Source organism: Oreochromis aureus, linkage group 20, assembly GCF_013358895.1.
Source record: "Oreochromis aureus strain Israel breed Guangdong linkage group 20, ZZ_aureus, whole genome shotgun sequence".
Classification (NCBI taxonomy): domain Eukaryota; kingdom Metazoa; phylum Chordata; class Actinopteri; order Cichliformes; family Cichlidae; genus Oreochromis; species Oreochromis aureus.
Genome location: NC_052961.1, coordinates 38,003,380 through 38,075,468, shown reverse-complemented (window position 1 = coordinate 38,075,468; position 72,089 = coordinate 38,003,380). Strand labels below are relative to the sequence as shown.

General features: G+C 37.7%; 1 protein-coding gene and 1 long non-coding RNA gene across 2 annotated transcripts in view; one reads left to right on the top strand and one right to left on the bottom strand.

The window, feature by feature from the left end:
* Positions 1-40,380: 40,380 nt before the first annotated feature.
* Positions 40,381-41,213, bottom strand: LOC120435102. The gene is made up of 3 exons (XR_005609517.1): positions 41,145-41,213; positions 40,866-40,937; positions 40,381-40,470 (listed from the first exon to the last, which is right to left on the bottom strand). It is a non-coding gene; the product is annotated as an uncharacterized LOC120435102 (long non-coding RNA).
* Positions 41,214-71,838: 30,625 nt separating this feature from the next.
* The window catches only part of LOC116327224 (voltage-gated potassium channel subunit beta-2-like), a 104,807-nt gene continuing 104,556 nt past the window's right edge, over positions 71,839-72,089 (top strand). The window contains exon 1 of the mRNA XM_031748749.2: positions 71,839-71,915. Within this exon, the coding sequence (XP_031604609.1) occupies positions 71,851-71,915 (65 nt within the window). The 5' untranslated portion in view covers positions 71,839-71,850. The remainder of the gene's footprint in view (positions 71,916-72,089) is intronic.

Here is a 72,089-nt window from a genome sequence, read left to right as displayed (position 1 = left end):
AGTGCCTTAGTAAATGTGAACACTGCAAGAAGTGGTATCAGACTGGTTTGTAGTGGAGGAATTTGTTGCCAGTTTCTTTAATATTTAATCCGTATTCTTGTTGTAATGTATACCCTGTTCTTAATCATAGAAACCACACCATATCACCCCTCCACATCCTCCTACTGTATGCCATATCTCCTGTAACATCCATCTGACTGCCAATAAACTCCACCTGTGGTAATCTAATTCCTGGATGTCAGCCTCTCCTTCTGACCGAGGATAGCTACTATTGCAGCACCACCCAGCATTAAACTGACGTACACCATTCTGTACAGTGCTAAATCATAGTGTTTGTGCCAAACAATAGCATTCACCCAAATAATAGTATTTCTGCTATGTTATATTATTACTGCTCATAGTATTTCTGCCAAATCATGGTATTTGTTCCAAAGCATAGTATTTCTTCCAAAGCATAGTATTTCTTCCAAATCATAGTATAACTGCAAAATAAGTTTTCTAGCCAAAACATATTTTTTGTGCTAAAACATAGTATTTGTGCCAAATCATAGTATTTCTGCTAAATCCTAGTAATTTTGCTCAATGATAGAATTTCTGCTATGCTGTAGTACTTTTTGCTAGATTATAGTATTTCTGCTAAGTCAAAGTATTTCATGTAAATCATAGTATTTCTACCAAGTACCAGTGTTTCTGCTAAATCATAAATCATACATAATGTTTCGGCACAAATTGTATGATTTGGCTCAAATACTATGATTTGGCAGAATTTTCTATGGTTCAGCACAAATGCTATGATTTGTAAGAAAAAATATTATTTAGTATAAATACTAAGTTTTAGCAGAAATACTATGTTTTAGCACAGATTCAGCTAACAACTATGATTTGTCACAAGTGCTATGATTTGGTACAAATACTGTGATTTGGCACAAACACTGTGATTTACCAGAAATACTGTGATTTGGCAGAAATACTATCATTTGGTTCAAATATTATGATTTAGAAGAAATACTATGTTATAGTATAAATACTATGTTCAAACTTTAAAAAAAATTCTGCTATTTCTGCTAATGTGTGCCATGACTTTTGACCATTGAAATGAATGGAACACATTATCAATGTGGTCACTGATTTTGCTTGCTGGAGTGAGCTGTGTTTTAGCTCAGTGAGATGAGCAGCAGTTCTCAGAGTGGGAGGCCCCAGTGCACAATTATATTGTTTTAACTCTTTTCAAAACAACTGTCAGAATCTTCACCCCTTTTCACCAGAATTTTCCAGTTTTTCACCACTTTTCAGCACAAATCCCAGCCTTTTCGACTGTTTTAAGCAAAAACCTCTTTTAAGCAGAATTTTGCTCATTCACCTCTTTTCAGCAGAAATTATGCTGATTGACCTCTTTTCAGCAGAATTTTGAGAATTTTCACCTCTTTTCAGCCCAAATTCTGCTTATTCACCACTTCTGCAAAATTTTCAGCCTTTTCACCTCTTATTAGCACAAATCTCAGCTGTTTTCAGAAAAAACTCTTTTGAGCAGAAATTCTGCTGATTCATCTCTTTTCAGCGCAATTTTCTGCTTTTTCACCTCTTTTCAGCAGAAATTCTGCTGATTCACCTCTTTTCTGCAAAATTTTCAGCCTTTTCTCCTCTTATCAGCACAATTCTCAGCAGCTTCGGCTCATTTCAGCAGAATTGTCCGCCTCTCCACCTCTTCTTTGTCAGAGTGAGTTTAGCTCAGTGAGATCAGTGGCTGCTTTGAGACAAGGAAGGCCAGGTTCGAATCCTGCTCAGGGCAATGGTTTTTTCTTCACCACCATACAACTTTTTGCAACTTTTCATCTTTTTCAGCTTTTCAGCAGACAGCTTCAGCGTTAAGGCATCCACACAGCATTTTCGCAGGAAATGCAAATTTTTCTAGTTGTGTGGATGCCCTAAAAGGGCTTCCACACTATTGAGTTCCTGTTTCTCTTTATTGTGTGGATGCCCTAAAAGGGCTTCCACACTATTGTTTTCCTGTTTCTCTTTATTCTTTATTATACTTTATTCTGGTTGCTTCCGTACGTTTTTTGCCGCTTAACTACTCCCTCAGTTTTCAGCCGATTTTCTCAGTTCAAACTTTAAAAAATTCTGCTCTTTCTGCTAATGTAGGCTATGACTTTTGGTGCTCATAACTTCTATACTTTTTGAGATATTGAATTTTTTTTGCAATATTTTTTGCCCATTTTTGCACATTATCAGTGGCGTCACTAGTTTTCCTTGCCCGGTTGAGCCGTGTTTTAGCTCACTGAGATGAGCAGCCGTTCTCAGACTGGGAGGCCCGGGTTCAAATCCCGCTTATGGCAACATTTCTTTCAGTTAACAGTTAAACTTTTTTAACTCTTTTCAACACAAATTTCAGCTTTTCCACCCCTTTTCAGCAAAATTTTCATTTTTTTCACCACTTTTCAGCACAAATCCCAGCTTTTTCAGCTGTTTTCAGAAAAAAACTCTTTTGAGCAGAAATTCTGCTGATTCATCTCTTTTCAGCGCAACTTTCTACTTCTTTACCTCTTTTCAGCAGAAATTCTGCTGATTCACCTCTTTTCTGCAAAGTTTTCAGCCCTTTCACCTCTTATCAGCACAAATCTCAGCTGTTTTCAGAAAAAAAACTCTTTTGAGCAGAAATTCTGCTGATTCATCTCGTTTCAGCGCAACTTATTGCTTCTTTACCTCTTTTCTGCAGAAATTCTGCTGATTCACCTCTTTTCTGCAAAATTTTCTGCCTTTTCACTTCTTCCCAGCACAATTCTCAGCAGCTTCTGCTCATTTAGCAAAATTGTCCCTTTCTCCATCTCTTCTTTTTGGCAAGAATGAGTTTGGTTCAGTGAGATGAGCAGCTGCCTTGAGACCAGAAGGGCCAGGTTCAAATCCCGATCATGGCAAAACCTGTTTTCAGTTTTCTCTTTTGTTCTTTTGTTTTACCTCTTTTCTGCAGAAATTCTGCTGATTTATCTCTTTTCTGCAAAATTTTCAGCCTTTTCGCCTCTTCTCAGCACAAAAAATGAGCAGCTTCTGCTCATTTCAGCAGAATTGTCCGTCTCTCTACCTCTTCTTTGTCAGAGTGTGTTTGGCTCAGTGAGATGAGTGCCTGCTTGGAAACCTGGAGGGCCAGGTTCGAATCCTGCTCAGGGCAATTTTTTTTTTTTTTCACCACCATACAACTTTTTGCAACTTTTCATCTTTTTCAGTTTTTGAGCAGACAGCTTCAGCATTAAGGCATCCACACAGCATTTTCGCAGGAAATGCAAATTTTTCTAGTTGTGTGGATGCCCTAAAAGGGCTTCCACACTATTGAGTTCCTGTTTCTCTTTATTCTTTATTGTGTGGATGCCCTAAAAGGGCTTCCACACTATTGAGTTCCTGTTTCTCTTTATTGTGTGGATGCCCTCAAGGGCTTCCACACTATTGAGTTCCTGTTTCTCTTTATTCTTTATCTTTATTATTCTTCATCTGCAAGTTGCTTCCGTACGTTTTTCGGCGCTTAACTACTGCCTCAGTTTTCAGCCGATTTTCTCCATTCAAATCTTAAAAAATTCTGCTCTTTCTGCTCTTTCCAGCTATGACTTTTGGTGCTCATAACTGCTATACTTTTTGAGATATTGAATTTTTTTTGCAATATTTTTTGCCCATTTCTGCCATATCATCAGTGGCCTCACTGATTTTCCTTGCCGGGTTGACCTGTGTTTTAGCTCAGTGAGATGAGCATCCGTTCTCAGACTGGGAGGCCAGGGTTCAAACCCGCTTATGGCAACATTTCTTTCAGTTAACAGTTAAACTTTTTAACTCAATTTCAGCTTTTTCACCCCTTTTCAGCAAAATTTTCAGTTTTTTCACCACTTTTCAGCACAAATCCCAGCTTTTTCAGCTATTTTCAGCAAAAACATCTTTTCAGCAGAATTCTGAAAAGAGTTCTGCAGAACTCTTTTCAGCAGAAATTCTGCTGATTGAACTCTTTTCAGCAGCTTTTTCACCTCTTAATAGCACAAATCTCAGCAGTTTTCAGGAAAAACTCTTTTCAGCAGAAATTCTGCTGATTCACCTCTTTTCTGCAAAATTTTCAGCCTTTTCACCTCTTATCAGCACAATTCTCAGCAGCTTCTGCTCATTTCAGCAGAATTGTCCGTCTCTCCACCTCTTCTTTGTAAGAGTGACTTTGGCTCAGGGAAATGAATAGCCATCTTTGAGCAGAAATTCTGCTGATTCATCTCTTTTCAGCGCAACTTATTGCTTCTTTACCTCTTTTCTGCAGAAATTCTGCTGATTTACCTGTTTTCTACAAAATTTTCAGCCTTTTCACCTCTTCTCAGCACAATTCTCAGCAGCTTCTGCTCATTTTAGCAGAATTGTCGGTCTCTCCTCCTGTTTTTTGAGAGAATGAGTTTATCTCAGTGAGATGAGTAGCTGCCTTGAGACCAGGAGGGCCAGGTTCGAATCCTGCTCAGGGCGACATGTTTTTTTTCACCACCATACAACTTTTTGCAACTTTTCATCTTTTTCAGCTTTTCAGCACACAGCTTCAGCGTTAAGGCATCCACACAGCATTTTCGCAGGAAATGCAAATTTTTCTAGTTCTTTATTATACTTTATTCTGGTTGCTTCCGTACGTTTTTTGCCGCTTAACTACTGCTTCAGTTTTCAGCCGATTTTCACCGTTCAAACTCTATACTGTTCTGCTCTTTCTGCTGACGTAGGCTATGACTTTTGGTGTTTATTACTGTTATACTTTTTAAAATATTACACTTTTTTCCTTTAATTTGTCCCATTGAAATGAATGGAAATCTTCAGAAATTCTGCTAAAACTTGCTTGTTTTTGAAACTTAACTACTTTGTCATACTTTCACCCAGAAACTCCATTCAAACTTTAAAATGTTCTCAGATTATTGGGCTATTACTGTCTGATTCAGCGTTTTCAGATCTTCTACCGTTTTAATTTTATACCTCTTTAAGTTTTCAGTTGCAAAATTGTGATTTTTCAGAAAATACATGCGTTGTTATGGTTGCTATGCAATTAACTCAGAGTGGACAGTGAAACTTTCTGAATTTTCACCACTTGTCTGAACAACTTCATACTACTCGCTCAATTTCCACTCAACCCCACAAATTATACATCAAAACATAGGTATTTTTGCTGGCTTTCAGAAAATTTCACTATCATTGTTGTGGGACTTATAGATGTTTTGCAAATCTCCTTAGAGTAACATAAAGTCTCAAAACTCTCCATAGAAACTCAATGGAGAGTTTCTTCAAAATCAGCGCTGGAATTCTCTAATGAGAGGCATTTTCAAATCGTCATATCTCCTTAACGAAACAAAGTTGAGACATGAGGCTTGTGCAAATATATCTTCAGACACCCTGATGCTCACAATTCAAGAAGTTTTTCTCACCTATTACCGTTCTGAGATGAGTTACACTTGTTTGAGGGTAGGAAATTCGTCATTCGCTCAGATCTGCTCAGATTTCAAACTCTGGAAATGAGGCACTTTTTCTCTCGTCATATCTTTTGATGGATTTCCACAGAGCCCTGAAAATTCCCATGACTGTTCACCAAAGCCTGCTGTTTCTTACGGTGAAAAAATGATTTTGATGCTCCATATAGATTTAGAGTTACAAAACGTTGTTTGAGGGCAAGTCAAGGCAGTGTAGCTTTGCCTCTACTCAGTTACAGTATATTACAAGTCATATATCTTCAATAATTTATAGTTTATCTCTGAATTATGAAGACCTGTAGATTCCCCATCTCTTCTGAACAAAGCGGTGTCAGAATGAGCGTTCTAGCCCCTACGGTTAGGAAATTATGGCCATTTGTTCGAGGGGAGTCCTGAATGTGAGAAATACACTGAAGAAGACTCATACTTCTCTCTGTGTCTGTGTGTGTAAGGGCTGATTACAGCAGGTGCAGCCAATTTAACTGACCTAGATATACCAAGCCCAGACTCTTAACAGCCACTGTTCCCTTTAGGCTCTGTGTGTGTGTGTGTATCAATATTTCTCCCATGTTAAAGTATTACTCCTCCATAATAGTATTTCTGCTAAACCAAAGTACTTCTACTACATCTTAGTACTTCTGCTCAATCATAGTAATTCTGGGTAATCATAGTATTTTTGCCAAATCATGGTATTTGTGCCAAATCATGGTTTTTGTGTCAAATCATGACATTTCTGATATGTTATAGTATTACTAGTAGGTGGAGGTATTTCTGTTATGTTATAGTATATGTGCTGAATATAGTATATCTGCCAAATCATAGTATTTATCCCAAATCATAGTATTTATGCAAAATTGCAGTATTTCTGCTAAAAAGCAGAAATAGTACCTTTTAGCAGAAATTTCTGTCAAAAGATATTATTTATGTTAAAACATAGTATTTCTGCTAAATCATAGTATTTGTGCCAAATCATAGTATTTGTACTAAGTCATAGTACTTGTGCCAAATCATAGTATTTGTACCCAATCATAGTATTTCTGCCATATCATTGTATTTGTGCCAAATCATGGTATTTTTTTTTGCCAAATCATGGTATTTGTGCCAGATCATGTTATTTGTGCCCAATTAAAATTTTGTTATGTTATAGTATTACTACTAAGTCGTAGAATTTCTACCACATCATAGTATTCCTTCAAAATCATAGTATTACTGCAGTTTCATAGTATTTGAGCAAAGTCGTAGTATTTGTGCAAAACATACTATGTCTGAAAAATCACAGTATATCTGTTATATTATAGTATTACTACTAAGGCATAGTATTTCTACCAACTCATAGTATTCCTTCAACATGATAGTATTACTGCAGTTTCACAGTATTTGAGCAAAATCGTAGTATTTGTGAAAAAACATACTGTGTCTGCAAAATCAGTATAACTGTTATGTTATAGTATTACTACTAAGGCATAGTATTTCTACCACATCATAGTATTCCTTCAAAATCATAGTATTACTGTAGTTTCATAGTATTTGAGCAAAGTCGTAGTATTTGTGCAAAAACATACTATGTCTGCAAAATCAGTATAACTGTTATGTTATAGTATTACTACTAAGGCATAGTATTTCTACCACATCATAGTATTCCTTCAAAATCATAGGATTACTGCAATTTCATAGTATTTGAGCGAAGTTGTAGTATTTGTGCAAAAACATACTATGTCTGCAAAATCACAGTATATCTGTTATATTATAGTATTACTACTAAGGCATAGTATTTCTACCAAATCATAGTATTCCTTCAACATGATAGTATTACTGGAGTTTCATAGTATTTGAGCAAAATCGTAGTATTTGTGAAAAAACATACTGTGTCTGCAAAATCAGTATAACTGTTATGTTATAGTATTACTACTAAGACATAGTATTTCTACCACATCATAGTATTCCTTCACAATCATAGTATTACTGCAATTTCATAGTATTTGAGCAAAATCGTAGTATTTGTGCAAAAACATACTATGTCTGCAAAATCACAGTATATCTGTTATGTTATAGTATTACTACTAAGGCATAGTATTTCTACCACATCATAGTATTCCTTCAAAAATCATAGTATTACTGCAATTTCATAGTATTTGAGCAAAATCGTAGTATTTGTGCAAAAACATACTATGTCTGCAAAATCACAGTATATCTGTTATGTTATAGTATTACTACTAAGGCATAGTATTTCTACCACATCATAGTATTCCTTCAAAATCATAGTATTACTGCAATTTCATAGTATTTGAGCAAAATCGTAGTATTTGTGCAAAACATACTATGTCTGCAAAATCACAGTATATCTGTTATGTTATAGTATTACTACTAAGGCATAGTATTTCTACCACATCATAGTATTCCTTCAAAATCATAGTATTACTGCAATTTCATAGTATTTGAGCAAAGTCGTAGTATTTGTGCAAAAACATACTATGTCTGCAAAATCGGTATAACTGTTATGTTATAGTATTACTACTAAGGCATAGTATTTCTACCACATCATAGTATTCCTTCAAAATCATAGTATTACTGCAATTTCATAGTATTTGAGCAAAATCGTAGTATTTGTGCAAAAACATACTATGTCTGCAAAATCACAGTATATCTGTTATATTATAGTATTACTACTAAGGCATAGTATTTCTACCAAATCATAGTATTCCTTCAACATGATAGTATTACTGCAGTTTCATAGTATTTGAGCAAAATCATAGTATTTGTGCAAAAACATACTGTGTCTGCAAAATCAGTATACCTGTTATGTTATAGTATTACTACTAAGGCATAGTATTTCTACCACATCATAGTATTCCTTCAAAATCATCGTATTACTGCAATTTCATAGTATTTGAGCAAAGTCGTAGTATTTGTGCAAAAACATACTGTGTCTGCAAAATCAGTATAACTGTTATGTTATAGTATTACTACTAAGGCATAGTATTTCTACCACATCATAGTATTCCTTCAAAATCATAGTATTACTGCAATTTCATAGTATTTGAGCAAAGTCGTAGTATTTGTGCAAAACATACTATGTCTGCAGAATCACAGTATATCTGTTATGTTATGTTATAGTATTACTACTAAGGCATAGTATTTCTACCACATCATAGTATTCCTTCAAAATCATAGTATTACTGCAATTTCATGGTATTTGAGCAAAATCGTAGTATTTGTACAAAAACATACTATGTCTGCAGAATCACAATATATCTGTTTTGTTATAGTATTACTACTAAGGCATAGTACAACGTTCTACTTCTTTACCTCTCTTCAGTAGAAATTCTGCTGATTCACCTATTTTAAGCAGAATTTTCAGCCTTTCACCTCTTATCAGTATAAATCTCAGTATGTTCTGCTCATTTCAGAATGAACCTTTTCACCTCTTTTCAGTACAAATTTGAACTTCTGTACCCCTTTTAAGCAGAATTTTGCATTTTCACGTCTTTTCAGCAAAAGATTCTGCATCTTCACTTGTTTTCAGCATAATCTTTCTGTTTCTTTACTGCCATAAAATTTTTGTAGCTTTTCATCTTTTTCAGTCATTTTCAGCAGAGAGCTTCAGCGTTCTGGCATCCACACAGCATTTTCGCAGGAAATGCAAACTTTTTCTAGTTGTGTGGATGCCCTCAAGGGCTTCCACACTATTGAGTTCCTGTTTCTCTTTATTCTTTATCTTTTCTTCATCTTCAAGTTGCTTCCGTACGTTTTTCGGCACTGAACTACTTCCGCAGTTTTTGTCCAATTTTCTCCGTTCAAACTCTACACTGTTCTGCTCTTTCTGCTTATTGCAGCTATGACTTTTGGTGTTTATTACTGTTATACTTTTTAAAATATTACACTTTTTTCCTTTAATTTGTCCCATTGAAATGAATAGAAAACTTCCACAATTCTGCTAAAACTTGCCTGTTTTTGAAACTTAACTACTTTCTTATACTTTCACCTAGGAACTCCATTCAAACTTTAAAATGTTCTCAAATTATTGGACTATTCCTGAGTGATTCAGCTTTTTCAGATCTTCTACCATTTTAATCTTATCCCTCTTTAAATTTTGAGTTGCAAAATTGTGATTTTTCAGAAAATACATGCGTTGTTATGGTTGCTATGCAATTAACTCAGAGTGTACACTCGTCCATTCTGAATTTTCTCTTCATGTCCGAACAACTTCTTGCTACTCGCTCAATTTCCACTCAACTCCCACAAATTATACATCAAAATGTAGGTATTTTTGCAGGCTTTCAGAAAATGTCACTATCATTGTTGTGGGATTTATAGAATTTTGGCAAATCTCCTCAGACCAACACAAAGTCGCAAAACTCTCCATAGAAAGTCAATGGAGAGCTTGTTCAAAATCACCGCTGGAATTCTCTAATGAGAGGCATTTTCAAATCGTCATATCTCCTTAACAAAACAGAGTTGAGACATGAGGCTTGTGCCAATATATCTTCAGACAGTCCTGATGCTCACAATTCAAGAATTTTTTTCTCACCTATTACCGTTTGGCCATGAATTGCATATGTTTGAGAGTAGGAAATTTGTCCCTCGCTCAGATCTCTTCAGATTTCAAACTCTGGAAATGAGACACTTTTTTCTCTCGTCATATCTTTTTGATGGATTGCAACAGAGCCCTGAAAATTTCCATGACTGTTCACCAAAGCCTGCTGTTTCTTACAGTGAAAGAATGATTTTGATGCTCCATATAGATTTAGAGTTACAAAACGTTGTTTGAGGCCAAGTCAGGGCAGTTTTGCTTCGCCTCTACTCAGTTACAGTGTGTTACAAGTCATATACCTTCAATAATCTATATTTTATCTTTGAATTATGAAGACCTGAAGATTCCCCATCTCTTCTGAACAAAACGGTGTCAGAATGACTGTTCTAGCCCCTATGGTTAGAAAATTATGGCCATTTGTGCGAGGGGAATCCTGAATGTGAGAAATACACTGAAGGAAACCCATACCTCTCTCTGTGTCTGTGTGTGTAAGGGCTGATTACAGCAGGTGCAGCCAATTTAGCTGACCTAGATATACCAAGCCCAGACTCTTAACAGCCACTGTACACTTTGCTCTCTGTGTATGTGTGTGTGTGTATATCAATATCTCTCCCATGTTAAAGTATTACTCCTCCATAATAGTATTTGTGCTAAATCAAAGTACTTCTACTACATCTTAGTACTTCTAAATCATAGTATTTTTGAAAAATCATGTTGTTTGTGCCAAATCATGGTTTTGGGGCAAAATCATAATATTTATTTCATGTTATAGTATTACTACTAAGTGGAGGAATGTCTGTTGTGTTCTAGTATATTTGCTGAATACAATATATCTGCCAAATCATAGTATTTATCCCAAATCATATTATTTATGCAAAATTACAGTATTTCTGCTAAAAGCAGAAGTAGTACCTTTAGCAGAAATTTCTGTCAAAAGATATTATTTATGTTAAAACATAGTATTTCTGCTAAATCATAGTATTTGTGCCAAATCATAGTATTTATAGCAAATCATAGTATTTGTGCCCAAACATAGTATTTCTGCCAAATTGTAGTATTCCTTCAAAATCATAGTATCACTGCAATTTCGGAGTATTTGAGCAAAATCGTAGTATTTGTGCAAAACATACTATGTCTGCTAAATCACAGTATATGTGTTATGTTATTGTACTACTACTAAGGCATAGTATTTCTATCTAATCATAGTATTCCTTCAAAATCATAGTATTACTGCAATTTCATAGTATTTGAGCAAAATCGTAGTATTTGTGCAAAAAAAATTCTATGTCTGCAAAACCACAGTATATGTGTTATGTTATAGTATTACTACTAAGGCATAGTATTTCTACCTATTCATAATATTCCTTCAAAATCATAGTATTACTGCAATTTCATAGTATTAGAGCAAAATCGTAGTATATGTGCAAAACATACTATGTCTGCAAAATCACAGTATATCTGTTATGTTAAAGTATTACTACTAAGTCACAGTATTTCTGCCAATTCGTAGTATTTGTACTAAATCATGGTACTTGTGCAAATCATACTATTTTTGCAAATCATAGTATTCGAACCAAATCATAATATTTGTACGAAATCATAGTATTTCTTTTAAATCATAGTATTTCAATCAAATCTCAGTAGCTGTGCTGAAACGCAGTATTATTGCCAAATCATAGTATTTGTACTGAAACATAGTATTTGTGCCAAAAGGGTATTTCTACTAAATCATAGTACTTGTGCCAAATCATAGTATTTCTGCCACATTGTGCTAGTTGTGCAAAAACATAGACTGTCTGCAAAATCATAGTATATCTATTATGTTATAGTATTATTACTAAGTCGTAGACTCTCTATTTTGATATAGTATATCTGCTGAATACAGTATATGTGCCAAATCATAGTATTTATAGCAAATCATAGTATTTGTGCTAAAACATAGTATTTCTGCCACATTATAGTATTTGTGTAAAACCAGAATGTCTGCAAAATCGTCATATATCTGTTATGTTATAGTATTACTACTAAGGCATAGTATTTCTGGAAAATCATAGTATTTCAACCAAATAATAGTATTTCTCCCAAATCATAGTATTTGTTTCAAATCATAGCATCTGAACCAAATCATATTATTTGTGCCAAAACAGTGTATTTGTACAAAGTCATAATATCTTTTCGAAATCATAGTATTTCAATCAAATCTCAGTAGTTTTGCTAAAACGCAGTATTATTGCCAAGTCATACTATTTCTGCCAAATCATAGTATTTGTACTAAATCATAGTACTTGTGCCAAATTATAGTATTTGTACCCAATCATAGTATTTGTGCCATATCATCGCATTTGTCAGTTCAACTTATTTAACTCTTCTCAACAGCCAAACACCTCTTCTTCACCCCGTTTCAGCAGAATTGTGAGTTTTTCACCCCCTTTTCAGCACAAATCCCAGATTTTTCAGGTGTTTTCAACAGAAATCTCTTTTTCAGCAGACATTCTGCTGATTCACCTTTTTCAGTGCAACTACTTCTTTACCTCTTTTCAGTAGAAATTCTGCTGATTCACCTATTTTAAGCAGAATTTTCAGCCTTTCACCTCTTATCAGTACAAATCTCAGTATCTTCTGCTCATTTCAGAAGAAACCTTTTCACCTCTCCTCTTTTCAGTACAAATTTGAACTTCTTTACACCTTTTAAGCAGAATCATTGCATTTCCACCTCTTTTCAGCAAAAGTTTCTGTTTTTTCACGTGTATTTAGCAGAATTTTTCAGTTTCTTTACTGCCATACAATTTTTGCAGCTTTTCATCTTTTTCAGTCATTTTCAGCAGACCGCTTCAGCGTTAAGGCATCCACACAGCATTTTCGCAGGAAATGCAAATTTTTCTAGTTGTGTGGATGCCCTAATAGGGCTTCCACACTATTGAGTTCCTGTTTCTCTTTATTCTTTATTCCACTATATTCCAGTTGCTTCCGTACACTTTTTGGCACTTATCTACTCCCTCAGTTTTCAGCCGATTTTCTCCGTTCAAACTCTAAACTGTTCTGCTCTTTCTGCTAATGCCGGCTATGACTTTTGGTGTTTATTACTGTTATACTTTTTAAAATATTTCACTTTTTTCCTTTAATTTGTCCCATTGAAATGAATGGAAAACTTCCACAATTCTGCTAAAACTTGCTTGTCTTTGAAACTTAACTACTTTGTCATACTTTCACCTAGAAACTCCATTCAAACTTTAAAATGTTCTCAGATTATTGGGCTATTCCTGTCTGATTCAGCTTTTTCAGATCTTCTACCGTTTTAATCTTATCTCTCTTTAAGTTTTGAGTTGCAAAATTGTGATTTTTCAGAAAATACATGCGTTGCTATGGTTGCTATGCAATTAAGTCAGAGTGAGTGAAGGGCCGATCTGAATTTTCTCTTCATGTCTAAACAACTTCTTGCTACTCGCTCAATTTCCACTCAACCCCCACAAATTATACATCAAAACGTAGGTATTTTTGCTGGCTTTCAGACAATGTCACTATCTTTATTGTGAGATTTACCGTTTTTTCGCAATGTGCCTCGGAGTGACACAAGGTCTCAATACTCCCCATTCAAAGTCTATGGGAGGTTTTGAAATTCAGAGCTGAAATTCTGAAACGGGAGGCATTTTCAAATCGCCATATCTCTTTAACAAAGCAAAGTTAGGACATGAGGCTTGTGCCAATATATCTTCAGACACTGCTGACACTCACAGTGCAAGCAGTTTTACAATTATCTTATCGTTGAGCAATGAATTACGTTTGTTTGAGGGGTGGAAATCTGTCCTTCTCTCAGTCTTCAAACTCTGGAAATGAAACCGTTTCTTCTCTCGTCAAATCTCCGCGATGGAGGCACAAAGAGCTATGAAAATCGCAGTGAAAGTACACCAAAGTCCGCTGATTCACCCAGTACAAGAATTATGCTTCTATCCCACCTAGTTTTTGAGTTACACGACGTTTTGTAACTCCAAAAACGGCGTTTTTCGCCTCTCACCGCGATCTATTTTCTGACTGTCCAAGTATCTGTCTTTCAGACCGCCGCCCCCTTTCCAGGTGGCGCAATCAGTAATGACACGGCTCTGCAGCTCAAAGGTCGTGGGTTCAATCCCACCTTGGTCCACGTTTTTTTTTTTCACTACAAATTTATACACTATCACAGACCTGTAATTTATATTGCTAATCTATTACAATTCTGCAAAGTTTTATGATTTTAGCAGCTTTTCTAATATGGACCTCAGATTCTTGTTAACGCTCCATGGCAGAAACAAGTACACAGCCTGATGAAGCAGACTGAGGCAGTACCTCTGATTGGTGAATTTGAGCAGAACCAGGTTGTTCTTTCATTTCATTTCTTTATTTATTTCACACATGGTTCAACAGTGTTTCTTTTTCTACATACAGAACCTTCTGCCTCTTTTCAGCAGAAATTCTGCTCATTCACCTCATCTCTTGTGTTGGAGTGCCCTCTTGTGGCGCCTTTTGGGTAGTGCCTTAGTAAACGTGAACACTGCAAAGAAGTGGTATCAGACTGGTTTGTAGTGGAGGAATTTGTTGCCAGTTTCTTTCATCTTTAATCCGTATTCATGTTGTAATGTAGTAGTACCACAATATGGCAGAAACACTATGTTTTGGCACAAATACTTTGATTTAGTATACTTTAGCTTCTTCAGCTTCTTCACCCCTTTTCAGCAAAATTTTCATTTTTTTCACCCCTTTTCAGCACAAATTCCAGCTTTTTTGGCTGTATTCAGAAAAAAGACAACTCTTTTGAGCAGAAACTCTGCTGATTCATCTCTTTTCAGCGCAAGTTTCTGCTTCTTTTGCCTCTTTTCTGCAGAAATTCTGCTGATTCACCTCTTTTCTGCAAAATTTTCAGCCTTTTCACCTCTTATCAGCACAATTGTCAGCAGCTTCTGCTCATTTCAGTAGAATTGTCCGTCTCTCCACCTCTTCTTTGTAAGAATGACTTTGGCTCAGTGAAATGAATAGCCACCTTTGAGCAGAAATTCTGCTGATTCATCTCTTTTCAGCGCAACTTATTGCTTCTTTACCTCTTTTCTGCAGAAATTCTGCTGATTCACCTCTTTTCTGCAAAATTTTCAGCCTTTTCACCTCTTCTCAGCAGCTTCTGCTCATTTTAGCAGAATTGTCGGTCTCTCCTCCTCCTTTTTGAGAGAATGAGTTTAGCTCAGTGAGATGAGTAGCTGCCTTGAGAGCAGGAGGGCCAGGTTCGAATCCTGCTCAGGGCGACATGTTCTTTTTCACCACCATGCAACTTTTCATCTTTTTCAGCAGACAGCTTCAGCGTTAAGGCATCCACACAGCATTTTCGCAGGAAATGCAAATTTTTCTAGTTGTGTGGATGCTTTAAGCATCCACACTATTGTTTTCCTGTTTCTCTTTATTCTTTATACTTTATTCTTCAAGTTGCTTCCGTACGTTTTTTGGACCTTATCTACTTCCACAATTTTCAGCCGATTTTTGCCGTTCAAATTTTAAACTATTCTGCTATTTCTGCTAATTCCGGCTATGACTTTTGGTATTTTTTGCTGTTATACTTTTTAAAATATTAAGCTTTTTATGCTTTTTTTTGTCCCATTGAAATGAATGGAAAACTTGCAAAATTCAGCTAAAACCTGCCTGTTTTTGAAACTTAACTACTTTTTCCTACTTTCACGTAGAACAACCATTCAAACTTTAAAATGTTCACAAATTATTGGGCTATTCATGAATGATTCAGCTTTTTCATATCTGTTACCGTTTTCATCTTATCCCTCTTTAAGTTTTGAGTTTCATCTTTGTGATTTTTCACAAAATACATGCGTTGTTATGGTTGCTATGCAGTTGGTTCTAAGTGAGCCACTGTACCTTTGGCAATTTTCTCTTCATGTCCGAACAACTTCTTGCTACTCGCTCAATTTTCACTCAACCCACACAAATTATACATCAAAACGTAGGTATTTTTGCTGGCTTTCAGAAAATGTCACCATCATTGTTGTGAGATTTATAGAATTTTGGCAAATCTCCTCAGACCAACACAAAGTCGCAAAACTCTCCATAGAAAGTCAATGGAGAGCTTGTTCAAAATCACCGCTTGATTTCTGTAATGAGAGGCATATTCGAATTGTCATATCTCCTTAACGAAGTGAAGTTAAAACATGAGGCTTGTCCCAGTATATCTTCAGACACTCCTGACGCTCACAATTCAAGAATTTCTTTCTCACCTATTACCATTTGGCCATGAATTGGGTTTGTTTGAGGGTAGGAAATTTGTCCCTCGCTCAGATTTCTTCAGATTTCAAACTCTGGAAATGAGGCACTTTTTTCTCTCGTCATATCTTTTGATGGATTTCCACAGAGACCTGAAAATTTCCATGACTGTTCACCAAAGCCTGCTGTCTCTTACGGTGAAAGAATGATATCAATACTCCAAATAGATTTAGAGTTAGAAAGCTTTGTTTGAGGGCAAGTCAAGGCAGTTTTCGCTTGCCTCTACTCAGTTATGGTGCATTAGAAGTCAAATATCTTTAATAATTCATATTTTAATGATAAATTGTCAACACTTTAAGATTCCCCCATCTCTTCTGAACAAAACGGTGTAAGAATGACCGTTCTAGCCCCTACGGTTAGGAAATTATGGCCATTTGTTTGAGAGGAATCCTCACTATGAGAAATACACTGCAGAAATCCTGTCTCTCTGTGCTGAATGTGTAAAACGGCTGCACCTGTTTTGGCGGGAAAAAGTACACAGCCTCTCTGATTGGTGGATTCAAATTTAGCAGCTCCCAGGCTGCTTGACTGACCTAGAAACTTGCTTGTCTCTCCCTATGTATGTGTGTGTGTGTGTGTGTGTGTGTGTGTGTGTGTGTGTGTGTGAGAGAGAGAGAAGAGAGGCGAGACAGAGTTTTTATGGGAGCATCTTATTGTATGATTTAAATTCAATATATTTAGACTGGTTGACTGAATTTGATCCTGTGTGTGTCTCTCTGTGCATGTGTGTTTCCATATGTTTCCATATTTGTGATTGTGTGACTGTTACACTTTTTTGCTGAGTTTTTTCATTTATTTAACAAGTACATTTGAAGGACCCTTAGCATGTTCAGCATTTTTTCAGCTGTCCATTTTGCTTTTCCAATTTTTCTGTTTAAGTTATTACTATTGTGCTGAATCATACTATTTCTGCTATTTTATAAGATTTGTGCTAAATATAGTATTTCTACCCAGTATAGTATTTCTGATTAATTATAGTTTTTCTACCAAATCATATTACAGTATTTTTGCTTTTTATATCATTTTATAGGATTTTTATATTGCTTAATATAGTATTTCTGCTTTTATAGGATTTGTGCTTAATATAGTATTTCTGCTAAATGTAGTATTTATGCTTAATCACACTATTACTATATATTTCTGCCAGCTTCCCAGCCAGCCAATCATATCTGAGGTCTGCAGTTTCTTCTCTCGTCATATCTCAGCGACGGATGTACAAAGAGTAATGAAAATCGCAGTCAAAGTACACCAAAGTCCGCTGATTCACCCAGTACAAGAATTATGCTTCTAGTCCACCTAGTTTTGGAGTTACACGACGTTTTGTAACTCCAAAAACGCGGCGCTCTTTGCCTCACACCGCGATCTAATTCTGACTGCTCATCACCCTGTTTCCCAAGTGCTCACTGTCTTTCCCAGTGGCGCAGCTGGTAATGACACAGGTCTGCAACCCAAAGGTTGTGGGTTCAACTCCACCTTGGACAACATGTTTTTGCCCTACAAATTAATACACTATCACAGACCACTAATTCATATTCATCATTTATTACAATTCTGAAAACTTTTACCAGCTTTTCTAATATGGACCTCAGATTCTTCTTAACACTCCATGGCACAAATACTCTTCCCTTTAGGCTCTGTGAATGTGTGTGTGTATCAATATTTCTCCCATTTTAAAGTATTACTCCTCCATAATTGGATTTCTCTTAAATCAAAGTACTTTTACTACATCTTAGTACTTCTGCTCAATCATAGTATTTCTGCTAAATCATGGTTTTTGTGCCAAGTCATCAGAATCATGTTTATTGGCCAAGTATATGTGCATACAAATACAAGGAATTTGGTTCCGGTAGATGGTGGCTCTCGAGCACAGCAATGTAAATCTCACACACACACACACACGCACACACACGCACCCACACACACACGTATCTATATATACATTACACATGCATACACATACATACACAAAGCTGTGTAAACCAACTATAAATAACTAATCTAAACGTATATACATAAAATACAGAAATGAAATGAGGTGGAATGAATACTACAGAATGTACATAAGGTGCAGTTGCAGTCTGGCAGTGGGAGCAGTGTGACAGTTCAACTGTTTAGAAGGGAGATGGCGAGGGGAAAGAAACTGTTCCTGTGTTGGGTGGTCCTGGTCTGCAGGCTTCTGTACCGTCTGCCAGAGGGCAGCAGATCAAAAAGTCTGTGTCCAGGGTGTGAGGGGTCTGTGATGATTTTCCCTGCCCGTTTCCTGGTTCTTGAGAGGTACAGATCCTGGATGGAGGGCAGGGGGCGCCGATGATCCTTTCTGCTGCCCGTACAGTCCGCTGCAGTCTGCACCTGTCCTGTTTAGTGGCTGCACCATACCAGACTGTGATGGAGGAGCACAGGACAGACTCAATGACTGCAGTGTAGAACTGGATCAGCAGCTCCTGTGGAAGACTGTACTTCCCCAGTTGTCTCAGGAAGTACATCCTCTGCTGGGTCTTTTTGAGGATGGAGTTGATGTTGGTCTCCCACTTCAGATCCTGGGAGATGGTGGTACCCAGCAACTTGAAGATCTCCACAGTCGACACAGGGCTGTCTGATATGATGAGGGGGGGCAGAGTTGAGGGATGTCTCCTGAAGTCCACTGTCATCTCTACAGTTTTAAGAGTGTTCAGCTCCAGATTGTGCTGACTGCACCAGAGTACCAGCCGCTCAACTCATCATAACATTTGTGTTATGTTATAGTATTACTACTAAGTGGAGGAATTTCTGTCATGTTACAGTATTTTTGCTTTTTATACCATTTTTATAGGATTTTTATATTGCTTAATATAGTATTTCTGCTTTTTATAGGATTTGTGCTTAATATAGTATTTCTGCTTTTTATAGGATTTGTGCTTAATACAGTATTTCTGCTAAATGTAGTATTTATGCTTAATCACACTATTACTATATATTTCTGCCAGCTTCCCAGCCAGCCAATCATATCTGAGGTCTGCCGTTTCTTCTCTCGTCATATCTCAGCGACGGATGTACAAAGAGTAATGAAAATCGCAGTCAAAGTACACCAAAGTCCGCTGATTCACCCAGTACAAGAATTATGCTTCTAGTCCACCTAGTTTTGGAGTTACACGACGTTTTGTAACTCCAAAAACGGCGCTCTTGCCTCTCACCTCGATCTAATTCTGACTGCTCATCACCCCGTTTCCCAAGAGCTCACTGTCTTTCCCAGTGGCGCAGCTGGTAAGGAAATTATAGCCATTTGTTTGAGAGGAGTCCTCACTATGAAAAATAGACTGCACAAATCCTGTCTCTGTGCTGCGTGTGTAAAAACAGGTGCACCTGTTTTGGCGGGAAAAAGTACATAGCCTTTCTGATTGGTGGATTCAAATTAAGCAGCTCCAGGCTTTTTGACCCACCTAGAAACATACAGGAAACACTGTATGTACAGCCCCTGTTTGTTCACTTGCTTCTGCTGCTGCGTGTGTGTGTGTGTGTGTGTGTGTGTGTGTGTGTGTGTGTGTGTGTGTATGACAGAGAGAGAGAGAGAGAGAGAGAGAGAGCCTTTTTATGGGTGTATCTTATTGTGTGATTTAAAATCAATATATTTACACTGGTTGATTGAATTGGATCCTGTGTGTGTCTCTGTGCATGTGTGTTTCCATATATGGGGCGATCGTGGCTCAAAAGTTGGGAGTTCGCCTTGTAATCGGAAGGTTACCGGTTCGAGGCCCGGCTCGGACAGTCTCGGTCGTTGTGTCTTTGGGCAAGACACTTCACTCGTTGTCTACTGGTGGTGGTCAGAGGGCCCGGTGGCGCCAGTGTCCAGCAGCCTCGCCTCTGTCAGTGCGCCCCAGGGTGGCTGTGGCTACAACGTAGCTTGCCATCACCAGTGTGTGAATGGGTGAATGACTGGATATGTAAAGAGCTTTGGGGTCCTTAGGGACCATAAAAGCGCTATATAAATACAGGCCATTTACCATGTCCATATTTGTAATTGTGCAAGTTATTACTATTATGCTAAATTACAGTATTTCTGCTACTTTTCGGTGTTTGTGCTAAATACAGTATTTCTGCTAAATCTTAGTATTATTGCTTAATCATATTATTTGAGCAAAATCATAGTATTTGAGCATATTCTTTCTATTTGTGCCATAGCATAATATATTTGCTGAATTACAGCATTTCTGCTATGTTGTAGTATTTGTCCTAAATCACAGTATTTGTGCAATGTTTAGGTATTTTGTTTAAATAAAGTATCTATGTAATCTTGTACCATGTTTACTAAAATCCTGTATTTCTGAAAAGTTATCTTGTTTCTGCTAAGTTACAATATTTATTCTAATTTCTGCTGCTAAGTTCTGCTATGTTATTGTATTTCTGCCAAGTATTATGTTTTCTTTACGTTATTGCAGTTCTGCTAAGTAATTACATTTTTGCTAAGTTCTTATGCTTCTGCAAAGTTATTACAATTTTTTGCAAAGGTTTTACAACTTCTGCAACTTTTCAGCTTTTTCAGCTAGTTTCAGCTGACAGCTTCAGCTTTACAGCATCCACACTGCATTTTCGCAGGAAATGCAAATTTTTCTAGTTGTGTGGATGCCCTCAAAGGGCTTCCACACTATTGTTTTCCTGTTTCTCTTTATTCTTTATTCCACCTTATTCCAGTTGCTTCCGTACACTTTTTGGCACTTAACTACTGCCACAGTTTTCAGCCGATTTTCGCCATTCAAACTTTAAAAAATTCTGCTCTTTCTGCTAATGCCGGCTATGACTTTTGGTGCTCATAACTTCTATACTTTTTGAGATATTGAATTTTTTTGCAATATTTTTGCCCATTTCTGCCATATTATCAGTGGCCTCACTGATTTTCTTTGCCGGGAAGACCTGTGTTTTAGCTCAGTGAGATGAGCAGCCGTTCTCAGACTGGGAGGCCCGGGTTCAAATCCCGCTCATGGCAACATTTCTTTCAGTTAACAGTTAAACCTTTTTAACTCTTTTCAACACAAATTTAAGCTTTTTCACCACTTTTCAGCACAATTTTCAGTTTTTTCACCACTTTTCAGCACAAATCCCAGCTTTTTCAGCTGTTTTCAGCAAAAACCTCTTTTCAGCAGAAATTCTGCTGATTGAACTCTTTTCAGCAGAATTTTCACCCCTTTTCAGCCCAAATTCTGCTTATTCACCTCTTCTGCAAAATTTTCAGCTTTTTCCCCTATTATCAGCACAAATTTCAGCTGTTTTCAGAAAAAACTCTTTTGAGCAGAAATTCTGCTGATTCATCTCTTTTCAGCGCAACTTTCTGCTTCTTTACCTCTTTTCAGCTGAAATTCTGCTGATTCACCTCTTTTCTGCAAAATTTTCAGCCTTTTCACCTCTTATCAGCACAATTCTCAGCATCTTCTGCTCATTTAAGCAGAATTGTCAGTCTCTCCACCTCTTCTTTGTCAGAATGACTTTGGCTCAGTGAGATGAGTTGCTGCCTTAAGACCTGGAGGGCCAGGTTCGAATCCTGCTTAGGGCAATGTTTCTTTTTAGCAAAAATTTCTCTGTCTTTACCCCTTTCAGTAGAAGTTTTTGGCTTTTCACCACTTTTCAGCAAACATTTTCTGCTTCTTCACCTGTTTTCAGCAGAATTTTCAGTTTCTTCACCGCCATATAACTTTTTGCACGTTTTCAACTTTTTCAGCTTTTTCAGCAGGCAACTTCAGCATTAAGGCATCCACACAGCATTTTCGCAGGAAATGCAAATTTTTCTAGTTGTGTGGATGCCCTAAAGGGCTTCCACACTATTGTTTTCCTGTTTCTCTTTCTTCTTTATTATTATTCCCCTAGTTGCTTCCGTACACTTTTTGGCACTTATCTACTCCCTCAGTTTTCAGCCGATTTTCTCCGTTCAAACTCTAAACTGTTCTGCTCTTTCTGCTAATGCCGGCTATGACTTTTGGTGTTTATTACTGTTATACTTTTTAAAATATTACACTTTTTTCCTTTAATTTGTCCCATTGAAATGAATGGGAAACTTCCACAATTCTGCTAAAACTTGCTTGTTTTTGAAATTTAACTACTTTGTCATACTTTCACCTAGAAACTCCATTCAAACTTTAAAATGTTCTCAGACTATTGGGCTATCCCTGAATGATTCAGCTTTTTCAGATCTTCTACCGTTTTAATTTTATACCTCTTTAAGTTTTCAGTTGCAAAATTGTGATTTTTCAGAAAATACATGCGTTGCTATGGTTGCTATGCAATTAAGTCAGAGTGAGTGCTGGTCCGTTCTGAATTTTCTCTTCATGTCTAAACAACTTCTTGCTACTGACTCAATTTCCACTCAACCCCCACAAATTATACATCAAAACGTAGGTATTTTTGCTGGCTTTCAGACAATGTGACTATCTTTATTGTGAGATTTACCGTTTTTTTTTGCAATTTGCCTCGGAGTGACACAAGGTCTCAATACTCCCCATTCAAAGTCTATGGGAGGTTTTGAAATTCAGAGCTGAAATTCTGTAACGGAGGCATTTTAAAATCGCCATATCTCTTTAACAAAGCAAAGTTAGGACATGAGGCTTGTGCCAATATATCTTCAGACACTGCTGACACTCACAGTGGAAGCAGTTTTACAATTATCTTACCGTTGAGCAATGAATTACGTTTGTTTGAGGGTGGAAATCTGTCCTTCTCTCAGTCTTCAAACTCTGGAAATGAAGCCGTTTCTTCTCTCGTCATATCTCCGCGACGGAGGTAGAACGAGCTATGAAAATCGCAGTCAAAATACACCAAAGTCCGCTGATTCACCCAGTACAAGAATTATGCTGCTAGCCCTCCTAGTTTTTGAGTTACACGACGTTTTGTAACTCCAAAAAACGGCGTTTTTCGCCTCTCACCGCGATCTATTTCTGACTGCCCAAGTATCTGTCTTTCAGACCGCCGCCCCCTTTCCAGGTGGCGCAATCAGTAATGACACGGCTCTGCAGCTCAAAGGTCGTGGGTTCAATCCCACCTTGGTCCACGTTTTTTTTTTTCACTACAAATTTATACACTATCACAGACCTGTAATTTATATTGATCATTTATTACAATTCTGCAAAGTTTTATGATTTTAGCAGCTTTTCTAATATGGACCTCAGATTCTTGTCAACACCACATGGCAGAAATACATACAAGTAAACAGCCTGATGAAGCAGACAGAAGCAGTACCTCTGATTGGTGAATTTGAGCGGAACCAGGTTGTTCTGCCTCTTTTGAGCAGAAATTCTGCTGATTCATCTCTTTTCAGCGCAACGTTCTGCTTCTTTACCTCTTTTCAGCTGAAATTCTGCTGATTCACCTCTTTTCTGCAAAATTTTCAGCCTTTTCACCTCTTATCAGCACAATTCTCAGCAGCTTCTGCTCATTTGAGCAGAATTGTCTCTCTCCTCCTCTTTTTGAGGGAGAGAGTTTAGCTCAGTGACATGAGCAGCTGCCTTGAGACCAGCAGGGCCAGGTTCGAATCCTGCTCAGGGCGACATGTATTTTTTTCACCACCATGCAACTTTTTGCAACTTTTCATCTTTTTCAGCTTTTCAGCAGACAGCTTCAGCGTTAAGGCATCCACACAGCATTTTCGCAGGAAATGCAAATTTTTCTAGTTGTGTGGATGCTTTAAGGCATCCACACTATTGAGTTCCTGTTTCTCTTTATTCTTTATTATTATTCTACTTTATTATTATTATTCTAGTTGCCACTTTTGCGCTTTATTTGGCACTTAACTACTTCCACAATTTTCAGCCGATTTTCACCGTTCAAATGTTAAACTATTCTGCTATTTCTGCTAATGATGGCAATGACTTTTGGTATTTTTAACTGTTATACTTTTTAAAATATTAAGCTTTTTTCCTTTAATTTGTCCCTTTGAAATGAATGGGAAACTTCCACAATTCTGCTAAAACTTGCTTGTTTTTGAAACTTAACTACTTTTTCCTACTTTCACGTAGAACAACCATTCAAACTTTAAAATGTTCACAAATTATTGGGCTATTCATGAATGATTCAGCTTTTTCATATCTGTTACAGTTTTACTTTTATCCCTCTTAAAGTTTTGAGTTGCAAAATTGTGATTTTTCAGAAAATACATGCGTTGTTATGGTTGCTATGCACTTGGCTTCCAGTGTGCCACTGTAGGTTTCGCAGTCTTCTCTTCATGTCCGAACAACTTCTTGCTACTTGCTCAATTTTCACTCAACTTCCACAAATTATACATCAAAACGTAGGCATTTTTGCTGGCTTTCCGAAAATGTCACCATCATTGTTGTGAGATTTATAGAATTTTGGCAAATCTCCTCAGACCAACACGAAGTGTGAAAACTCTCCATAGAAAGTCAATGGAGAGTTTCTTCAAAATCACCTTTTGATTTCTGTAATGACAGGCATATTCGAATCGTCATATCTCCTTAACGAAGCGAAGTTAAGACATGAGGCTTGTGCCAATATATCTTCAGACACTCCTGACGCTCACAATTCAAGAATTTTTTCTCATCTATTACCATTTGGCCATGAATTGGGTTTGTTTGAGGGTAGGAAATTTGTCCCTCGCTCAGATTTCTTCAGATTTCAAACTCTGGAAATGAGGCACTTTTTTTCTCTCGTCATATCTTTTGATGGATTTCCACAGAGACCTGAAAATTTCCATGATTGTTCACCAAAGCCTGCTGTCTCTTACGGTGAAAGAATTATATCAATACTCCAAAGAGATTTAGAGTTAGAAAGCGTTGTTTGAGGGCAAGCCAAGGCAGTTTTCGCTTGCCTATACTCAGTTATGGTGCATTAGAAGTCAAATATCTTCAATAATTCATATTTTAATGATAAAGTGTCAACACTTTAAGATTCCCCCATCTCTTCTGAACAAAACGGTGTAAGAATGAGCGTTCTAGCCCCTACGGTTAGGAAATTATGGTCATTTGTTTGAGGGGAGTCGTCATTATGAGAAATAGACTGCAAAAGTCCTGTGTCTCTCTGTGCTGCGTGCACCTGTTTTGGCGGGAAAAAGTGCACAGGCTCTCTGATTGGTGGATTCAAATTCAGCAGCTCCCAGGCTGCTTGACTGAGCTAGAAACTTACTTCTCTCTCCCTGTGTGTGTGTGTGTGTGTGTGTGTGTGTGTGTGTGTGTTTGTGTGTGTGTGTGTGACAGAGAGGGAGAGAGAGAGAGAGAGAGAGAGAGAAAGCCTTTTTATGGGATGATCTCATTGTAAGATTCAAATTCAATATATTTAGACTGGTTGACTGAATTGGATCTTGTGTGTGTGTGTGTGTGTGAGTGAGAGAGAGAGAGAGAGAGAGAGAGAGAGAGAAAGCCTTTTTATGGGATGATCTCATTGTAAGATTCAAATTCAATATATTTAGACTGGTTGACTGAATTGGATCTTGTGTGTGTGTGTGTGTGTCTGTGTGTGTGTGACAGAGAAAGAGAGAGAGAAAGCCTTTTTATGGGATGATCTCATTGTAAGATTTAAATTCAATATATTTAGACTGGTTGACTGAATTGGATCTTGTGTGTGTGTGTGTGTGTGTGTGTGTGTGTGTGACAGAGAGAGAGAGAGAAAGCCTTTTATGGGATGATCTCATTGTAAGATTCAAATTCAATATATTTAGACTGGTTGACTGAACTGGATCTTGTGTGTGTGTGTGTGTGTGTGTGTGTGTGTGTGTGTGTTTAAATTCAATATAGTTAGACTGGTTGACTGAATTTGATCCTGTGTGTGTCTGTCTGTGCATGTGTGTTACCATATGTGTACATATTTGTGGTTGTATGACTGTTATACTTTTTTTTTTGCTGTTTTTTTCATTTAACAATTACATTTGAGGGACACTTAGCATGTTCAGGATTTTTTCAGCTGTCCATTTTGCTTTTCCAATTTTTCTATTTAGATTATTACTATTGTGCTAAGTCATAGCATTTCTGCTGCTTTCAGTATTTGTGCTAAATACAGCATTTCTGCTAAATCATACTATTTCTTCTATTTCATCAGATTTGTGCTAAATATAGTGTTTCTGCTACAACGTAGTATTTCTGCCAAATATAGTATTTTTGATTAATTATAGTTTTCTACCAAATCATAGTACAGTTTTACTGCTTTCTATATGGCTTCTAAGACAACCAATCATATCCGAGGGCTTGCACATTCAAATTTGCATATTGTTGCCTTCATGGCTTCCCAGCCAGCCAATCATATCTTAGGCCTTGCACATTCAAATTTGCATATTGGGGCAATCATGGCTTCTAAGACAACCAATCATCTATGTCCTATATCTATGATGTTTCATATTTTTATTTTAAATGGTCAACATTTCAAGATTCTCCCATGTCTTCTGAACACAACGGTCTAAGATTGACCGTTGTAGCCCCTACTGATTAGGAATTTATGGCTGTTTGTTTGAGGGGAGTCCTCACTATGAGAAATAGACTGCAAAAATCCTGTCTCTCTCTGTGCTGTAAAAGCCTGCACTTGGTGCACCAGTTTTGGCAGGAAAAAGCACACAGCCCCTCTGATTGGTGGATTCAAATTGAGAATCTCACAGCTGTTTGACTGACCTAGAAACATGCTGTTAACAGCCCTTGTTCACTTGCTGATGCTATGTGTGTGTGTGTGCGCGCATGTGTGTGTGAGCCTGAGTGTGTGTGTGAGTGTTTGAGTGTGTGTGTGTGTGTGTGTGTGAGAGAGAGAGAGAGAGAAAGACACACACAAAGCCCTTTTTAGTTCAGCATCTCATTGTTGGATAAAAATATAATATATTCAGACTGGTTGACTGGCATAGACCTTGTGTGTGTGTGTCTCTCTCTGTACATTTGTGTATCCATATTTGATTTTGTGTGTATTTGTTGATTTGTGTATCCATATTTAATTTTGTGTGTATCTGTTGGCTGTTCTTATTTGTATTTCTAAATGTATTTTTATTTTATTTTTCACAGGTGAACAAAAATTAGTTTTGAGCAAACTTAACCATGTTCCTTTTATTCAGCTTGTCATTTTACCTTTCCAATATTTTCACTTAAGTTATTACTATTCTGCTCAATCATAGTATCTGTTCTAAATCATTGTTATTGAGCTATATTGTAGGATTTCTGCTAAATCATAGTATTTCTACTATATTATATTTTTCTTTCCAAATATATCATTTCTGCTATAGAGTAGTATTTCTGTATAGTTTAAGAATGTTTGGCTAAATATATTCTTTCTGTTATCTTATACTATTTCTCCGAAATTCTTGTATTTTTGGGAAGTTATCGTGTTTCTGGTAAGTTACAATATTTCTGCTAAGTTCTGCTATGCTATTGTATTTCTGCCAAGTATTATGTTTCCTCTAAGATATTGCAGTTCTGCTAAGTTACTACATTTTAGCAACGTTCCTTTGCTTCCGCAAAGTTTTTACAATTTCTGCAACTTTTCAGCTTTTTCAGCTAGTTTCAGCTGACAGCTTCAGCGTTCCAGCATCCACACTGCATTTTCGCAGGAAATGCAAATTTTTCTAGTTGTGTGGATGCCCTTAAAGGGCTTCCACACTATTGAGTTCCTGTTTCTCTTTATTCTTTATTATTATTATTCTTCTAGTTGCTTCCGTACACTTTTTGGCACTTAACTACTTCCTCAGTTTTCAGCCGATTTTCTCAGTTCAAACTCTATACTGTTCTGCTCTTTCTGCTCTTTCCGGCAATGACTTTTGGTGTTTATTACTGTTATACTTTTTAAAATATTACACTTTTTTCCTTTAATTTGTCCCATTGAAATGAATGGAAAACTTCCACAATTCTGCTAAAACTTGCTTGTTTTTGAAACTTAACTACTTTGTCATACTTTCACCTAGAAACTCCATTCAAACTTTAAAATGTTCTCAGATTATTGGGCTATTCCTGTCTGATTCAGCTTTTTCAGATCTTCTACCGTTTTAATCTTATACCTCTTTAAGTTTTGAGTTGCAAAATTGTGATTTTTCAGAAAATACATGCGTTGTTATGGTTGCTATGTAATTAACTCAGAGTGTACACTCGTCTATTCTGAATTTTCTCTTCATGTCTGAACAACTTCTTGCTACTTGCTCAATTTCCACTCAACTCCCACAAATTATACATCAAAACGTAGGTATTTTTGCTGGCTTTCAGGAAATGTCACTATCATTCTTGTGGGACTTATAGATTTTTTGCAAATCTCCTCAGAGTAACACAAAGTCTGAAAACTCTCCATAGAAACTCAGTGGAGAGTTTCTTCAAAATCAGCGCTGGATTTCTCTAATGAGAAGCATTTTCAAATCGTCATATCTCCTTAACGAAACAAAGTTGAGACATGAGGCTTGTGCCAATATATCTTCAGACACTCCTGATGCTCACAATTCAAGAAGTTTTTTCTCAGCTATTACCGTTTGGCCATGAATTATACTTGTTTGAGGATAGGAAATTTGTCCCTCGCTCAGATTTCTTCAGATTTCAGACTCTGGAAATGAGGCACTTTTTTCTCTCGTCAGATCTTTTGATGGATTTCCACAGAGACCTGAAAATTTCCATGACTGTTCACCAAAGCGTGCTGTTTCTTTACGGTGAAAGAATGATTTTGATGCTCCATAAAGATTCAGAGTTACAAAACGTTGTTTGAGGGCAAGTCAAGGCAGTTTTGCTTCGCCTCTACTCAGTTACAGTGTATTACAAGTCATATATCTTCAATAATTTATATTTTATCTCTGATTTATGAAGACCTGCAGATTCCCCATCTCTTCTGAACAAAACGGTGTCAGAATGAGCGTTCTAGCTCCTACGGTTAGGAAATTATGGCCATTTGTTCGAGGGGAATCCTGAATGTGAGAAATACACTGAAGAAAAGCCATAGCTCTCTGTGTCTGTGTGTGTAAGGGCTGATTACAGCAGGTGCAGCCAATTTAGCTGACCTAGATATACCAAGCCCAGACTCTTAACAGCCCCTGTACACTTTGCTCTCTGTGTATGTGTGTGTGTGTCTCAATAATTCTCCCATGTTAAAGTATTACTCCTCCATAATAGTATTTGTGCTACATCAAAGTACTTCTACTACATCTTAGTACTTCTGCTCAATCATAGTATTTCTGCTAAATCATAGTATTTTTTGCCAAGTCATGGTATTTGTGCCAAATCATGGTTTTTGTGTCAAATCATGACATTTCTGATATATTATAGTATTACTACTAGGTGGAAGTATTTCTGTTATGTTATAGTATATATGCTGAATATAGTATATCTGTCAAATCATAGTATTTATCCCAAATCATAGTATTTATGGCAAATTACAGCATTTCTGCCAAAAGGCAGAAATAGTACCTTTGAGCAGAAATTTCTGCCAAAAATAGTATTCATGTTAAAACATAGTATTTCTGCTAAATCATAGTATTTGTACTGAAACATAGTATTTTTGCCCAATCATAGTATTTGTATCCAATCATAGTATTTCTGCCATATCATAGTATTTGTGCCAAATTATGGGATTTTGCCAAAACATGGTACTTGTGCCAAATTATAGTATTTGTGCCCAATTAATATTTCTGTTATGTTATAGTATTACTACTATGTCGTAGAATTTCTGTTATGTTATAGTATATCTGCTGAATAAGGTATATGTGCCAAAACATAGTATTTATACCAAATCATAGTATTTGTGCTAAAACATAGTATTTCTGCCATATTGTGGTATTTGTGCAAAAACATAGACTGTCTGCAACATAACAGTATATCTGTTATGTTATAGTATTACTACTAAGTCACAGTATTTCTGCCAATTCGTAGTATTTGTACTAAATCATACTACTCGAGCCAAATCATAGTATTTGTTGCAAATCATAGTATTCAAACCAAAATATAGTATTTGTACCAAAGCATTGTATTTGTATGAAGTACCGTATTTCTGCCAAACCATAGAATTACTGCAATTTCATAGTATTTTGAGGAATCCCTTTTGTGATAATATTACTTCTAAGTCATAGTATTTCTGCTTTGTCATAGTATTTGTACTAAAACGTAGCATTTCTGCCAAATCATAGTATTACTGCTATCTCATAGTATTTGAGTGAAATTACAGTGTTTCTGCAAAACATTGTATTTCTGCTAAATCATAGTATTTCTGTTATCTTAGAGTACTTGTACTCAATTATAGTATTTGTGCCAAAGTTTAGTATTTCTGCCAAATCATATTTATGTGAATTTGTACACTGTAATATCGCTGTATTACGTGAGTGGCTAAGTAGGAGGCTGACTGTTACTAAGTGCATCAGTATACATAGGTCATCTCTTGTGTTGGAGTGCCCTCTTGTGACGCCTTTTGGGTAGTGCCTTAGTAAATGTGAACACTGCAAGAAGTGGTATCAGACTGGTTTGTAGCGGAGGAATTTGTTGCCAGTTTCTTTAATCTTTAATCCGTATTCATGTTGTAATGTATACCCTGTTTTTAATCATAGAAACCACACCACACTGCAAGAAGTGGTATCAGACTGGTTTGTAGTGGAGGAATTTGTTGCCAGTTTCTTTAATCTTTAATCCGTATTCATGTTGTAATGTATACCCTGTTCTTAATCATAGAAACCACACCATATCACCCCTCCACATCCTCCTACTGTATGCCATATCTCCTGTAACATCCATCTGACTGCCAATAAACTCCACCTGTGGAAATCTAATCCCTGGATGCCAGCCTCTCCTTCTGACCGAGGATAGCTACTATTATTGCACCACACCAGCATTAAACTGACGTACACCATTCTGTACAGTGCTAAATCATAGTGTTTGTGCCAAACAATAGCATTCACCCAAATAATAGTATTTCTGCTATGTTATATTATTACTGCTCATAGTATTTCTGCCAAATCATGGTATTTGTTCCAAAGCATAGTATTTCTTCCAAAGCATAGTTTTTCTTCCAAATCATAGTATAACTGCAAAATAAAAGTTTTTGAGCCAAAACATATTTTTTGTGCTAAAACATAGTATTTGTGCCAAATCATAGTATTTCTGCTAAATCCTAGTAATTTTGCTCAATGATAGAATTTCTGAATTTATGCTGTAGTACTTTTTGCTAGATTATAGTATTTCTGCTAAGTCAAAGTATTTCATGTAAATCATAGTATTTCTACCAAGTCCCAGTGTTTCTGCTAAATCATAAATCATACATAAATCAATGTTTCAGCACAAATTGTATGATTTGGCTCAAATACTATGATTTGGCAGAATTTCTATGGTTCAGCACAAATGCTATGATTTGTAAGAAAAATATTATTTAGTATAAATACTAATAATACTGTGTTTTAGCACAGATTCAGCTAACACTATGATTTGTCACAAGTGGTATGATTTGGTACAAATACTGTGATTTGGCACAAACACTGTGATTTACCAGAAATACTGTGATTTGGCAGAAATACTATCATTTGGTTCAAATATTATGATTTAGAAGAAATACTATGTTATAGTATAAATACTATGTTCAGACTTTAAAAAAATTCTGCTCTTTCTGCTAATGCCGGCTATGACTTTTGGTGCTCATAACCTCTATACTTTTTGAGATATTGAATTTTTTTTGCAATATTTTTTATTATCAGTGGCCTCACAGATTTTCCTTGCCGGGTTGACCTGTGTTTTAGCTCAGTGAGATGAGCATCCGTTCTCAGACTGGGAGGCCCGGGTTCAAATCCCGCTTATGGCAACATTTCTTTCAGTTAACAGTTAAACTTTTTTAACTCTTTTCAACACAAATTTAAGCTTTTTCACCCCTTTTCAGCACAATTTTCAGTTTTTTCACCACTTTTCAGCACAAATCCCAGCTTTTTCAGCTATTTTCAGCAAAAACATCTTTTCAGCAGAATTCTGCAGAAATTCTGCTGATTGAACTCTTTTCAGCAGAATTTTCACCCCTTTTCAGCCCAAATTCTGCTGATTCACCTCTTCTGCAAAATTTTCAGCCTTTTCCCCTATTATCAGCACAAATTTCAGCTGTTTTCAGAAAAAACTCTTTTGAGCAGAAATTCTGCTGATTCATCTCTTTTCAGCGCAACTTTCTGCTTCTTTACCTCTTTTCAGATGAAATTCTGCTGATTCACCTCTTTTCTGCAAAATTTTCATCCTTTTCACTTCTTCTCAGCACAATTCTCAGTAGCTTCTGCTCATTTAGCAAAATTGTCAGATTCTCCATCTCTTGGTTTTGAGAGAAAGAGTTTGGTTCAGTGAGATGAGCAGCTGCCTTGAGACGAGAACGGCCAGGTTCAAATCCCGGTCATGGCAAAACCTGTTTTCAGTTTTCTCTTTTGTTCTGCCTCTTTTCTGCAGAAATTCTGCTGATTTACCTCTTTTCTGCAAAATTTTCAGCCTTTTCACCTCTTCTCAGCACAATTCTCAGCAGCTTCTGCTCATTTTAGCAGAATTGTCGGTCTCTCCTCCTCTTTTTTGAGAGAGTGAGTTTAGCTCAGTGAGATGAGTAGCTTCCTTGAGACCAGGAGGGCCAGGTTCGATTCCTGCTCAGGGCAGTTTTTGTTTTTTTTCACCACCATACAACTTTTTGCAACTTTTCATCTTTTTCAGTTTTTGAGCAGACAGCTTCAGCAATAAGGCATCCACACAGCATTTTCGCAGGAAATGCAAATTTTTCTAGTTCTTTATTATTCTACTTTATTATTGTGTGGATGCTTTAAGCATCCACACTATTGAGTTCCTGTTTCTCTTTATTCTTTATTATTCTACTTTATTATTATTCTTCAAGTTGCTTCCGTACGTTTTTCGCCGTAGAACTACTTCCACAATTTTTGTGCTATTTTCACCGTTCAAATTTTAAACTATTCTGCTATTTTTGCTCTTTCCGGCAATGACTTTTGGTATTTTCTGCTGTTATACTTTTTAAAATATTAAGCTTTTTTCCTTTAATTTGTCCCATTGAAATGAATGGGAAACTTCTGCAATTCTGCTAAAACTTGCTCGTTTTTGAAACTTAACTACTTTTTCATACTTTCACATAGAAACTCCATTTAAACTTTAAAATGTTCACAAATTATTGGGCTATTCATGAATGATTCAGCTTTTTCATATCTGTTACCATTTTCATCTTATCCCTCTTAAAGTTTTGAGTTGCAAAATTGTGATTTTTCACAAAATACATGCGTTGTTATGGTTGCTATGCAGTTGGTTCTAAGTGAGCCACTGTACCTTTGGCAATTTTCTCTTCATGTCCGAACAACTTCTTGCTACTCGCTCAATTTTCACTCAACCCACACAAATTATACATCAAAACGTAGGTATTTTTGCTGGCTTTCAGAAAATGTCACTATCATTGTTGTGGGAGTTATAGAATTTTGGCAAATCTCCTCAGACCAACACAAAGTCTCAAAATCCCCATAGAAAGTCAATGGAGAGTTCGTTTAAAATCACCCTTGATTTCTGTAATGAGAGGCATTTTCGAATCGTCATATCTCCCCAACGAAGCGAAGTTAAGACATGAGGCTTGTGCCAATATATCTTCAGACACTCCTGATGCTCACAATTCAAGAATTGTTTTCTCATCTATTACCATTTGGCCATGAATTGGGTTTGTTTGAGGGTAGGAAATTCGTCCCTCGCTCAGATTTCTTCAGATTTCAAACTCTGGAAATGAGACACTTTTTCTCTCGTCATATCTTTTGATAGATTTCCACAGAGACCTGAAAATTTCCATGATTGTTCACCAAAGCCTGCTGTCTCTTACGGTGAAAGAATGATATCGATACTCCAAATAGATTTAGAGTTAGAAAGCGTTGTTTGAGGACTAGTCAAGGCAGATTTTGCTTGCCTCTACTCAGTTATGGTGCATTAGAAGTCAAATATCGTCAATAATTCATATTTTAATGATAAATTGTCAACATTTTAAGATTCCCCCATCTCTTCTGAACAAAACGGTGTAAGAATGACTGTTCTAGCCCCTACAGTTAGGAAATTATGGCCATTTGTTTGAGAGGAATCCTCACTATGAGAAATTCACTGCAGAAATCCTGTCTCTGTGCTCTGTGTGTGTAAAAACGTCTGCACCTGTTTTGGCGGGAAAAAGTACACAGCCTCTCTGATTGGTGGATTCAAATTTAGCAGCTCCCAGGCTGCTTGACTGAGCTAGAAACTTGATTTTCTCTCCCTGTGTGTGTGTGTGTGTGTGTGTGTGTGTGTGTGTGTGTGTGTGTGTGTGTGTGACAGAGAGAGAGAGAGAGAGAGGGCGAGAGAGAGTTTTTATGGGAGCATCTTATTGTATGATTTAAATTCAATATATTTAGACTGGTTGACTGAATTTGATCCTGTGTGTGTCTCTCTGTGCTTGTGGGACTTTTTGCAGCTGTCCATTTTGCTTTTCCAATTTTTCTATTTAAGTTATTACTATTGTGCTAAGTCATAGCATTTGTGCTGCTTTTCAGTATTTGTGCTAAATACAGCATTTCTGCTAAATCATACTATTTCTGCTATTTTATAAGATTTGTGCTAAATACAGCATTTGTGCTAAATCATACTATTTCTGCTATTTTATAGGATTTGTACTTAATATAATATTTCTGCTTAATTATAGTATTTCTGCCATTTTATAGTATTTGTGCTAAAACATAGTATTTCTACTAAATGCAGTATTTCTGGGTAATCATTGTATTTCTATATATTTCTGCCAGGTCCCCAGGGAGTCAGTCCTAATATTCAAATTTACATATCAGGACCTGGACGGCTTCCCAGCCAGCCAATCATATCTGAGTCCTGGCACATTTAAATTTGCATATTGTTGCCTTCATGGCTTCCCAGCCAGCCAATCATATCTGAGTCCTGGCACATTTAAATTTGCATATTGGGACCTTCTTCATGGCTTCTAAGCCCACCAATCATCTATGTCATATATCTCTAATATTTCATATTTTTATTTTAAATGGTCAGCATTTCAAGATTCCCCTATGTCTTCTGAATAAAATGGTCTAAGAATGACTGTTTTAGCCCCTACGGTTAGAAATTTATGGCTGTTTGTTTGAGGGGAATTCTCACTATGAGAAATAGACTGCAAAAATCCTGTCTCTCTCTGTGCTGCATGTGTAAAGGCCTGAACTTAGTGCACCAGTTTTGGCGGGAAAAAGTACACAGCCTCTCTGATTGGTGGATTCAAATTTAGCAGCTCCCAGGCTGCTTGACTGACCTAGAAACTTGATTTTCTCTCCTGTGTGTGTGTGTGTGTGTGTGTGTGTGTGTGTGTGTGTGTGAGAGAGAGAGAGAGAGAGGCGAGAGAGAGTTTTTATGGGAGCATCTTATTGTATGATTTAAATTCAATATATTTAGACTGGTTGACTGAATTTGATCCTGTGTGTGTCTCTCTTTGCTTGTGGGACTTTTTGCAGCTGTCGATTTTGCTTTTCCAATTTTTCTATTTAAGTTATTACTATTGTGCTAAGTCATAGCATTTGTGCTGCTTTTCAGTATTTGTGCTAAATACAGCATTTCTGCTGAATCATACTATTTCTGCTATTTTATAAGATTTGTGCTAAATACAGCATTTGTGCTAAATCATACTATTTCTGCTATTTTATAGGATTTGTACTTAATATAATATTTCTGCTTAATTATAGTATTTGTGCTAAAACATAGTATTTCTACTAAACGCAGTATTTCTGGGTAATCATAGTATTTCTATGTATTCCTGCCAGCTCCTCAGGAAGCCAATCCTCTGTGAGGACTGTAATATTCAAATTGACATATCAAGTCATGCACGGCTTCCCAGCCAGCCAATCATATCTGAGTCATGGCACATTCAAATTTGCATATTGGGACGTTCATGGCTTCCCAGCCAGCCAATCATATCTGGGTCCTGGCACATTCAAATTTGCATATTGTTGCCTTCATGGCTTCCCAGCCAGCCAATCATATCTGAGTCCTGGCACATTTAAATTTGCATATTGGGACCTTCGTGGCTTCTAAGCCCACCAATCATCTATGTCATATATCTCTAATATTTCATATTTGTATTTCAAATGGTCAACATTTCAAGATTCCCCATGTCGTCTGAACACAACGGTCTAAGAATGACCGTTTTAGCCCCTACTGTTAGGAATTTATGGCTGTTTGTTTGAGGGGAGTCCTCACTATGAGAAATAGACTGCAAAAATCCTGTCTCTCTCTGTGCTGCATGTGTAAAGGCCTGCACTTGGTGCACCAGTTTTGGCGGGAAAAAGCACACAACCTCTCTGATTGGTGGATTCAAATTGAGAAGCTCACAGCTGTTTGACTGACCTAGAAACATGCTGTTAACAGCCCCTGTTCACTTGCTGCTGCTGCTGCTGCTGTGTGTGTGTGTGTGTGTGAGAGAGAGAGAGACAGAGAGACAGAGAGAGAGAAAGAAAGACACACACAAAGACCTTTTTTAGGGCAGCATCTCATTGGTCGATAAAAATATAATATATTCAGACTGGTTGACTGGCATAGACCCTGTTTGTGTGTGTCTCTCACTGTACATTTGTGTATCCATATTTGATTTTCTGTGTATTTGGTGATTTGTGTATCCATATTTGATTTTGTGTATCTGTTGGCTTTTCTTATTTTTTTTTTTCTAAATGAATTTTATTTTTATTTTTTCACAGGTGAACAAAAATTAGTTTTGAGCGAACTTAACCATGTTCCTTTTATTCAGCTTATCATTTTACCTTTCCAATATTTTCACTTAAGTTATTACTATTCTGCTCAATCATATTATCTGTTCTAAATCATTGTTATTAAGCTATATTGTAGGATTTCAGCTAAATCATAGTATTTCTACTATATTATATTTTTCTTTCTAAATATAGCATTTCTGCTATAGAATAGTGTTTCTGCTATATTATAATATTTGTGCTAAACTGGAGTATTTTTGCTAAAACATAGTATTTATATAAAATTACAATATTCATAGTATATTACAGTGTCTCTGGTAAATCACAGCATTTCTGCTATGTTGTACTGTTTTTCTAAATCATAGTTTTTCTGTAATGTTTAAGAATGTTTGGCTAAATATATTCTTTCTGTTATCTTATACTATTTCTCCTAAATTCTTGTATTTTTGAGAAGTTATCGTGTTTCTGGTAAGTTACAATATTTCTGCTAAGTTCTGCTATGCTTTGTATTTCTGCCAAGTATTATGTTTCCTCTAAGATATTGCAGTTCTGCTAAGTTACTACATTGTAGCAAAGTTCCTTTGCTTCTGCAAAGCTTTTACAATTTCTGCAACTTCTCAGCTTTTTCAGCTAGTTTCAGCAGAAAGCTTCAGCTTTAAAGCATCCACACTGCATTTTCGCAGGAAATGCAAATTTTTCTAGTTGTGTGGATGCCCTAAAAGGGCTTCCACACTATTGTTTTCCTGTTTCTCTTTATTCTTTATTATTATTCTTCTAGTTGCTTCCGTACACTTTTTGGCACTTAACTACTGCCTCAGTTTTTCTGCTATTTTCACCGTTCAAATCTTAAAAAATTCTGCTCTTTCTGCTCTTTCCGGCAATGACTTTTGGTGCTCATAACTTCTATACTTTTTGAGATATTGAATTTTTTTTGCAATATTTTTTGCCCATTTCTGCCATATTATCAGTGGCCTCACTGATTTTCCTTGCCGGGTTGACCTGTGTTTTAGCTCAGTGAGATGAGCGTCCGTTCTCAGACTGGGAGGCCCGGGTTCAAATCCCGCTTATGGCAACATTTCTTTCAGTTAACAGTTAAACCTTTTTTACTCCTTTCAACACAAATTTCAGCTTTATAACCCGTTTTCAGCAGAATCTTCAGTTTTTGCACCACTTTTCAGCACAAATCCCAGCATTTTCAGCTATTTTCAGCAAAAACATCTTTTCAGCAGAATTCTGAAAAGTTCTGCAGAACTCTTTTTAGCAGAAATTCTGCTGATTGAACTCTTTTCAGCAGAATTTTCACCTCTTTTCAGCCGAAATTCTGCTTATTCACCTCTTCTGCAAAATTTTCAGCCTTTTCACCTCTTATTAGCACAGATCTCAGCTGTTTTCAGAAAAAACTCTTTTGAGCAGAAATTCTGCTGATTCATCTCTTTTCATTGCAATTTTCTGCTTTTTCACCTCTTTTCAGCAGAAATTCTGCTGATTCACCTCTTTTCTGCAAAATTTTCAGCCTTTTCACCTCTTATCAGCACAATTCTCAGCAGCTTCTGCTAATTTCAGCAGAATGGTCAGTCTGTCCACCTTTTCGTTGTGAGAATGAGTTTGGCTCAGTGAGAAGAGTTTCCGCCTTGAGACCAGGAGGGCCAGTTTCGATTCCTGCTCAGGGTGACAATTTTTTTTTCACCACCATACAACTTTTTGCAACTTTTCATCTTTTTCAGCTTTTCAGCAGACAGCTTCAGCGTTAAGGCATCCACACAGCATTTTCGCAGGAAATGCAAATTTTTCTAGTTATTCTTTATTATTCCTCTAGTTGCTTCCGTACACTTTTTGGCACTTAACTACTTTCTCAGTTTTCAGCCGATTTTCTCAGTTCAAACTCTATACTGTTCTGCTCTTTCTGCTAATGATGGCTATGACTTTTGGTGTTTATTACTCTTATACTTTTTAAAATATTACACTTTTTTCCTTTAATTTGTCCCATTGAAATGAATGGGAAACTTCCACAATTCTGCTAAAACTTGCTTGTTTTTGAAACTTAACTACTTTGTCATACTTTCACCTAGAAACTCCATTCAAACTTTAAAATGTTCTCAGATTATTGGGCTATTCCTGTCTGATTCAGCTTTTTCAGATCTTCTACCGTTTTAATCTTATCTCTCTTTAAGTTTTGAGTTGCAAAATTGTGATTTTTCAGAAAATACATGCGTTGCTATGGTTGCTATGCAATTAAGTCAGAGTGAGTGCTGGTCTGTTCTGAATTTTCTCTTCATGTCTGAACAACTTCTTTCTACTCGCTCAATCTCCACTCAACCCCCACAAATTATACATCAAAACGTAGGAATTTTTGCTGGCTTTCAGACAATGTTACTATCTTTATTGTGAGATTTACCGTTTTTTCGCAATTTGCCTCGGAGTGACACAAGGTCTGGATACTCCCCATTCAAAGTCTATGGGGAGGTTTTGAAATTCAGAGCTGAAATTCTGTAACAGGAGGCATTTTCAAATCGCCATATCTCTTTAACAAAGCAAAGGTAGGACATGAGGCTTGTGCCAATATATCTTCAGACACTCCTGACACTCACAGTTGAAGCAGTTTTTACATTCATCTTACCGTTGAGCCATAAATTACGTTTGTTTGAGGGGTGGAAATCTGTCCTCCTCTCAGTTTTCAAACTCCGAAAATGAAGCCGTTTCTTCTCTCGTCATATCTCCGCGACGGAGGTAAAAAGAGCTATGAAAATCGCAGACAAAGTACACCAAAGTCCGCTGATTCACCCAGTACAAGAATTATGCTGCTAGCCCTCCTAGTTTTTGAGTTACACGACGTTTTGTACCTCCAAAAAACGGCGTCTTTCGCCTCTCACCGCGATCTAAATCTTGACTCCTCAAGTCTCTGTGTTTTAGACACCCACTCCCTTTCCAGGTGGCGCAATCAGTAATGACACGGCTCTGCAGCTCATAGGTCGTGGGTTCAATCCCACCTCCCATACGGTCAAAAAAATATAAAATATATTAAAATATATTTATATATTTTGAAATATATTTTAGCACATATATTTTTTGGCCATTTTTTGTATATTTTAAAATATATTTAAAAAATATATTTCAAAATACAATTTAAACTTATTTAAAATCATTCAAAAATATATAAATTTAACCCTTCATATATTTCTAAGAAAACACATTCACATGTAACAGCTGAAAGAAATCTTTATTTGATGTTTAAAACATACATATAGCATATCAATCAAGCAAGAAATATTCATTTTATAATTTTATTCTCATTACATACTTAAACATTCTAAAAAACACACACACACACACACACATGTGTGTGTGTATATATATATATATATATATATATATATATATATATATATATATATATATATATATATATATATATATATATATATATATATGTGTGTGTATGTGTATATGTGTGTGTGATTGTATGAACATAAGTCAACATACTTAAAATGTAATTTCTTTTCCTTTTCCAGCAGTCTCAGTTCCCCCAACTTTCACTGCAATCCTCAAAGCCCCTCTGGACACATTGGGAAACCTCTTCCTTACTGCCACTGTAACAAACAAAAGTCACAGTTCTATTACTTTTATCAGAGTTAAAATAAAAATATGATTTATGTTAGCTGGCTTCATTTAGCAAACAGATATTTCTGTTTATATAGATACAGATATTAATAGAGATATATTTTACGCATAATTTTACCCCTTTTTTTTCCTAGATGGAAAGTCTATCCAGTTCACATTATAGTAATGCTAACACCCCTTTTGTCCGTCTCTCCTTACCCTCCAGCATTCATAAATCTGTTGACCTTCTTTGTCTGAGACCAACCACTACAATGCATCATCACCTATTTGTATTGGTAACTTACTTTGCAACCTATTTTAATGGTTGCAAAGTAAGTTACTTGTGCTGTATGCAATTTTAGATACACAGAAAGTCTTCACTTACTATATATGGCTGTCATAGTGTCCTTATGAAGGGCAGTTCTTCACTCTGCGCCGATGTCCGTTTTGCTCTGTCCTATAAAAAGCATGAACATTTGAGTGTTTGACTAGTTTTAGATTTCCGAAAATCTGATATTTGTACAACTAAACATTTGAACTACAATGATATGCTATTGAGAGATACTTTTATGGGTACTTTTTGGTAAAGAAACTGGTGACAGAGAAGTAGGCTTTTTAGAATACTATTAGCTAACCATTTGAACTGACTTTCAAAGCTGTTTACCTTTTAAATTGCTGTGGATCAAAACCTCCAGTGGGAAGGCAGCCATTAGAAGAACACGCACCATTGAACCTGAAAATAACAAAATCAAACAAAAAACAGAACATATATCAATATATAAGAGTCAGGTAGGGTAATAAATCTCTTCTGAAGCAATATAGTTCATTTTGGGTGAAAAACAAAACATTCTAAACACTCTAAAATATATATACTGACATCAGCGATCAACATCATGATTGTAATTATTTCCTTTTTAGTACATCTACTGCTCTGTGCATGTGTCAAGCACTACAACTGTATCTATGCATATAAATTCACCATATATATCCTGCAAAAATGTTTTGTTATAGTCAAAAAAGGCAAACAAACAAAGGCATTCAATCAGAGGTGAGAAATTAATTGGGAATATCAATTATAGGTGAACTATTCTTTACCTACTAGCAATCATATTTGAATGTAAAATAAAATAAATAAATAATAATAAAAATAACATGATGTAATTAAAATGCACAACTTACATTAAGGAAATCTGCATCTGTATCCACAGGCTAAAAGTAAAACATTAAATGTGTTAGTAATAGTACATGTATTTGTAAAAAAAAAAAAAAAAAAAGAGGCAGTAACTGTGACTCTTCTAGTCGGATGCTAAATGCAGAGATTTATATTTACAGTATAATACTGCATGTACAGGTAGTTGTGTTGTGAACTGTAACTGAATATTAGAGAATCCATCCATCCATCCATCCATCCTCATCCGCTTTATCCGAAGTCGGGTCGCGGGGGCAGCAGCCTAAGCAGAGAAGCCCAGACCTCCCTCTCCCCAGCCACCTCCTCCAGCTCATCCGGGGGAACACCAAGGCGTTCCCAGGCCAGCCGAGAGATATAATCTCTCCAGCGCGTCCTGGGTCTGCCCCGGGGCCTCCTCCCCGGGGCAGAGAAATTAAATGTATTTATTTTCTGAATTTATCAGTCATAAAACCGTCTGTTTTGAAGGCCTGTTACGATAACAACTTTTTGTTGGTCGGTATATTGCCCCATAAACAATTGCGACAAGTTATGTCATTGTCATTTTAAGACCATTTTATGTCTTTGAATGTATAATCATAATATAACACCATAATAATGCAAGATTTACACACTTTCAATTGACAAACCAACATCTAATTCTTAAAATATTTAGATCATGGAAATTAGGTATCAGAATATTAGATACCATAAAAACTTGAATAAATAGTAAATTTTATAACAAATAGAAAACAATGTTATTTAATGTTATTGTGTTGTTATTATTATATTTTATTTTTGTAAATATAATGGCAGATAAATTGCATCATCAACAATTATTGAGGTCATGTACATGTATTGTGTGTTAAGTCGATATATCGATTATTGTGATAGGCCTACTGTTTTGGTATCATAACAAGCTTGTCAAACATGCATGACCACTAAGCAATGTCTAAGCAGTAGTATTGGTCTGAATGACAACAAACATAACTAGTGTTTTGGAAAATCTGTTAGAAAACAGTTATTTGAATAATTATGATTAGCATGTGACACAGACACTGCATAAAAAACTACAACAACAAATACTTACTTTGGGAGGATGGGGGAGGGCAGCATGAGGTTGAGACTTCGACATCTGTAAGAAACAAATTCATGTATTACAAACAAGTCACTTAAAAATACATTAATGTGGCAGACTGTTCCCTGTTCAGATGCAGTGTGTAAGTACAATCAGGGCTGTCACAACAATGGGGTGGGGCCAAGTGGCTGCAACCCTAGGTACAATGTGCAGGTATATATAATTACATATAATATATGTGAATAAAGCAAGAATCTGTTTAGGTTAGTCACTGTGCTGACTGATGCTTGCTAGGTTTATATGATTGCAAACTGCACAAAAACAACAACAGCAACAACATGACAATGACAAACAAAATTACTTACATTTATGTAAATCTCACATCAGGAAGATCTGCATTCGATTTCATGGGCTGAAATAAATAGGCAGAAACATTACTGCTAAAAAAAAACAAAAAACAAAAACTCTAAAAAGCCTAAAAATGACTTAAAAAGCAAGGAAATGTGGAACATTGTAATTAGCGAACACTAATTAAGCATAACTGTGCTTTGTTTCTAACCTTGGTAAGTACTCTAGCCAGAAGGACAGGTGGGATTTCTGTGAAAGCCAAATTAAATGTGAATAGGTTTTGATAGTTATTGTATATAACAAGTGTAAACAGTTTTATTTGTATTTTTTTCCCTTTCTGAGAAGGCAGAATAATAAGAAAAGGCAACAATACGTCACAATATAATTAATTAAGTTACATATTTTGATTACCAAATTATGGAAGCGTGGAGCTGCCACCCAGGCAAAAGAAAAATAGAGCTATATCACGTTATAACATGAAATGTTTATTGTTCTAACATTATGCTGTTCATGTTTGTATAATATCACGTTATTACAATATACATAATTATCACGTTCGCACAATATTGTACGGACGTGATAATTATGTACATTGTTCGTACAATGTTGTTCAAACATGAAAAGTATATTGTATAAACATGATTGTATATTGTTAGAACGATAAGCTTTTCACGTTATAACGTGATATACTTATATTTCTCTTTGCCTGGGTGGCAGCTCCCACGCTCGCGCAAATAAGTGAGAATAAAGTAATATTATATGAGAAAAGGCACCTGCTAGCTTGATGATGGAGGCTTCATAGACCGGCCACCCGCCTTTTGGCTTCGCCACTCCACCAAATAAAGGTCCGTTTCCTCCATGCCGGCTAATTATTCATCCTCATTAAAATCTCGTATATGTTCAGTTGGCAGAATTGAGAATTTTACATCTTCCAAACACTTAATTAACGCGAACATAATCGGCTTGTTTCTTCCCGTCTCCTGTATCCGGCCGTTCCTCTCGCTGTCGGAATTCGCGCCTCAGAGACGTGGTTATTTTTCAAAAAAAAAAGAAAGAAAGAAAGAAAGAAAGAAAGAAAGAAACAGCAACAACTAATAAAGAGAGTTTTTGCACGTTCATTGCATATTTGTGGGAATGTTTAAATATTTAATTTTTATTAATTACTTTTCATTATATCTTTATTTTTTAAACCACCATGGCAATGCGCATGCGCATACTCTCCTGCACGCAAAGGGCTTTGGAGTTGACGTAATGTCGCAATGCATTGTGGGAGCGCAGCACCATCTTGGCAGGCCACGAATCAACACAAGATTGCTACGAACCATTCTGAAACGTAGCTCAAAAGAAAAATGACGGTATAGAGACAGATTGTGTCCAGATGCAAAGAGACTGTACTTGATTGTTGAAATGTGGACCCGTATGAAATACGCCGTGGAGTAGAAACCCTGAAGACCAAACCGCTATTGACTTAGCATGATCTACTCTCGTACCTTGTCTGTGGAGTCAGCGCATACATGGCGCACCAATTTCGCAATTATAAATCTCTGGAGGCGCACATCCAATTCACCAAGGACTGGGTACTAGATTTGGCTATTTTTAAGCCTCCACGTTGGGAGTACGCCATCATTCAAGCAAAGGTAAGTCAGCTTGAGTACTGCGAGTAAAATGCGTTTGATTCCCCCAGAACATTCAAATTAGTGCAAGCATAAATTCATTCATGAGGGGGAAATTACAGTGAGAACATGTAGAGGCTCTGTTAGAGGGATAACATAGTGAGTTCAGTGCATTGATTTGACATTGTCCTGAAGGATTTAGTTATTCTTTATGGTTAAAGAAATTGCCCTAATTAATTCATATTTATTATAAATAATCCTAATTACACATCTTGCTTCCTTGTTTGTGTCCTGTGTCCTAAAAATACATTCTGTTTTAGTTTTATACATTGATTAATGACCTGCAGAATCTCCTTATCATATTAGGTGTCCATAATTGTCACTTAAAGTCGAACATTATGTTTTCTCCCTCTTGAAAGTGATTACATCCTTGCATTACATACTTTAGGTTCATTTTTTGCTGATAGGTTTCTCAAAAGAAACAGGCAGATTTAGAATATAACATGCAGCGTTCTATAGATGGATACATAAAAACACTTTATTTGTTACATTTATGATAAATGGATTTGAAAGTAGATAAAACACATTTGTGTCGGCATTGGCTTATTAAAGTTCTTGTCTTTAAATGAACTTTGTCTGTGTGTGTTTCAGGTTATGCACTCTTAAAAACTGAATTGCAGCATTGCAGCCACAGGTCATTGTGAGCATCACAGGGAAGGTTGAAGCCGCCCACTGCACCTGTATGGCTGGAGTCGTGGAGACCTGCAGTCATGTCGCTGCTCTTCTGTTTAATGTAGAAGCAACAATGCGGATCTGTGGCACAAGGACTGTTACAGATGAACCTGCATACTGGGTTTTGCCTGGTAATATGACCAAGATGGTAAATGGACTGATTCTTATATAGCGCTTTTCTGCCGGAGTACTCAAAGCACTCTATACAACATGCCTCATTCACACAAGCACTTCTAAACTCAAGTGTAATTAACATTCACACACATTCATACTCCGATGAACGCATCGGAGGGCAACTTGGGGTTATTATCTTGCCCAAGGATATTTGGCATGCAGACTAGGGAAGCCAAGGATCGAACCACCAATCTTCCGATCAGTAGCTGATCTGCTCTACCACCTGAGCCACAGCCACCACCATTTGGTCAGATACAGCCAGAGGTTGGCCATAAGATAGACTTCTCCTCTTCAGCTGCCCAAAAAAAGGTTCTTGATCAAAACATAAACAGACCATTCGTTGTGACAGGTAAAAGAAGCCATCCTCAAAAAAGAAAAGTTCCACCTGCTACTGTGGAGGAGTTGGATCAACTGATGGGACAATATTTTTCCAAGCATAGTTCTGTTCTGAATAACCCATAATGTTTTAATTTAGGGGGCCATGTAAATACTTTGCATTTACTGAATATGTACTTACTAAGTACCACTGTTCAAAAGTTGAATAAAGAAACAAAGAAATGTTTGCCTATTTTTAATTAAAAGCAATTTGTAGAACATCAAATCAGTTACAATGTAGAATCAATGTCATGTATAGTTTACAAATGACAAAATGTTTACATAAAATCATGACAGCATTTAAATAATATCACCCACTACTAGCATTCTGTAATTTACTGTCTCTTTTGAAAACTTATCACTACATAAACAGCACAAGACTTAAGAGTATTTAACAAGAGCATTTTTCCCTGGTTTTACTACCACACTGGGGCACATGTTCACCAAAACGCCACAAACCTTTGCCATCTTATTCAGGAGGGTCACCTTTTTACCCACACATGGAAGAAGTAATCTGATTGGCATGGTGGTATGTAGCATGTAGTTTGAAGCAGGGATTTCGTAGTGCCCCATGTGTAGTGTTGGAACCCAGTCAGGATTTGTTTCATTCATTTCATAGGCTGGTTTGCTGCAATAATGCCAAATAATTAGCAACTCTATAAATAGAAGGTAGTTCTGCATGTTTGTTCTAAGTTTGTGCTATGACCTCAGAGCGTATTGAAAATAAAACTAACAGGCTATAAAGAATAATATGAACTTATTTAGAACTTACCTGAATGAAAATACTGGAGCACACCAACAGATATCTGTGGATGGTAGAGAACTGAATATCAGCTCATCTCGCAGCTGCTATCCAGGCTAGACGCCTTCTTTTGGTAACATCCAACACATAAGCTCCCTCATGATGCTTCCAGGTGAGGAAACAATGAAAAGAGAGCCTGTTTTCAAGCTTATTCCTTTGCCGGTAGTGCAATCTAACATTACAACCGGTCACACAGCAAGCATTTGTTTGGCCTGCTAATATGGCGCCTCGACCAAAAATCTTGGCTACGCCCCATCCCGTAAGATCACGCTCCAGAGTCCTATTAACGTACGGATCTAGAAAGAAGACACTGCATTTTTAACTCTGAGGGAGATGGAGAATGAGCCTATTTCCAAAAAAGTGGAGTGTGTTCCTTTAAGTACTATATTGTATATATTGTCAAAAACTAAAGTGTACATAGCAGTTGTTGTATCTTGTTTACTGTATCACTGACAGATAATTTCAAAGTCAATGAATGCTACATTATAGTGAGATATTGTGTAATGTGAAATACTGTAAGCAAATGAATAAACAACCTAATTCGTGATAGACCTTTGACTCTGTTTTGTTTGAATCCAACTGTTTTTTGCAGATGTGCATAGAACATGTTACTTTTAGTATTATTATCATTACCATCATTATTGCACTAAATACATTTTAAATAAAGGATACTTTGATATAAATTCTACTGTAAGGTTGGAAATGTATTTTCTTCACCCTAAGATATGTTTTGAAATGTATTTTGGTTTGAAAGAAATATATTTTCAATTTCAAAAATATATTTTTTGGAGCATCACAAATACAAAATATATTTACCATATATTTGAAATATATTTTGGCCAGGAAAAATGTATTTTTTTTACCGTATGGGCTTGTTCAAGATTTTTTTTTTCACTACAAATTTATACACTATCACAGACCTGTAATTTATTTTGCTAATTTATTACAATTCTGCAAAGTTTTATGATTTTAGCAGCTTTTCTAATATGGACCCCAGATTCTTAACACTCCATGGCAGAAACAAGTACACAGCCTGATGAAGCAGACAGAGGCAGTACCTCTGATTGGTGAATTTGAGCAGAACCAGGTTGTTCTTTCATTTCTTTATTTATTTATTTCACACATGGTTCAACAGTGTTTCTTTTTCTACATACAGAACCTTCTGCCTCTTTTCAGCAGCAATTCTGCTCATTCACCTCTTTTCAGCACAACGTTCTGCTTCTTTCCCTCTTTTCTGCAGAAATTCTGCTGAGTCACCTCTTTTCTGCAAAATTTTCAGCCTTTTCACCTCTTATCATTACAATTCTCAGCAGCTTCTGCTGATTTCAGCAGAATTGTCAGTCTGTCCACCTCTTCTTTGTGAGAATCAGCTTGGGTCAGTGAGATGAGTCGCTGCCTTGAGTCCAGGAGGGCCAGGTTCGACTCCTGCTCAGGGAGACATTTTTTTTTTCACCACCATGCAACTTTTCAGCTTTTCAGCAGACAGCTTCAGCGTTAAGGCATCCACACAGCATTTTCGCAGGAAATGCAATTTTTAAGTGTGCCTATGCCAAGAGGCACACTTATTACTATTCGTTGGATTTATTATGTGTGCCTATGCCAAGAGGCACACATATTACTATTCGTCGGATTTATTATTATTATTATTATTATTATTATTATTATTATTTTTCTCCAGTTTCCGCCTGAAATTTTGCAGCGAAACTCGCCCCGCATCTCTAGTTTCCGCCTGAAATTTTGCAGCGAAACTCGCCCCGCAGTTTTGAGACAAACTTCATATATGTTACCTCATTTTGTGCGGCTGGATCTGGAATGGTGTGCTATGACTTTTGGTGTTCATGACTATTATAGTTTTTTAAATATTAATATTTTAGTGAAAATTTTCCCGCGCTCCTCTGCCGAACAGTTTTGACAATAGGGTTACATATGTTAGATCATTTTGTGTGGCTGGAGCTGGACTAGTATGGTAATGCGACTTTTGGTGTTCATGACTTTTATAGTTTTTAAATATTAATATTTTAGTGCAAATTTAGAAAGATTCTTCTTTTGGCGCCATAGAAACAGACTTCATTTGTGGTGTGTTGGCTCCATCTTTTGGTCCCACTGAAACAAATTTCAAACTTCATTTGTGGTGTGTTGGCTCTCTCTCTAGTGGTATGCCGGGAGTGGTACATCCTGTCTACCCTTATTTGGATACCGTAATGACGACAATATCAATGGCACGCACAGCCTCGCTGCTTTCAGGAACCATTGGAAGTTTTAAGGTTGCGCGAACCATTGAATAGTTACGGTAACCGCAATGCTTTTCATAGCACACCTCTGCCGAGTTAAACAATGGCGGACACGTCTTCGTTTTAAATGTCTTTTATTAGTGTTTCTAGGTCACAAAATAAACTTTTAAGATATTTTCAGGCGAGAATGTAGGTGTGTAAACTTCACATATCTGCTCGTTTTGTCAAAACATCCCATATTAGCAACAGTGTTCTGACGATGTTGCTGCTAGCCGGCTAACTAGCTAGCGCCGCTAGCTAGCGCCGCTAGCGACCCTTCGAGCACCCGGGCTTGCCTTCAGTGAGACTGCTGACCATCACCCGATCGCTCGCCAACAGTCTGTGTCTTAGGTGGACTTATTTTTCGTTTATATGGGCCGATGATGCTGGTCGATGTGGAAAAAATAACTGAGTTGTTTGGTCTTGGCTAACGCGAGCTACAACCGAGCAGCTATCCACCGTGTGTGTCAGAAAGAACATGCGGGGAACGAGACATACGAGGTGGCGAGGCGACCGCCGATCGACCGGTGGTAGATCGTGGATCAGGGAAACCTAAGGCAGGAGCGTGAGGTGAACTGAATTTCAGGTAAGAAGTTATGAATTGCACTCTATTTGGGTCAGATATAAACCGAGTTTAGGTGTAGTTTATTTTTCGTTGTGCTGACCTGTGTGCGCTAAGTTACTGACGTTGAACTTTATTTTATTCACAAGGGTTAGTTCATAGAGTTGCCGTACAAAGGGAATTGTCCCACATTCAGAGAAAATATTATGATTTATTCTGTCGTTACGAAGCCTCCCGTGTGATTCTCTCGCCTGTTGCAACTTCAATCGTGAAACCGATCAACGATCGGCTTTTCGCTCTTGTTTATTGCGCTAAACAACAGCAGCACATTTAAGCTTGATCAGCTGTTGTTAGAATTCATTTGATTTTAATTTCTAGTATCAGCTGATGTTTGCTGGGGCACAGCTGTAGAAGCGGCTGTTCCAAACCAGAAGATGTCCTTACTGAATCATCAGAGCTGAACTGGTGATGGAGAAACAGGTTTACCTTTTAGGTGACATGAATGAGTTGAAGGGAAGTTATGAACTGTTTCTGAGAGACAAATAAACACCAAGCTCCTGTTTTTGTGTAGCTGACAGCTGGTAACTGTGCAGGGGTGGATCTAGCAAAGCTTTTGCCAGGGTGCCAGGTAGGGCATTAACAGGGAAAGGTGGACACAAAGTTATACTTTGATTTCTTACTCTCATATAAAATACTTAGCTTTTATTAAATAGTTATCTGAATCTTACAACCAAAGTTTGTATAATAATACACAAGATTGGCTGTAGACCATTGTTAATCATTCAGAACACTGTGTAAAAATAACAAAAAACAAAAAGTGAATGCAAAAGTGCATAAATATTTATTTTACGTGTTTGATGTGTGTGGCAGGGCGTGGTCTGCAGTGGCGCTGCAGGGGAGGTGGACCCACCTGAGCGGCACCTGCAATCACGCCTCTCGGGCGTTGTCTGTGCTCTCTCGGCTGTTTTTTTGGTGTGTGTCGGGCTGTGAGTTGAAAAGCTACAGCCGGCTGTTTGGGTACACCAACCATGTGTGAAAAGTGGTCCATAACGTAATGCTTCAAAGCGTGTTCATGCAAACATTGTCGGATCTGCCGTGGTACAATGGGACTTCTGCTCATGAACCTGTGTGCACAGCGTCTGCAAATCGGCGCTGTACGAAGTAACTTCATCTTTACACAAAACTGTAACCTGTTATCTGTGAAGCGTGAGCGGTGTTTGTTTTTACCATAGTTCATGGTGGAGAATGGCTGCTCTTCTGAGTTTTGCCCTAAGCAGCCGTATGAATGGCAAACTACACTGATTAGCAGCGGCATAGGCACACTTAAAATTTCTTCTGAAATTTTCGCTTTCTAGTTTCTAGTTATTATTATTTTCCTTTTTCCGCCTGAAATTTTGCAGCAAAATTCGCCCCGCAGTTTTTAGACAAGCTTCATATATGTTACCTCATTTTGTGCGGCTGGATCTGGAATGGTGTGCTATGACTTTTGGTGTTTATGACTATTATAGTTTTTTAAATATTAATATTTTAGTGAAAATTTTCCCGCGCTTCTCTGCCGCACAGTTTTGACACAAGGGTTACATATGTTAGATCATTTTGTGCGGCTGGAGCTGGACTAGTATGGTATGACTTTTGGTGTTTATGACTTTTATAGTTTTTGAAATATTTAGATTTTAGTGCAAATTTAGGCCAATTTCTAGGCTCCTGAGATAGATTCTGATTTTGGCACCATAGAAACAGACTTCATTTGTGGTGTGTTGGCTCTCTCTAGTGGTATACTGGGAGTAGTATGGCCTAAAGATGTATGCTTGGTGGAAAACTCCATATCCCACAATTCATAGCACGCCTCTACAGAGTAAACAATGGCGGCCACCACTTCATTTTATGTCTTTTATTCATGTTTCTAGGTCACAAAATAAACTTTTAACATATTTTCAGGCGAGAATGTAGGTGTGTAAACTTCAAATATCTGCTCGTTTTATCAAGACATCCCATATTAGCAACTGTTCTCTTACGTGTTGTTGATAGCCGGCTAGCTAGCTAGCGCCGCTAGCGCCGCTAGCGCCGCTAGCTAGCGCTGCTAGCTAGCGCTGCTATCGACCCTTCGTGAAAAACCACCCAGGCTTGGCTTACAGTGAGGCGGCTGACACTGGTTTCACCACCCGATCGCTCGCCAAGGGTCTGTGTTTTAGCTGGACTTATTTTTCGTTTATATGGGCCAATGATGCTGGTCGATGTGGAAAAAATAACTGAGTTGTTTGGTGGTGGAGCTACAACAGAGGGCAGCTATCCACCGGTGTGTGACAGAAAGGACATGCCTGGAACGAGACATACGAGGCGGCGAGGCGACCGCCGATCGACCGGTGTTTGCTAACGCGGAGGTCAATCATGGATCAGGGAAAGCGAAGGCAGGAGCATGAGGTGAACTGAATTTCAGGTAAGAAGTTATGACCTGCACTCTATTTGAGAGTGCACTCAGATATAAACCGAGTTTAGGTGTAGTTTATTTTCGTTGTGCTGACTTTTTCAATCACTTACAATGACTCGTACTGCGTGCTAGCTAGCACGACGGAGTTTCTATACAGCTGTGTGCGCGCTAAGTTACTGATGTTGAACTTTATGACAGCCTCCCCTGTCATTCTCTCGCCTGTTGAAACATCAGTCATGAAACTGATCAATGATCAGCTTTTCTCTCTTGTTTGTTTATCGCAGTAAACAACAGCAGCACGTTTAAGCTTGATCAGCTGTTGTTAGAATTCATTTGATTTTAATTTCTAGTATCAGCTGATATTTGCTGGAGCCACAGCTGAAAAAAGGGCTGGTCCAAACCAGGAAATGTCCTTACTGAATCATCAGAGCTGAACTGGTGATGGAGAAACAGGTTTACCTTTTTGGTGACATGAATGAGTTGAAGGGAAGTTATGAACTGTTTCTGAGAGACAAATAAACACCAAGCTCCTTTTTTGCGGCTGACAGCTGGTAACTGTGCAGGGGCGGATCTAGCAAAGCTTTTGCCAGGGGGCCAGGTAGGGCATTAACAGGGAAAGGGGGACACAAAGATATACTTTTCTTTCTTACTCTCATATAAAATATTTAGCTTTTATTAAATAGTTATCTGAATCTTACAACCAAAGTTTGTATAACAATACACAAGATTGGCTGTAGACCATTGTTAATCATTCAGAACACTGTGTAAAAATAAGAAAAAACAAAAAGTGAATGCAAAAGTGCATAAATATTTATTTTACGTGTTTGATGTGTGTGGAGGGGCGTGGTCTGCAGTGCCGCTGCAGGGGAGGTGGACCCACGGGTGTAAGGTCTGTGCTCTCTTGGCTGTTTTCTGGGTGTGTGTTGGGCTGTGAGTTGAAAAGCTACAGCTGGCTGTGTGGGTACACCAACCATGTGTGAAAAACGTAATGCTTCAAAGCGTGTTCATGCAACCATTGTCGGGTCTGCCGTGGTACAATGAGACTTCTGCTCATGAACCTCTGTGCACAGCATCTGCAAATCGGCGCTGTACGAAGTCATCTCATCTTTACCCAAAACTGTAAGCTGTCATCTGTGAGGCACGAGCGGTGTTTGTTTCTACCATAGTTCATGGTGGAGAATGGCTGCTCTGCTGAGTTTTGCTCTCTGTAGCCGTATGAATGGCAAACTACACTGATTAACAGCGGCATAGGCACACTTAAAATTTCTTCCGAAATTTTCGCTTTCTAGTTGTTTTTTAATGTCACAATTCCAACCCTGCTCCTTTATCCGGGTTTGGACCGGCAAAAGTGACCCGAAATTGGCACTCTGGTGGAGTTACTTTGTGTGTGTGAGTGTGTGTTTATAAGTAGTTTAAAACCTTGTGATCCACAAAACAACATAACAGTAAAAGAAGAACTGACTGCGTTACAGTCAGTGCGGGAGCAGCAGCTTCGCTCATGCGCGATTCATTTGCTGTTTGGAGGCATAGGTGTGAACATCTCCTGCCCTGATAGCAGCTGGGGGCAGGAGATGCTTTGGCACGGGTGAGGTGCCCATGGCAGCACCGCTGCTTGTTGAGAGTAAGAGCGATACGCGTTTTCACGTCAAAAAGTCGTTATAAATAAGTCTCCAATAACACCAGAAAAAGTCACCAGATTTGTCGCTAGTCGCTTTTTAGAAAAAAAAGTCACTAAGGGGTCTGAAAACTCGCTAAATATAGCGACAAAGTCGCTAAGTTGGCAACACTGGCTACTGCGAGTGTAACTACCGCCCCTCCACCCTCTTCCCAGCGCAAACCACAAGGCTTGGGTGTGGAGTAGAGCGGAAAAAAACTGGGAGAGAGAGGGTGAGAGAAAGAAAAAAAAAAACACGTCTCCCAATAAGGAGCCGGCTCGCGTCGTTCACTTCAAAGATCCGGCTCTAAGAGCCGTTTCGTTCGCGACCGACTAATCACTAATCTACAAACTGCGCATATTGTTTACTCTAGGAATCAGCTGATCGTCCTGATGCCAGTCAGTTTGTCGGCCAGACCCACAGACGTAAAAGCTGAAATCTGGAGAAAACATACTGTTGATGCAGAGGTGGAGAACATAAGAGGGAGACAGTGAGACAGCGGAGGCCTAAAGAGAGAAGGAGGTATAAGCTGTGTCTGCCGTCTATTATATTGGGGAACGTTCTGTCACTAGCAAACACGATAGACAAGGTAACAGTGCTAGCATGGAGTCGAAGGGAATATAGGGAGTGTAGCTTGATGTGCTTCACTGAATCATGGATGCACCAGGATATTCCTGATGAAAACGTATCCTTGAAAGACTTCCACACTGTTCAGACCAACAGGGACAGCACTGTGAGCAGTAAGCTGAAAGGAGGGGGGTTTGCCATTCTTGTTAACAACCGGCAATGTAACCCTGCTCACATAACAATCAAGGAGCGGATTTGTTTTCACCTGCCTTTCTTTGTTGTCAAATAAATTAGTTTAAGGACTTTGAAAAGTCTGTGTTTTGTGTCTGCCTTTGGGCCCATCCTCACTTCACTCTTGACAGTACAACCTGGCCAGTCATGGACCCAGCAGATCCAATGCTTGCAGCTATATAGTCACAGGGTGCTTGGTCGGGCTCACACAAGCAAGCATTGCAGTATTTAGACAAACAATGCAAAGGAATCAGCAACACACAAGACAAGATGTTTTCGGTAGTTTGTGAGATTCATGCAAGTGTAACTGCCTCTATGGCTTGGGCACCCGCGCCAGCACTCAAGAGTGCTGGCGCGGGCTGAGTCTTACTATATATTTTGCGGCTGATGTTTTTGGCTGAGCTGAAGAGGACATTTGTTCACCCTGTTTCTGAAGACAGTTCCACATAGTGACTATTAAATTTCCACCAGGGCAGTTGATGTGAGGCTGATTTTGCAACTATAAAATCAGCCACACATCAACTGTTCCCTTACTTTAAGACAGGCACGGCTGAGACATGCTGACTTGAATATGCGCTACAGGGGTTTTTTCTCCAAGTATTAAATGAAAGACCATTTTGCCTCTCATGATGAGCCTCCTTGGTTTGAAGAGTTTGTTTTCGTTGTGCTCTGTAATGACACACAACTGCTCAAAAAAGAGAAAACTATGGCTAACTACGCCAAAAGTAATTTGGGGGGTACTGGTGGGCAGCTCTTCTTTTCTGAAGCCGTTTATTACTCCCTGTTAGACTTTGTTATCGACGTACCTCATAAGCCTTCCATGCTTGTGTGGACTCCAGTTCGGAACAAAATCTCATTGATGCCAAGTTGGCACAACACCTTCTCCTGTCTACTCTTGCCACCACTTTGAATAAAGTTTTTGGAATGATCACCAAAAAAACTGAACCAGTATAGTTAATACCTGTATCGATATTTCTATGGATCCTATATTTAAAAGTGAATATTGTCAAAATGTTTTTTAATTGTCTTGATGCAATCTCAATCATCCAGGAAAGTAAATCTCCAAAAGTTGAATTTTGCATAATGACTGAAACCAGCCCACTGAAGGAACAATGGGCTGTGTTCTTTGATCAGTGGGTTTTGGTCAGTGATTGTTGATCAATGGTCATGGGAATTTGCATAATTATGATTAAGGAAATGACCTCACAGCCCATTGTTCCTTCAGTGGGCTGGTTTCAGTCATTATGCAAATGTACTGTTTATAAGGTTTGGGGAAACCTGCAGTCAGCTGAGACTGAAGAAGTCACTTGGATGAGTGACGAAACGTTTCTCCCACAAAACGCTACGTCCAGATGAACAGATTCAACTTTTGGAGGTTTTTTAATTGTATTAAATTCATTCATATATTTAAAAAAAGAATTCATTTGATTTGATAGGTATTTATTAATTGCGTATGTTGATACAACTACTAGGCTACTTAAATATACATTAAACTAAATATTTAATAGCTTAAATAGCATCATAATCTTCCAGGCTTTTTTTAAAAAACTTTTTCTCAAAGTGGACCCTTTTAAATTTTAGTTGAAAAATCCTGTCTCTTAGTTTGGTGTGACATGTTTAATGTTTACTGACACACAAAAAATTCTACAACAAATATTTATATCTTAAGGAAGACCCATTGTATATATGAACAAACTGGGAGCCATTGGATCAAAATATAAAATATCAAAATTTTACTAATTGACAGACCACCACTTTTAAAAAAAGATATTCCATCATTTAATCTAAAATTTTTTCATATGTATTCTGTTGGGCAATCGTCAGGAGATAAAGGAGACTAAAACTTGTATTAACTGAGAGTAATCTGTCTTAGGAGGACAAGTCATCTTCTTTTATAGACTCTGTTTTTATGTAAAAATGTTTCAGAGTTGTAGTAATATTTTACAGTCTAAACATGTTCCCCCAATCAATATTTTGTCCAATGTTTAGATCAAATTAAAGGTATTACATAATGTCTGCTAAAACATGTGTTTGCACACACACAGAGAGAGTTTGATATTTTATTCTTTTGCAGGAACTTGGGTTACCTTTGGAGGTCAGGTCTCAGATGAGGTAAGAGACAACAAATACCTTTTACTTTCACAAATTATTCAATCTCATTGTGAAATGAATGGACCCCATGCAGCCTCGGGTGACAGTTTTGTTGTGCTCTAATTGCACAATATGTCCTTTCTTTTCTTTATGTTGGGAGGTCAGCTTTTCAGCTGCTTCTCCACTCAACTCTGTACTCAGCTGCTCTCTCGAGCCTCTGAGTCACTGAAAATAGGGAGAGTCTGATTACTGTGTGGCAGCAACTGCCCTCCCAGCCACCCTGGCACTGCCAATCGAGCTCGCTGCACCACCCCAGATACCATACCCCTGCCACACTCATGTTTAACATGGTGTTCCTATGATTCAGATGAATATAAAATTTCTGAGACCACCATGAAATGACTGGACTTCTTAAAGTTGCTTGAAGACATTTCACCTCTCATCCGAGAAAACTCTTCAGTTCTAGGGTCAAATAGTGGAGAGTCCCAGATTTAAGCCCTGTGGGAGATTCCTCCAAGAGGGACAAAAAGACCCCCTAATGATCCTCTACCTCATCACATGAACCAAGGTGTGAAAATGGGTGTAGGTCACAATCGGCCAACCATCCAGTGGACCAGATCTGGAGCACAAACCCAGACATGAATTGGCGCTAGTGGCCGGCCAGCCCCAAGAACCATCTCACCTCTTTTTGGGTCTTACAGCATGGGAAGGATGCAATAGCTTCTGTCTTAGCTGCTGTCTTCTCCACCTGTGGATGCATCTACCCGCCCCCAAGTGGTACCCCAGATACTGTACCTCCCTCCGTCCTAGGGGCGATCGTGGTTCAAGAGTTGGGTGTTCGCCTTGTAATCGGAAGGTTGCCGGTTCGAGCCCCGGCTTGGACAGTCTTGGTCGTTGTGTTCTCGGGCAAGACACTTCACCCATTGCCTACTGGTGGTGGTCAGAGGGCCCGGTGGCGCCAGCATCTGGCAGCCTCGCCTCTGTCAGTGCGCCCCAGAGTGGCTGTGTCTACAATGTAGCTTGCCATCACCAGTGTGTGAATGGGTGGATGACTGGTTGTGTAAAGCGCTTTGGGGTCCTTAGGGACTAGTAAAAGCGCTATACAAATACAGGCCATTTACCAAGTCCTCCACTTTTTGCCATTTCTTTTAGAGGCCCTGAGCCATGGTGTTATACATAGTACTAATATTACAGGAGTCAAGATTATGGGTCGAGAACACAAGATTTCTTTGTTCGCCGACGACATGTTGATTTATTTGACAAATCCAAATATTACATTCCCCAAGCTGCTATCACTCCTGGAGAGCTTTAGTTCAATATCAGGTTATGAACTTAACATGTTGAAGACTTAGATTTTAACTTTTAATTATAAGCCAAATCAGGAAATTAAGTCTAAAGCTAACTTGAATTGGAAGTTGGAGCAAATGAAGTATCTTGGAGTAAATATCCCTAAAGATCTCTAAAAAATATATCATGCAAATTTTAAACCTTTGTGTGATAAAATAAATTAGGATATTAGAAGATGGAATTTAATACCAATTCTAAATTTTGAGTCACGCATTGATACCATCAAAATAAACGTTTTGCCTAGGATGCTTTATTTGTTCCAAACACTGCCAGTTGAAATAACTGATAAACGATTTCAGGAGTGGGACAAACTAATTTCCAGGTTTATATGGCAGGGGAAAAGATTAAATTAAGTACCAAACTCTGCAACTGATTAAGCATAAAGGGAGGCTGGCGTTGCCATGTTTGAAAGATTATTATGTCTCAGCTCAACTGAGGACTCTAGTGTGTTGGTGTAATGTGGATTACTAAGCAAGATGGAAACAAATAGAAATAGCCGCCTCAAGAGATTTTCCTATTCAGGCAAGCTTAGGGGACATGACACTTATTAAAAAACTAACTGATCAAGGAAAACAATGGATTAACGTGACTTTAAAACTTTGGTTACAATTTCTTAGCAAGTGTGAAGAATAGAAATATTTTACTGCTATTATGTGCTGCTATTTTTATAATCATCATTACCATTTCATTATTAATAGTGATGTTGCATTCAGTTGCATTCAGATGTTCAAATATATTGGTATTATATAAGTCTTTATTACGAGTCCAGAAGAACCACTTTAAATTGTTGAGTTGAATCTATAATTTTAAAGGCTTTTGAATGTTTTTATATTCTTATACTGAAGTCTTCAGTGGGTGAAGCACTCAAAGAGCAGGGACAGGAAACACGTCTGCAAGGCATGCTCCTGCAGAAGTGAAACTGAAAGCAGACTCTGAGTGCACGTACTGTGAGTAGGTTCTGAAACTGTATTAAGCTTTTAGTAGAGGCTCTTGATTAAACATTTACTCAACATATTACATATATAGTTCCAGTTAGGGTATTACATGTAAGGATGAGCCTCTGTTCTGGTGACAGGTCAGAGGTGCAACGGGTGAGATGAGAGAGCATTTAAGGGCGAGACACCCATACACACCCATACACACACATACAGACACATATAGTGAGAGAGGTCATGACACGTACGCAGTACACAGCACGCACGCGCCCCCGCACGTGCACGCACACATATATTAGATAGACTCATTTAGGTAAGAGTTTATAACTGCAAAGTTTGGGTGCGTACGTGGTAGTCTGTTCCAGGAAGTACACCAGATGTCCCAGAAGATAAGTGACAGCGAAGGCGAGCTGGGGGAAGCACCTGGCTTCGACCCGAAGAAGATGTTCTGTTTTAACTATGTTAAAAGTCATTGTAGTTTTGGAGTGACGTATGCTTTGTTTGAGTCTGCCTGGTAACAGGAAGACTGCCAACCCTATAAAGTCTTTGTTCTGACTATTGTAGTTAGTTCGACGCTGAGATCTGCACAGCGTTCGGACTCACACATGTGTATTCATTAAAATGCCGTCTAATTTGCACCCGGCTGGATCTGTGGTTATTTTTGGATTTCCCCTCAATATTCTGAACCTCAACACAAGAATGATTGGAATGAAGAGGCCAGGATTTTAAGGTGGTCTCCCTATGATATTGATTTTCTACCCAATAAGTTAGATGCGAGTTATAAAAAGTGGACAGGTCAAGGCTTAACGGTATATTCTACGTTTTATGATAAGGGAACTCTTAGGGACTTCCAGTCAATAAAAGATCAATACCACTTGAGCAATACAAATTTTTTCAGGTTTCTCCAAATCCCCCATCATTTACATAACTTTATACCCAAGAGAACAGATCTTTTTGATCTTCCTGTTCTGAATATACTTGTTAAGGCATACCATGCGGACTCAAAGTGATTTCTAGACTGTATAAGGGTTTACAGGAGGTTAAGAACTTGAATACAATTTACATCAAACAAAAGGAAACAAATATGGTAATCTCAAATGACACTTGGTATCAGCAATGTGCTTTTCAGTGGAGAATGTCTAGTGCTAATATATAGAGATGCTTTGGCTAGAAGAGTCTTTGTAGATTTTTTATTATACCGGCACAAAGTAAACATTCCAGTTACTCCAGCTGCTGGAGAAACTGTGGGAAGATAAGGGGCCCAGAGCACTGTCAATGTGATTATTAAAAAAGTTACCAAAAATGACAACTTCTGTTTTGTTTTCAATTAATTTAAAAAAACTTAAAGACATCCATTGTTTAATGTCATCAAGGCCGTGTAAAAGATTCAAGATTGAAGATTGGTTATTTGTCACGTGCAAAGTTATACGAGTACAACACACAGTAAAATGTTTCCTGATACACTCCTTGATTTTGCAAAAAGAGAAGAGAACATTATATACAGTAAGTGAATATATGCAAAGAGGACATTATGTGCAGTAAGTGGGTGAATTATATACATTAAGTAAACTAGATGAAATAAAACAATCTGGAAATTTACAGTCCAAAATCTGTGAATGTGGATTGTATGAGTGGGGTTTTAAAGTGAAAGCCAGAAGGATCAGGTATGTACGGTGGCCCTGAAGTGCAAACCACAAAAACAAATCACAAAACGCACAACAAATTGAAAAGCGCAAAAACAAATTGAAAATAAAAAAACAAATTGAGAAGCTTAAAACAAATTCACTTAACGCAAAAACAAATTGAAAAGCGCAAAAACAAATCACAAAACGCACAACAAATTGAAAAGCGCAACAACAAATCACTTAACGCAAAAACAAATTGAAAAGCGCAAAAACAAATTGAAAAGCGCAAAAACAAATTCACTTAACGCAAAAACAAATTGAAAAGCGCAAAAACAAATCACAAAACGCACAACAAATTGAAAAGCGCAACAACAAATCACTTAACGCAAAAACAAATTGAAAAGCGCAAAAACAAATTGAAAAGCGCAAAAACAAATTCACTTAACGCAAAAAACAAATTGAAAAGCGCAAAAACAAATCACAAAACGCACAACAAATTGAAAAGCGCAACAACAAATCACTTAACGCAAAAACAAATTGAAAAGCGCAAAAACAAATCACAAACGCACAACAAATTGAAAAGCGCAACAACAAATCACTTAACGCAAAAACAAATTGAAAAGCGCAAAAACAAATTGAAAAGCGCAAAACAAATTCACTTAATGCAAAAACAAATTGAAAAGCGCAAAAACAAATCACAAAACGCACAACAAATTGAAAAGCGCAAAAACAAATTGCAAAGCGCAAAACAAATTGAAAAGCGCAAAAACAAATTCACTTAACGCATAAAAAACAAATTCACTTAACGCAAAAACAAATTGAAAAGCGCAAAAACAAATCACTTAACGCAAAAACAAATTGAAAAGCGCAAAAACAAATTCACTTAACGCAAAAAACAAATTGAAAGCGCAAAAACAAATTGAAAAGCGCAAAAACAAAAACCAAACCGGAAGAGGTAGGTACCAATGCTGCAACAACAGGCATCACTGATTGGATGATGGATCCGGTAGCCTTTTGAACCGGAAGTTGTTCTGTTCGGAAGTTTGGTGACTGCTCTACCAACTTTTTTCCACAACTTGGACAAAACATGTTGGCTGTATCCCAATTCAGGGTCTGCAGCCTTAAAGGCTGCATTTTAAGGCCGACACGTCACAGCGGCGCATCAAGGCTGTCCCAATTCAAAGGCTGCTCAAATGCGGCCCTCAAATTCGACCTTCATTTCCCTGAATTTTAAGGCTGTGGCGGTGTAGACTTCGTGGCCCAACATATCCCACAATTTATAGCGCGGCAGTCACTGTGGATAATTTTGCTGCAGACGGCAGAAGCGTAGCGGTCGAAGAGTAAACTGTTAAACGTAAGTACTGAATATGATGTCACTTTTTATGTGCAAATGTTTAATAATGAGGAACATTAAAACATTACTGTTGGCCACATGTCGGCAAAGTTATTTGCCATTAGCGATGTTTGTACTTTCAGCGTTTACTTTGTTTTAAAGCATTTAAAATATAATAATACAATAGTTGACCTTAATCTTACAGAGAATGTGATGATTTTATGGATAATTAAAGTCAGTCATATATCTACAAACACAACAAGCTGAAAGTCAGTGATGCTGCTCGGTTTGCAGTCCTGAATATCACGGCACAAGCAGGATTCACTGCACTGTTAATGTTAGCTATGTTATATTGCTAGCTATGTTATATTGCTGCCTCTGTTCGGTGGTGTCGAGCCAAACGGACTTTAACGTGTGTTTGAACGAGCTGACGGTTCACTCGTTAAGCTGAAAGAAAGATGCTTTAATCACAGGAGTCACACATGTGTCCACTGGACCATCTGGGAACTCTTCTTGTTTAGCACTTGTAATAACACAAACACTAAATCCTCCTTCTCTTGTGCTGTTTTGTAGCAGTGTATACACCTGAGACTGTCACCTGTCTGTCTGTCCTGCACTCTCTCTCTGTTTCTTTCTCTCTGATTGTGGAATAAAAGTATGAACATGTATTTATAAGTTACACTTGTGTTTGAATCCTGCAGCTTATCACACATTTGATTTCCATGTGTGACAACTGCAAGTGTCCAGAGTGAGGACAGACTGAGGGACCCACTGCTGCACATCATCTGTGAGGCTTTGCACCCCTGATGATCCACCAGGACAAACTCAGCAGTGTGTGAGGAAGAGGAGGAGGAAGAGCCAGCAGCAGCTGACAGATGTGGAGAATAGACATACTGTTCCTGTTTGTGAAGGACTGCTAGAAACATTAAAAATAACTAATTATCTGTCCTGAATCATTATTAGGTAATGTTCAGATAATTTGATCATTCCAGTGTTTTCAGTGTGGGAGAAAGTACTCAGGGCCTTCAAGTTACACACTATGAAAGGCAGCACCAAGTTTAATATTCAGAAACCTAAAGTATGTATCAGCAGCAGAATGGAGCTAAAAATAAATGTTTGTTTCAGTTCTATGAAGCTTTGAGTATTTTGGATTAGTAGTACTGCTGTGTTTGTTGCATCATATTGCTGTAATTGTTTATATGCTTTATATATTCTGAGGTAAGTTGATCTATAGTGTTACATCATATTCTATAAGGATGTTATGTGTTTGTATACTTTCTGCCCAGTTTGACCCATTTAGCAGAAGTCAGCCTGTTTAAGGCTCTGATATCTATTCTGTATGACTTAAAGCAGTTATGACATGGTCTGATTTTCTCACCCAATAAAGGGATATTTAATGTATCAGTCTACTCTTCATTCTATCAGACACAGTTATCACAGCTCGTACATTTTCTATTTACACATATATGTAAGCATTGAGCCAAATTTAGTAATGCCAACATATTACACGGACAATATTTGTCTCTTATATATAATACATCTACATATACACTGTCAAAGATACTTGAGTGTCTTTGAGTGAAGATTTAAGGTGATAGGACATATAAATAACTGCAACTTGAATCTTTACTGAAGCTCAGTATTAGACACAGAGTTCACTCACATGAATTTCACTCACATGTGCTGTACCAGTGTACCTGCACATGTGATGTGACAATAGAAGTGATTTGATTTGAGAGTTCAAACTCACTGCTGTAATAACTTATGATTAATATAATAACTATAATATTGGCCATATCATATTTACACTGACTTTAGTCTCATGAACAACATTAGCTAATTGTTATTTACTAGCTAATCTTAAATGACTGTTCAGTACAGATATGAAGGCCAGCAATCATATTTTACAGTCCTGTGGTCTCAGCCTCAGATACGTATTAAATCACACAAAGCTCGTAGAAACAAACACACGAACAAAATATGTTCTCCTTCATTTCCGTCAAAGCTGTATGAAACGTTTCCAGCGGTTAGTGTTATGGTTGCTAGGCAACCTGGGCAGCGCGACGGAGGCTAGACCGTCCCATTTCACAAGCCTCGCACTTCCGGCCTTAGCGGTCTTTGAGCACGGCCCTTGAGGATCGTTGAGGCTGCGTACTTAAAGGCTGCAGACCCTGAATTGGGATACAGCCGTTGACTGCTCTTTCTCATAACCACGTTCGGCAGAACAACTTCCGGTTCAAAAGGCTACCGGATCCATCATCCAATCAGTGATGCCTGTTGTTGCAGCATTGGTACCTACCTCTTCCGGTTTGGTTTTTGTTGTTGCGCTTTTCAATTTGTTTTGCGCTTTTCAATTTGTTTTTGCGTTAAGTGATTTGTTGTTGCGCTTTTCAATTTGTTTTTGCGTTAAGAGATTTGTTTTTGCGCTTTTCAATTTGTTTTTGCGCTTTTCAATTTGTTTTTTGCGCTTTTCAATTTGTTTTGTGCTTTTCAATTTGTTGTGCGTTTTGTGATTTGTTTTTGCGCTTTTCAATTTGTTTTTGCGTTAAGTGAATTTGTTTTTGCGCTTTTCAATTTGTTTTTGCGCTTTTCAATTTGTTTTTGCGTTAAGTGATTTGTTGTTGCGCTTTTCAATTTGTTGTGCGTTTTGTGATTTGTTTTTGCGCTTTTCAATTTGTTTTTGCGTTAAGTGAATTTGTTTTTGCGCTTTTCAATTTGTTTTTGCGCTTTTCAATTTGTTTTTGCGTTAAGTGAATTTGTTTTTGCGCTTTTCAATTTGTTTTTGCGCTTTTCAATTTGTTGTGCGTTTTGTGATTTGTTTTTGTGGTTTGCACTTCAGGGCCACCGTAGGTATGATATGAGATCTTATGGATAATTTGTGTGTGTGTGTGGGGTGGGGAGGGGGGGGGTCATGATTTAACACAGGGCCTTCAATATCTGAGCTGCTCTGAACCGGCATCTGCCACCATGATGCCAGATTCTTCACTTCATCCATGTAGGCCTCCTCATCTTTGTCGGGGACCGTGCCCAACACCACTGTGTCGTCAACAAACTTCACAATGGTATTGGAGCCATGGGTAGCCACACAGTCTAAAGTATAGAGGGAGTAGAACAGCGGTGAGAGTACACACCCAGGTGGCGCTCCTGTGTTGATGGTAGTGCTATCACAGACACAACTACCCACCCTCACCACCTGAGTTCTGCTAGTGAGGAAGTCCAACACCCATGGACACAGATGGCTGTTGAGTCCTAGATCCCTCAGCTTTGTGGACAGTCTACTGGGCACTATTGTGTTAAATGCTGAACTGTAATCAACAAACAGCAATCTCACATAGTAGTTACCCTGTTTCTTGTCCACATGGCTAAGGGTTGTGTGCAGGACATGGGCGATGGTGTTCTCGGTGGACCTGTTGGGTTGGTAGGTGAACTGGAGTGGATCTGTGGTGTTTGGGATGGAGGAGGAGATGGCGTTCTTCAGCAGGTTCTCAAACACCTTCATTACCACAGAAGTCAGTGCAACTGGTGGGTAGTCATTCAGGGCTTGTTGTTCTTGGGCACAACGATGATGGTGGATATCTTGAAGTAGGTGGGGACCACAGACTTAGCCAGGGACTCATTGAAAATGGAAGTGAGCACACCTGCTAGCTGATCAGCATAGCAACGCAGCAGTCGGCTGGTGATGCTGTCTGGTCCTGCCGCTTGTGCTCACTCTCCTCAGTGACGCTCGGACATCGCACCAGTCCCTCTCTGAAGACGTCACTCTCCTCAGTTGTCAGGCGGTTGTTAGCATTAGCTTAGAACTCACTAAGTGTAGAACTTGTTTAGCTCGTTGGTGAAACCAAAGTTGCCGTTGATTGTCCCAGTGTCCCTGGCTTTATAATCCGTGATTGTGCGTAGTCCCAAGATAATAGCTGAAGTTGGTCTGTCCATGCTTTTACAGGCAGATAGATCTGCAAGTCATCTGCAAAATGGTGAAATGAAAGGTTGTAGCATGAGAAAATAGACCTCAATGGCAACATATACAGTGCAAACTAGGCAGGACTTAAAATAGAGCCTTGAGGTACACCATAATTAAGAGGGGATATTTTAGAGCTATGGGGGCCCATGTTGACATAAAAAGTCCTTCCAGATAAATAGGACTGAAACCACTGGAGAGCAGACCCTTTTAGGCCAGCATGTGATTCCAGCCCTAATAGCAGGATATCATGGTCGACGGTGTCAAAGGCTGCTGACAGGTCCAACAACAAGGGGCAGCAGGGCTGCCGGAATCCAGAGTTAAAAGAATATCATTAAAAACCCTTAAAAGTGCCTTGTCAGCGCTGTGTAGTCATTTAAAACCGGATTGAAACTTTTCAGAGATCTCATTAAGATCAAGATGGGCCTGCAACTGTAAATAGACCACTTTCTCCATAACTTTTGAAAGAAAGGGCGGCTTTGAGATTGGCCTGTAATTACCCAGAGCAGTTGGGTTCAGATTATGTTTTTAAGAAGAGATTTAAAAAGAGCTTCAACTATAGCTTGTTAAAATATGATGGGACACCACCTGTAGCAAGGAAAATGTTGATTAATCTCTGGATAAAAGGCCCAAAGTATTAAAAGTATTTTTAAGCACACTTGGGGGAAGACAATCTGATGGTCAGTGTGATGATCTTAGCTGACGAACTACCACAGACAATTCATTCAGGGAGACAGACTCAAACTGCTCTAAGACAGCTGAGCACATCTGTAAAGAAACATACAGTCTGTTCTTTTTCCATCTCTTCTCAGCACATCTGCAATCACGTTTAAGGGTGCGCGTATGTTCATTCAACCAAGGCTCTGATAATGGCTTAGCGTGCACACTCCTGAGTGGAGCAAAATATCAGTACAGGTTGACTAAAAGGTGTCAGAAAGGTCCTCAATGCTTTCACAGCTGGAGTTCATTATTCCAGAATGCATAAAAGCAACAGAAAATTTAGGCGCTACTAAAGGATTAATCACTCATCTTTTGCACGCTGGAGCACACGGATTATACAGCAGCGCAACGTTAAAGTGAACAGCATAGAAAAATTATCAGAGACAAGTCGGAAATGCACACATCCGGCCCCTGGGATAGCACCAAGTCCAGTATGTATCCTTTTTCATGAGTAGGACTGGTAACCCACTGAGTCAGGTTAAAGTAGTCAATAACTTGAAAGTCCTTGACCAGAGGTTTAGACTCACAGCACACATGAATATTAAAATCACTGAGTATTAAAAAACTGTCAAACTTAAGAACAATTCCAGCCATAAAATCTGAAAACTCTTGGATCAAGTCCTTATTAAAGTTAGGAGGATGATATATGAGGGCACACAGCAAAGGCACAGCACTATTCAGGTGTAGTTCAAACAGCTGGAGTTCAAAAATGGAGAATGAATAATGCTGCAGTGTTTGATGGCAATGAAATTGGGTGCTGAACACTATGCATAAGACCCGCCACCCGCGCGCCTGAGGTTAAAGGGAAAAAGCTACAGACTCAAAGAGTTGAAGCCATGTTTCTGTCAGAAACAGAAAATCGAGCTGCTGTGACTTAAAGAAGTCGTTTAGTATAAATATCTTTTTTGCTAGTGATCTTGCATTTAATAAAGCCATTTGAAGTGTGCAGATGTTAAACGTCTGAGGCACCGGCTCGGGTAAACTTGTGAAGGTTTCTATAATCCACGCTACGTCCACGGGTCTGAGGCCGCTTAGGGAATTAGAGTACTGGGAGCAGCGAATCCAATGTTGTGGGGGCTCTAGGGACAATAGGCAGGATCCATCTAGAGGTGTACTCCGCTGGTCCTGTAGTTCCAGTAGAAGCACAGAGATAATCCCTGACTCTGACGAGTGTACCAGCTTGCTTCCCCCCATTTCCTTGGGCGCTTCTTCCAAGATGTGGCGTGAGGGTGGTGGCACAGGTAGGTTGGAACAGGCGACTCAAAAAGTGGTGGAAGTCCAAAACCTTCTCCTGTTGCCGTTTGTTTAAGAGGTAGATCGTAAGATTCTTTGATTTCTAATAGCAACTGGCGATTATACACACGTAGACCTATACATCTTGAGACATTATAAAAAGAAATGGAGGAAGCGTCAGCCAAGACAAAACTGGCAAAGTGGATGGATGCAATGCCAACAGACGCATCACCATGCATACTACTGGCACCATCCTTGTCCTAGACCCTGTCCTAAGAAGATATTTGTGACCTTAACTAATGTTTTTTCTGTACTGTGATGAGCTTTGAAACTCTTCAAATAAACCATTGCTCTGCAGATGATCATTTAGCTGTTTTACAACTACTCTTTCAAGAATTTCTGAGATAAAAGGAAGGTGGGAGATTACCTTGATCAAGTGATTAAGAATGGTTTAATTACTGCCACCTTAAAGGCTTGTGGTATGTAGCCCAGTAATAAAGACAGATGGTCATATTTAAGATTGAGGCATTAATTTATGCTAGCAGTCTGGTAGGAATGGCCTCTAATAGACATGTCGATGGTTTGGAGGTAGTGATTACTTAAGTTAACAAAGAGAAAGAGTCTAAAAACTTACCAATGATATTGACAGTGGCTGTACATAATGATATGTCTGTGAGATGGTTATGAATAATTTTCTTCTCTTTTCCTCTGGCTAAAATTTCATTTGTAAAAGAATTCATGAAGGCATTACTAGAGAAGTTTAAAGTAATGCTTGGCTCTACGAAGCTCTGACTCTTTGACAGCCTGGCTACAGTGCTGAAAATAAACCAAGCGTTTTTCTTATTTTCTTCAATCAATGATGAATTGTTAGATGTTGTAGAGGTCCGTTGTTAATAAACCCTCAGACAGGATAGAATACCGACAACCATGAAAGGGAACAGATGATGGAAAAAAGGGATCAACAGACTTCAGTAGTTTTTCAGGGCTCTGAATATAATTCTTCTAATTATATTCTTCTCACCAGTGGTACATTTAACTTTAACATCACAGCCACAGTTCATGTCAACAGAACCTTTGTCAAACCTCCTTGTCAAACTTAAATCTTCCTTAAATAGACACAGACCATGCCACCAACAAAATTTAAGAGATCCCCCTAAACACTCTACCTACAAATTCCCTGCAGATGAACATAATTAGCCTATGAACATGCGGACACTCCATAAGTCTGGCCTTCAGGAAGTTGACCTCAAAAGCGAGACTGATTAGTGGACTTCAAAATAAAAGCATAATAAAACCAAAACAATCTTCCTATCGGAGACTGCGAGTGTGTGCTTCACATTAGTGAGGGAAATGCTTTCCAGCATCCTCATAGATGTTCTAGCTTTATTAAAGGCTTTTTTATAGCGCAGCAAACTATCTTTCTAGGCGAAATGATGAACATCTAAATTAGTGAGACCCCATTTCCCCTGTAGCCTATGAGTTATCAGCTTTAAAGGGTGCAATTGAGAGTTATACCAGCAAATGAAGTACTTTTAACTCGCTTTGAATCTGATCTTGAAATTAGATCTACTCAGATCTTTGAGTAGGGGCCTGGTGGACAATAGATAACGAAAAATAAAACTGGTTTTTTTTTTAGTTTTCCAGTTAAGGTGGACAAGGCTAAGAGGCTTTGAAATGAGCTAAAACTCTGTCTGGTTCTATGGTTGATTAATAATTTGGAGTACAAGATTGTCACTACTCATCGTCCAAGAATTCTGACAGTTAATATGACTCTGTGGTGCTTATTCTTTTATTCTATCACTCTTCGTTACCGCCAGCTGGTCGAGGTAAATGGCTGTCCTTCCCTGAGACTGGTTCCTTCCTGTTAAAGGGGAGTTTTTCCTTCTCATTGTCATCAAGTGCTTACTTGTAGGGGGTGGTTTGATTGTGTATTTCTCTCCCTTATTGACAGCTGACAGCTGTAGTTGTGATTTGATCCTATTCAAATAAAGTGTTATTTTATTTATTTTGAAAAAATAATTTTCTTCTTAATACATTACCCAGTTTGTATCAGTACCAGGGTTGGGCAAGTTACTATGAAAAAGTAATTAGTTACAGTTACTAGTTACCTATTCAAAAAGTAACTGAATTAGAATATTATAAGAGTAACTAATTACTAGAAAAAGTAGCTGCTGCATTACTTAAAAAAATGTATAACCCTCTGGGATCCAGGGTATAATTGACTGTTTTTGACTACTTTTGATTTTCCTCTACATTTCACTTTCAAAAACGATTTACCTCACCTTGTTTGGTATCATTCTTTTTAGCGTCCACAACACATTTTCTTGTTAGTAATGGTAACGGCATTGTAACAATAGATATAGTAATTAGTTAGATCACTAGTTTAAAAGTAACTACATCAGTAACACCGATATCCAGCATGATTGTTTTCTCATTGAGATCTGATATGTTTTCTAATTATTCCTTTACTTTGAGCAGAGTACATGTACAAAAAGTGCATGACTGCAAGTCAGAAAGGCAGAGGAAAATCATTGTATGAAAAATATCTTAAACTGAATACTTTGGATACAATCAGAAGTATGCTTGGACAAAACTAACAGCAAGATATATATAGTGGATCAAAACCTTTGCATTTAGCCATAGTTGTGACTGTGTCTGTAGTGGCATTGAGTGTTTTCTTTTTCAAAGTTGAAGTAACTGTCAGAAAAACTGATTTTTCTCATTTAGATCAAGGGCAAATGTGAAATACCATGTTTCCTCACTCTGGTTAATTTTCTGACAAATTACCATTGTTCTACTTTGCTATATGAAAAAAGGAAGCAAATTCTCAAGTTTTTTTTCTATTAGAAAAATTAACTTCTGGCAAGGAATTACTACACAGGGGAATAATGTTTACAAGTGTCACAAGCCAAAGTAAGTGTACTGGAGAAAGTAAGCAAGTAGCTCCACTGGAGATTCAGTTCAGTGATTAAATTATGGAGATAATATTTGGAAGAACTGAACATGATTAATTGATATAGAGAAATTAATACTCAGGAAAGTGATGGTGAAGCAAAGAATAGACGAGCACCAAAACTCCCAGGAAAGCAGGCAGATGAATGAATACAGAGTTTCCTCATTGAACCTATGGATAAACCTAATTTATACAGTGCCAAATCAGAACAGCAGTCACTGCAAGACCCTAAAATAATACTGAGAAAAATCCCAACAATCTGATGAGACAAGACAAAAGACACACTGTGGAAGAGAGACACAGATTAATAATAGCTAATGATTAAATGCAATTGTGTATAAACACATAATTGCATTCAAATTGACAGTTGGCAAATAACGAAGAAATGCTCAGTCCATCCTGGGAACCCCGCAGCAGCCTAAGCCTACTGCAGCATAACTAAGGGAGGATTCAGGGTCACCTGATTCAGTGTCTGTCTCCCGAATGCAAAGTAGGAGTTGGCTGAGGAATAATTCTTTGGAGGATAAACTTGTGGTTAGCAGGAGCCTAGTAAACATAGCACAGAGAGAAACTTTTTCTGAAGCATCAGAAAAACTGTTTTAGGAGGTACTTGAGGTTCTTTTGTTTTTTTTTTCCTAGAGAGGGTGTACTAGGGACCAAGAGATACTAGTACCTCACAATAAGGCTGATAAATAGTACAGAAATTACAATAGACACACTAAAGCTGAACTGATTTTTAAATGAGTTAACTTTACAATCTGTTTTCAGATTACTCTTCACTTAGAGCAAGAAATCACCAAAAACAACAACCTTTCTTCCAACATATCCGAACCAATTCCCTCCATACCATTTGCAAGGTTTCAGACTTGGAGAATAAACTTAATAGGATGATAATGACAAATTCAAAACTCTTAAAATGTATTTGAAAAAGGCATTAATAGGTTTGCTACAGTTGCAAACTTGCAAAATATGGTGGTAGTAAACTAATACAATTTTTGTTTGTTATTATTTTTTCTTTCAAATAATGTAATTCATCATTTTTAAGCGAGTGATTATTTGGTATAAGCAAATATTTATCAAATGTTGAGTAAGGTAAAAATATTCCTAAATATAATGGTGCAGCAGCTGCCTATCTTTATCATTGTCATTTTTCTCTTCTGAAGGTGGCAGAAGAACTCATGACAATAGCATATGAGAATGGAATCAACTTGTTTGACACAGCTGAAGTCTATAACTCTGGAAAGTAAGTATTACTATATTTCAATTTGTTTGAATAAAAAGTAAGTGACTTAATGAATGTTTTGTTTATGCAAAGTTAAATACATGTATCCAAGTAGTTGTACTGCACCAGATGCTGCCTAGTTATTTTAGAGATTTGAGGAGGAAACAACTAATTTTTCAAGACAGTAACTGTACG